The 60,948-nt window shown below is 40.8% G+C and overlaps 3 protein-coding genes across 3 annotated transcripts; all 3 read right to left on the reverse strand.

The window, feature by feature from the left end:
* Nucleotides 1–658: 658 nt before the first annotated feature.
* LOC118937778 (metalloproteinase inhibitor 2-like) lies at nt 659–5,352 on the reverse strand. The gene is made up of 5 exons (XM_036939176.1): nt 4,914–5,352; nt 4,178–4,248; nt 3,494–3,590; nt 1,531–1,652; nt 659–1,356 (listed from the first exon to the last, which is right to left on the reverse strand). The coding sequence occupies exons 1-5, from the start codon at nt 5,041–5,043 to the stop codon at nt 1,201–1,203; spliced, it is 576 nt and encodes a 191-aa protein (XP_036795071.1). The 5' UTR covers nt 5,044–5,352; the 3' UTR covers nt 659–1,200.
* A 21,110-nt stretch (nt 5,353–26,462) lies between these two features.
* Nucleotides 26,463–30,810, reverse strand: LOC110487071 (metalloproteinase inhibitor 2). The gene is made up of 5 exons (XM_036939178.1): nt 30,495–30,810; nt 28,522–28,592; nt 27,606–27,708; nt 26,910–27,034; nt 26,463–26,763 (listed from the first exon to the last, which is right to left on the reverse strand). Exons 1-5 carry the CDS (start codon nt 30,622–30,624, stop codon nt 26,590–26,592), a joined length of 603 nt encoding a protein of 200 aa, XP_036795073.1. The 5' UTR covers nt 30,625–30,810; the 3' UTR covers nt 26,463–26,589.
* A 9,188-nt stretch (nt 30,811–39,998) lies between these two features.
* On the reverse strand, nt 39,999–44,532 carry LOC118937779 (metalloproteinase inhibitor 2-like). The gene is made up of 5 exons (XM_036939179.1): nt 44,248–44,532; nt 43,516–43,586; nt 42,828–42,924; nt 40,871–40,992; nt 39,999–40,696 (listed from the first exon to the last, which is right to left on the reverse strand). Exons 1-5 carry the CDS (start codon nt 44,375–44,377, stop codon nt 40,541–40,543), a joined length of 576 nt encoding a protein of 191 aa, XP_036795074.1. The 5' UTR covers nt 44,378–44,532; the 3' UTR covers nt 39,999–40,540.
* Between the last annotated feature and the right edge of the window lie 16,416 nt (nt 44,533–60,948).

The following is a 60,948-nucleotide window of genomic DNA, read 5'->3' on the forward strand; positions in this document are numbered from 1 at the left end:
GCCCCGCCACTATGGGACCTGTGGTGGCACCTCTGTCCAATCAGATTCAAGGAAATCACAGGTTGTGTGGGTCGGGCATGGAACGTCTAAAGCAGAGCGCTGGTATCATTTTAACGGAAACTCACTCCCGATAGACAAACTCTTTACAGAAATGTAACAGCCTAGAATGGAGTTTAAAACCTACAGCTGCATATGCCATGTTAGTATATCTTACACATATAGCATACCTTGTAATACAATCTTAACAAGAAAAGCTGGCCAAAATGTATATGTTCTCTGCAATTAGATGACCAGTAAATATTCATATGTATTAGAAGTTGAGGTTAAGTTGTTTAAATTCAGATTTTATGACTGTGCCCATATGCAGTGTGGCCTCCAGAACAAGAGTCATGACAAAAACCACTACCCTTCACTGTGGACCACAGCAGCCAAGTTTACCATCTCCATTGCCAATAAATCAAAGGGTTTTGTCAATAGGGTTGGACACGTGGCTCAGTTGGTAGAGCAGGGTTCTGTCAACACCAGGGTTGTGGGTTTTATTCCCACTTGGGTCCAGTAAGGTGATTTTTTTTTTAAGTGGCTCTAAATAACAGCGTCTGCTAAATTATTGAAATGTACAGAACATTTATTCCACTGAAGGACAACATTAGCCGACTTATAAAGCAAGGAAGAAAGAAGCTAAGTGGCTTTATTTGGTCAATGACATTACAATGCTGAAGCCTTGGTTTAGACCCCAAACTGCTGAAGAGCCACATTCAGTAGACAAATGTTTAATGTTAGAGAGAGATTCCATTCAAACCGACATGATTCCTTTCATGTCAGAAGACACTGTTATTCATGTATAGAACATACCATCTGAAATTTATACATTACACCCTGTTCAATGCATCCCAGGCTTTATGGTATTTCAGGAACACTGTTCCATTTACAGACAAGCATATCGAAAACGATTTGGGGTTTCAATAACACCTTTGGTTCCAGTTTAAAAACAAGTGACAAATGAATGACATAAGAAATTAGCTTGAGTGCTATATATGTTTATTTTAAATTGCACTTGTAGAAGTGACCAGTAAACAATTTAAAAATCACAACAACTTGCATTTGTAGGTGTGTTTACTCATGTATTAATTGCAGGCATCTTTAGTCACTGAGCAGTGAGTGGATGGCCTGTAGAGTTTAGGAGTCTCCAATATCCAGGAACTACTTCTTGGGTAGTGCTATCCCCTTGTACCAGGCACAGGACCCATCTTGCCTCTTGATACAGGCAAGGTTTTGGCCATTGTCGGTTCCCAAGTCTGTCCACAGGCATGTATCCGAGGTGCTGATTGGACAGGGGAGGGAAGTGCAGTGGATGATCTGTGGGTCAGAGTAGAGAGATAAGACCAAGATCACTGACTGTCCATTACCCCAATACTCAAGCATTTGCAAATGTGACCAGAATAGTATACTCCCTTGAAGAAAATGTGCCATGTAACTATTGAACTAAACTGGTATATAGTAATTACTATAATTCCCAGCACACACACACACCTTGCAATCACAGCCGCTTTGGTAGCGGTGAGTCAAGCTGTTCTTTTGTGCAGCACTCAAGTCCTCCCAGGGCGGATTATAGCCACACAGTGTTATAGACATCCTTCCAGTCTTCAGCTTGCCTACAGACAGACAAGATATATAGATAGTCATTGTACTGTGGGGAAAACATGGTGTAGGGTACAGTTGCCCCTAGATGCTGATCTTGGCTCAGTTTAGCATTTGCTCCACTAATGGTTAGGATACATCACCCTGGAGCATGAAGACACTGATGCAGCCCAGAACAGATTTATCATCATAAGTGTACACACACGTATTAACTAATGCATTAGTTGTATACATTTACAGTGCCTATAGAAAGTCTAAGCCCCTTGAACTTGTCACATTGTTGTGTCCGTCTCATGCATTTACACTGAACAAAAATATAAAAACGCAACATGTAATGTGTTGATCCCATGTTTCATGAGCCAAAATAAAAGATGGCAGAAATTATCCAAACACACAAAAAGCTTATTTACCTCAAATTGTGAACAAATTTGTTTACATCCATGTTAGTGAGCACTTCTCTACCAAGATAATCCATCCACTTGACAGGTGTGGCATATCAAGAAACTGATTAAACAGAATAATCATTATCCAGGTGCACCTTGTGCTGGGGACAATAACATGCACAGTTCTGTCACAACGCCACAGATCTCAAGTAGAGGGAGCGTGCAATTGGCATACTGACTGCAGGAATGTCCACCAGAGCGGTTTCCAGAGAATTGAATGCTAATTTCTCTACCATAAGCCACCCCCATTTTAGAGAATTTAGCAGTACCTCCAAACCGATCAACGGCAGACCACGTGTATGGCATTGTGTGCAAGCGATTTGCTGATGTAAACGTTGTGGTCAGAGTGCCCCATGGAGGCAGTGAGGTTACGCTATGGGCAGACATATGCTACGGACAATGAACACTGCATTTTATCAATGGCAATTTCAATGCACAGCGATACTTTTCACCCACCTCCATCACCTCATGTTACAGCATGATAATGCACAGCCCCATGGCGCAAGGATCTTCACACAATTCCTGGAAGCTGATAATGTCCAGTTCTCCCATACCCTGTATACTCAAGACACTATTGAGCATGTTCGGGATGCTCTGGATCAACATGTTCCAGTTCCTGCCAATATCCAGCAACTTCACAGCCATTGAAGAGGAACGAGACAACATTCAACAGTCTAAACTACTAAGCGAAGGAGATGTGTTGCGCTGCACAGGGAAAATGGTTGGAACATCAGATACAGACGGCCCTACATTTTTGTAAACGTACATCTGCAACCAACAGATGCATATCTTTATTCCCAGTCATGTGAAATCCCTAGATAAAGGCCTAATTAATATATTTCTATTGACCGATTTCCTTACTATACGAACTGTAACAAAGTACAATCTTTGGAATTGTTGGATTATCTTTTTGTTAAGTAATTTATGAAAAGCCGAGACTCACGAACATGTAACATGTTTTAGTCTATGACACTCACAAGCTAATCAAGAGTCATGAAGGTAACGGGGTTCCTCTCCAGAGAAGGTAGGAAATCAGAGAACATAATGTCTTTAGTAATGTAATACGCTTACATAGCTGTTTACAAACTAACAGTTGTCACTGATTAACTGGATATTCATTTATCACCGAGCAAACCATTTCTGTACGTACAGCATTCATATAAATTCATTTTTAGCTAGTATTTGCCTCATGTTAACATTTATTAATAAAACGCATGTAACCGTTTGTCAACTTCTTTTGTGGTTTACTTGTAGCCCTGGTTGTCCTGGAAAGAAAAATGGTAAAACACTAAGGCAAAAAGTCAGGGCTGAACATGCAGATAAATGAAGAGCTGATCTCTGCTGGGGTCTCAGGACTGATAGGGTTAACCAGTGCTGGCTATTGAACTTGGGTAACGTAGTGAGAACCGCACCTGTGAAGAGATACTCCTTGTTGATTTCTAGAGTCATGCTGCACGAAGTGGTGTAAGTGAAGATGGCGTGGATAACCTGGTCACAACCTTTGAACATCTAGCCAATCACAAGGAGAGAAAGGAAGATCTGTCAACCAGCTACATATATAGTTTGGAACCTCACTGACTGCAGCACTCAGGCACTGTCAGTCTTTACCCTTTAATGTCAACAGATCTGTAATGTGCAAGCAATCATTATTTAACCCAGATCTATTTTACAGATGAGCCCTGAATTATAAAATAAACAAAGAACTCAAAATAAGAAACTCTGAAATGAGACCAGCTTCCTGCTTTTTTTGTATGCATTTTCTTCCAAAATGTAAAATATTTTAACAAGGCTCCACAAATCAGGTGCAAAAAAGACACAATAAAAGCTAGTTTACCTTACTCCATAAGGAACTTCCAGTTACCAGTCTCAGGCATGGCTAACTTATGTCTTACTAATGATGTCAGGCAGTGGAAGTCTTAGTTAAAGGGCCAACCAACTCTGGTAGAGCATGTAGTGATATCTTTAACGAAGTAGCAGCTGAGCTCATAGGGGATGTCACCATAGTCTAGGACCAGTAGGAAGAGCGACTGAATAATTACATTACCATTTAGAAACATACATTTTATAGAACCACTTAAAAAAAAGGAGAATCATACCTTGATCTGTTCGATGTCATACTTGATGGCGTTAGACACCGCTTTCTTTCCAACCACCTTCGCCCTGATCACTAGAAGAGGGAGACATGGTTTATCTAACGTTATTGAAATCTATTCCGGTATACTAGTCAGTCACACTGATGGTTTAAGGGTGATATGGAGAGAGAACAGTGTAGAAGGCTTCTTTAACCTGCCTCTCCTTAATCTACACTGTTTGAAGAGGATTTAACAGGTGACATCAATAAGGGATCATAGTTTACAGCTGGCCAGTCCATGTCATGGAAAGAGCAGGTATCCTTAATGTTATGTAAACACATACATCTCAAATAATTAATTTGTAGGCACACTTCATACCTTAAGCAAAATAGTGTAGCAGGGCTCTATCCTGTTCTTGGGGAGCTGCAGTCCTGTAGGTTTCCTCCAACCCTAAGCTAGCGCACCTAATTCTAATAATTAACTGGTTGATAAACAGAACAAGGTTCATTACAACTAGGGGTTGGCTTGAAAACCTACAGGAAGGCAGCTCTCCAGGAACAGGGTTGGAGAGTCCTGGCTGTAAACCATCTTACTGTCTGTCGCCTACTTAACTACGTAAATAACTGTGAGAAGATGTAGATAGTATAAATGATTTGGACATGATCATTAAGCCTACGACCACAGACAATCCATAAAGTGTTCTCATGTTGCGTATTGATAGCTCTCACCTGAAAAGTAAAATGTTCCCAAATTGCCTTACCGATTTCTGCATTGCAAAAAGCCTGTTGAGGATGCTGAGGGAGGCATCTGCAAGCGTCTGCGATGTCTTCGACCCGCCAAAGGAACAGAACGACCAGAGTAATGAAACAGCTGCTTACATACCGAGTCATTTGGAATCGAATTACGGGGTCGCCAAAATATCACAAAAGGATTTGACGAATGAAAGCGTGAGGCGTAAAGTACACTGGACTCTATTTCCTTCGAGACTGTTCCCAGACCGATGGATAACTCTTCGAAATATTTTCCCTTCAACGTAATCATCCGCTATTTATTGCAGGCTGTGAGCTCCTCCTCCAGCCAGAACCCAGCCGGTGGTAGGCTGAGCATTCTATTACTCCAGAACAGTAACCATTCAATTAAAAAATAATCCTCCGCCTAACGAGACAACCGCAGACCAGGCTCAACATGCCCGGCTGCCATAAATGCCATAAATTGTGAATGAAACTGAAAGCTCGGTTTTTGTTTTTTGGGGGCTCCGGAGCGATCTTAGGCACTGCATTATCAGGGCTAGGGGTATGCCGTAATTGTAAATAAGAATTTGTTCTTAAACTGATTTGTCTAGTTAAATAAAGGTTCAATAGAAAGAAATTGGCTAAGCCTACTGGAATTCCTTAAAGTTGTAGTTTCAGTAAAAAAAAAAAAAAAAAACACCTCGGGAAATTTCCGAGCAGGCTCAATTTGCCCAACTGCTCAGTTCACTTGCCCCTGTCACCCCATATATGAGATGAAAATGGCAGATTGTTGTTGTTGATAAGTACAGTAACACGCTATACATAACATAAGAGCTCAGGTTCTCCACTTCACAGCACTGGTATTTGTTTTGACTGACAGCCGTTAAACTTGAGCACCACAAGAGACAAGAAGATAACACCATCCCTCCCTCTAGTTGGGCTACTTTTGCACATTTGTTGTTGTCTGAGTGAGGGAAATGCGTTAAATTGAGAGGAGTCAATGTGTTATGAAAGATACGACATTAAGGATTATAATAAATACCACTTTAATGTCATACAAGCTAACCACACACATTTCTATATTTAAAAATGTATGTAATTTACCGTATCAATGTTGATGATCTCTTTTTTTAATCCACAGGGATGACATCCGCTGTAGCCTGGGTTGTCCTGAACAGAATGAGCCTATCTGAGTCATATTGTGAAGAAAAATAGCAACAGAACATACAGTTGAATGCACTCATGATACCATTCTATGCGCACCAAAAATACAATCTGTTTGTGTGAAGTGCTGTTTGAAAGCCTCCCAACTAGCACATTTGGTTGTGGGAATGCAGGTTTTTGGTTTCCCATTGGTTCTGGGAACAAGCCCTCAGTTTCCTGACTGGTAAAACATATTGTTTTTTAAACATTCTGAGAGCTGAAGTGAAAACTTCACCTGTTCTGGGAACAAAGCCCTCAGTTTCCTGACTGGTAAAACGTATTGTTTTTTAAACATTCTGAGAGCTGAAGTGAAAACTGAAAATGTTTTACTATGGTTCTAAAGTTTTCCTGGGTAGTTTTATTAATGTTCTATTAACAGAAAGTATAGGTTATTTGAAGATAATTCAATAACATTCTGAGAACATGTTTCACATAAGACTTTTAATAATACTGCTAGCTTAGTTTGGGTTGACTGTTTCCAACTCTAAGCACAGACAGGACACATGGAAATTCATTTGCTTTGGAATTCATTTTTTGTCGTTGAATCTTCTGTTCTCTATCCATGGAAATAGTCCACTGTCCCACCAGGATGGAGCTAGCATGCTAAGTCATATGAAGCTGTTAATGTGAGTCTATTCAAACACACCCATTTCCAAGGAAACAAGCACTCATTAGTTCAGTAGTAAAAATGTGCTTAACAAGTCAGATAATCAGTTGCATGGACTCACTTTGTGTACAATAATAGTGTTTAACATGATTTTTGAATGACTACCTCATCTCTGTACCCCTCACATACAATTATCTGTAAGGTCCCACAGTCAAACAGTGAATTCCAAACACAGATTCAACCACAAAGACCAGGGAGGTTTTCCAATGCATGACAAAGAAGGGCACCCATTGGTAGATGGGAGAAAAAGCAGACATTGAATATCCCTTTGCGCATGGTGTAGTTATTAAATATACATTGGGTGGTGTATCAATATCAATCAATCAGGTATATCTCTCTAGTCACCCCCAAAACCAATTCTTTCTTTGGCCGCCTCTCCTTCCAGTTCTCTGCTGCCAATGACTGGAACGAACTACAAAAATCTCTGAAACTGGAAACACTTATCTCCCTCACTAGCTTTAAGCACCAACTGTCAGAGCAGCTCACAGATTACTGCACCTGTACATAGCCCACCTATAATTTAGCCCAAACAACTACCTCTTTCCCTACTGTATTTTATTTATTTATTTATTTTGCTCCTTTGCACCCCATTATTTTTATTTCTACTTTGCACATTCTCCCATTGCAAATCTACCATTCCAGTGTTTTACTTGCTATATTGTATTTACTTTGCCACCATGGCCTTTTTGCCTTTACCTCCCTTATCTCACCTCATTTGCTCACATCGTATATAGACTTGTTTATACTGTATTATTGACTGTATGTTTGTTTTACTCCATGTGTAACTCTGTGTTGTTGTACCTGTCAAACTGCTTTGCTTTATCTTGGCCAGGTCGCAATTGTAAATGAGAACTTGTTCTCAACTTGCCTACCTGGTTAAATAAAGGTGAAATAAAAAATAAAAAAAATAAAAAAAATACACCCAGTCACTACAAAGATACAGTCATCCTTCCTAACTCAGTTGGCGGAGAGGAAGAAAACCGCTCAGGGATTTCACTATTAGGCCAGTGGTGACTTTAATCACTATTAGACCAGTGGTTACTTTAATCACTATTAGACCAGTGGTGACTTTAATCACTATTAGGCCAGTGGTGACTTTAATCACTATTAGACCAGTGGTGGCTTTAATCACTATTAGGCCAGTGGTGACTTTAATCACTATTAGACCAGTGGTGACTTTAATCACTATTAGACCAGTGGTGACTTTAATCACTATTAGACCAGTGGTGACTTTAATCACTATTAGGCCAGTGGAGGCTTTAATCACTATTAGACCAGTGGCGGCTTTAATCACTATTAGGCCAGTGGTGGCTTTAATCACTATTAGGCCAGTGGTGGCTTTAATCACTATTAGGCCAGTGGTGACTTTAATCACTATTAGGCCAGTGGTGGCTTTAATCACTATTAGACCAGTGGTGACTTTAATCACTATTAGACCAGTGGTGACTTTAATCACTATTAGACCAGTGGTGACTTTAATCACTATTAGGCCAGTGGTGACTTTAATCACTATTAGGCCAGTGGTGACTTTAATCACTATTAGGCCAGTGGTGACTTTAATCACTATTAGGCCAGTGGTGGCTTTAAAACAGCAACAGAGTTTAATGGCTGTGATAAGAGAAAACTGACGATGGGTCAACATTGTAGTTACTCCACAATACTAACCTAATTGACAGAGTGAAAAGAAGGAACCCTGTACAGAATAAAAAATATTCCAAAACATGCATCCATTTTACAATAAAGTAATTATTCTAAAAATGTTACAAGGCAATTCACTTTTTGTTCTGAATACAAAGTGTTACATTTGGGGCAAATACAATACAATACACTACTGAGTACCACTCTACATATGTTCAAGCATAATGGTGGTTGCATCATGTTATGGGTATGCTTGTCATCATTAAGGACTGAGGAGTTTTTGGGATAAAAAAAAAGAAACCAAATTTAGCACAGCACAGGCTTTCCACCTGACACTGGGAGATTCATTTTATTTTCAGCTGGACAATAGCCTAAAATTCAAGGCCAAATCAACACTGGATTTTCTTACCAAGAAGACAGTGAATGTTCCTGAGTGGCCGAGTTACAGCTTTGACTTAAATCTGCTAGAAAATCATTGACAAAACTTGAAAATAGTCTAGCAATGATCAACAACACATTTGACAGAGCTTGAAGCATTTTGAAAATAATAATAGGTAAATGATGTACAATCCAGGTGTGGAAAGCTCTTAGAGACTTACCCAGAGATACTCACAGCTGTAATCGCTGCCAAAATTGCTTCTACAAAATATTGACTCAGGGGTGTGAAAACTTATGTAAAAACGGGTTTTCACTATGGGGTATTCTGTATAGATGGGTGAAGAAAAAACATAAATGTAATACATTTTGAATTAAGACTATAACACAACAAAATGTGGAATAAGTCAAGTGGTATGAATACACAGGGATGGAATTTAACGATTTTGGACACAGGCCATTTCTATCCCTGGGCCTACATGATGCAACACTGCATAAAACAAACTCTGTCCTGTTAGTTGTATTGTCTATTCACAGTTGTCTCTGTGTCTGTGTAAGGGAAACTCCCCTGTTATTCCAGTTTTAAAATATAATTCATATGAGAAAGGTTGCTGCAGTATGACAGGGTTTTCATTCTCCCTAAAGGGCCAGGAGTTTTTCCAGGAGTTTAAATCTGTGTGACCTGATTAGAAAAGGCCACCATGGCCCATATAAAACCATTCTGCTACTGATTCATCACTATGTCACACCCTACACACAGAGATTGACTTTAAGGTCTGAAAGGCACCTTCCCATCAGCCAAATCAGCAGTATTTTATGGTTGCTGAAGATTATGGTCACTAACCCGATAGTTGTTTACACGCAGAAATGCCATAACTTGTCGGTCCCTTAATTAAACGACAGGGAGGAAGCAGAGAATCTGTTTTTCTGGCCTGCTACATCGGACACATACTACAAACTTTTGCAGAGCGTGATTTCAAGATTTCAACGTGCAGCTCACGTCTGACAGGTCGTATACACTAGAGACTGTATCACATGGTGAAACAACAGCTTCCCATTCATTTTCAATGAAAGTAAAGCAGTGAGAAGCAGAGTGGCCAGGGACCATTGGGAGATGCGAGCATGGGAGAGGGAGCTGAACAGGGCGGGACTAAAGTTGGGCAAAGCTGATCATCAAGCAAATATTTGGTGATATTGTTTGCGTAACCAATCGAACCTCACCAGAGCTTCCAACCCCTACTTGATTGGTTGACAATGGCTGTTGATACCTAACACTGCTTAGCATGCTTGTTAGCACCCACATGAGGGCGAAGCTAGCATGACTAGGTGAGTTACCGCTATATAGTGTATCTCAGCTGGAGTAGCAGGATAAAGTGGTTCACGCTCTGCTCGCCCTGACTAAAAGTTACACTTCCAGTGTAACAGGTAAAAAATATTTATTTTGCGAAGCTCCTACTGAAATGACTTACAGTTCGGGTGTTTTCAGTTTTAAAAATAATCTGCCTAATGGGACAACCACACAGCAGGCTCAACATGCCCGGCTGCCATACATGTCATAAACTGTCCGTCTTTCACTTAAACAATGGGGATGAACCAGACATATCTGTTTTAGGCTACGCCTACTAGAATTACTTACATTGTTGTTGTTTTCAGTAAAATAGAAATCACTAGAGCAGGAGAAGAAAAAAAACACTCTGGGTCCTGTGGTGCCACCTCCTTGATCAATCAGATTCACGGAAATCACAGGTCATGTTGGTCGGGTGTGGAACATATTTTGTAGCAGCCTACACCTTAAAGAACGTTTCAATTGATGACCACGCCCCTTGGAAATCTAATTGTCATAATACACAAATCTCTATCAAAATCTGTCTGTTTAAGCTAGAGATATCAGTTTATTTGCATGGCGTGGTGGAAATTCAACACCAGGGACACCTGATGTCAATATGAAATGAATCACTCTTTATTATGATGTCTGGAGAGGTTCACAATCCAAGCTTGATGAAAACTCTGCCAAGGGTGTTCCCTTTCAGTCCTTATGTAATGTTACACAAACAAGTCATATAAGAACAATTTACATTATTTATTATTAACAGTGGTTCCTGCATGTGACTGAGTGACACCTCACAAGGCTTCTTCTCTCAAAGCTGAGACCTTGAAACTGAGATAATCCTTTTGGTTCTGGGCGTACTGTGTTGCGTTTGCAATGTTCTGGGCGTACTGTCAATTGGTCTGAAGAGGTCACAGTCAACTGCACGAAGCAAGATAGAGTGAGAGGAATGCTGTGTCCAATTCAAGGCTATCTCTGCAGATAATAAAATGTTCCCTCACGCTCACCCCTTTTACCACTTCTGTGGTAACGATTGTAACATTTTAAGGTAATCATTAATTTATGGCTTAAACTATCAAATGAGGTTCTATCGCAATACTTCTATTAAAGTAAGTTAAATCAACATATAAAACCAGATAGTTTATCCTTTCAAACCCTTAATTCTAGTAAGTCAATCAGTTACACACATGCTTCATTACACAATTTAATTTATGGAAATACTATCATCATAATGAAGGTCAAATCTACAGGCAAGTTTGTACTTCTATCAACAGGAGTGAATCTATTAAAAAAACACACACACATACACAAGGGATCCGTAGACTCAGAGGTAAATAAATCTCTCAATGTTTAATCATTGTTTCCATAGCTCTTAACACAAGCAGGTGTATCTTTTACCCTAAACACCAGATGGCAGCCTTTCATTTAATATCAGTCCCAAGGCTCAATCCCTCTCTCTGTTCATCATGTGGCCTTGTATTGAAACCTTAGATTCTTCCAATTACTCAAATATTGCATTATTAGAGTGCTATCTGAAAGCCACTAATAACACATACTGTCAACACTGAGGAAATTGGACGTCAACTGATTGTCTTTATTACTTTCAACTAGGACCCTTCTACTCTTTCTTGCAGGGAAACCCTCAACCACTACTGATAATACACACAGATCACTCTCAAACAATGTTCTGCTTTTAAAAATAAAACAATAATGAGAAAGTTGCCATGTTTGGAGGGCATTGTTAACGAGTTAACTTAATTAACATGAACACATTCACCATCTCCTGGCTTCCACATATAGCCTACAAGCCACAGCTCTTTGAACATTTACATTAGAAAAAGCATAATACATCCATGTAATATAGGCTACACCTTCACATTAAATACATCATTTATTTTAGATAGGTCTAAAGTAACATGAAATTAAGAACATTTAGTCTATTTCAGAAGAACAGTGCAGCATACTGAGTTGTCCTTATGTCAGGTCCTGATCTGGCTATGCCATATGGTTGTGGGCTGCACTAGTTCATTTAGCAGACAAGATTTGCTTAGAATTCCGTGGCATTATTTTATATTATTTTATAGTATAAAGAATCAAATTTAACAAAGCTGAATAAAATAGAAAGGATATTTTCTCCAAACGATTTGAGTGCGCACGTGCGGCTATTCTGTCTTGAGCGGTCAACAAAGAAATAGGTACTCCTATATACTTAATTTAGAGGTATTAATGAAACTGTAGTTGTTCAACAAACGTTGGGCTATATGTTTTGATTTTTAATAAATTGTAAGCTTGCATGATGCAACTCTAATGATGATTTGAAAAAAGTCGCTTGAAAGGCATGAGATCTGCTTTGTTTTGTTGCGCAGGCTGTAAACACTTCGTCACTCTCTCGTTCACAATTTGAGAAGCTATAGATAATGCCTTAAATTTCCCAGAGGCATCCCCTTTGTGTGGCCATAATGCACCCTAAAATATCCATGTCTTTTACAGCCCTTCTCCCTAAATGCTGCCCGCTCTTAAGCACCTCTCATTCACACGGCTCTCCATCAAATGATCGGGTCTTTCTCACAGGATACAGGCGAAGACAGACACATCGGGGACGCAACTGTTCACGTCCTTATCCAATTCCGAGGTGCATATTGAAGATATTGGAACAACTGTCCACATTTACTTTTCGTCAGCCAGCAAGATGAGTAGGCCTAACGAACAGCAAAAGCACTAGCCTTTGTCAATCTACTATCCCCCATAGTACAACAGTTTACCTATTCTATTCTGTGCTAGACATAAATATTCCAAACATAGTCTGGGACAGTTGTGGAATGCGATATAGATCCCAAATCAGTACTACCACAAGCATAAATAAAACAACGTTTTTACGCAATGAGGCTGACCCAGCACATCAGAGTGTTTTGCTTAAATGTTGATAAACTATTAGGCTATTTATTCACATTATAAGTGCAGCAATGTGCACACGGCAGTATGCTTTAAGCGCAAACGTTCCATTAGCGGAAAACACAATTCTTAAAAGTGACCACAAATGCATTTATGCGTTTAAAGCTTTTATTATAAAGGTGCATTTTTATGGTGAAATGATCTTCCCCAATCTTGAAACTCACGCGCTGCATACAGTATGTATTCCAGTTAGGCTCTACACTCGTTGTAAAGCGAATTAATGTGCTTAATTTTAGACATTTTTGGGCCACTTTAGTTGTGATACAAACCTTATCAAAATATATAGGCCTATGTGCTAGGCTACTACTGTCACGCCCTGACCATAGAGAGCTTTTATTCTCTATGTTGGTTAGTTCGATTAAGGGTTGGTATCTAGGTTAATTATATTTCTATGTTGGCCTAGTATGGTTCCCAGTCAGATGCAGCTGATTATCGTTGTCTCTGATTGGGGATCATATTTAGGTAGCCATTTTCCCATTGTGCTTTGTGGGATCTTGTCTAGGTATAGTTGCCAGTGGTGCCAGTATCAGCGGTACATTTTGTTAGTGCGCGTTATTGTTTTTGGTCTTTTAGTTTTTCTCTTCCTAATTAAAAGGATGGAAACATACCATGCTGCATCTTGGTCCACTCCTTATAATGTTCGTGACAACTACATGAGGTGTGCGACTATGAATCAAAAAAGCCCCCCCCCCCCCCCCCAAAAAAAAAGGTATTGGTTCTTGCCTTAAGCTGGGCATCATTCACAAGTGATAATAAATAATTCACAAGTGATAGGCTAATATTGTCACCCATCAGACTATTCTTGATTTGATCTTGTCTTTACATATACTAAATATATGTGTGACATTAGTTTTGATTTAGACCATTTTCATGCACCTGTTTCGAAACAAGGTCAGGGGAAAAAATACATCTCTGCACTTGAGTTTGAGTTTATTTTATTTTTACAGGGACAGTGGACATTAATCAACGTTTCAGTAAAAGTGCCGGTTTTAACTAGCCGGCTAATTTTCAACCGCAGTCCCTGGGCAGATTATTGAAAACAATTACAATATAGACAATCATTGAGCAGTGAGCACACACAGAGCAACATAGGACAAGCAAGATGTAGCATGCAGACAGAGCCACATAGGACAAGCAAGACGTAGCATACAGACAGAGCAACATAGGACAAGCAAGACGTAGCGTACAGACAGAGAAACATAGGACAAGCAAGACGTAGCATACAGACAGAGCAACATAGGACAAGCAAGACGTAGCATAAGGAAACTATACAGTCACCTCTCATGGCAGACCTTGTGGATCTGCTGCCATATGTTTGGGTTTTTTGTTTAACAAAAATACTGAGTGGAGGGGGAGCCAGGCCATTTAGGATCTTGAATACAAGACATGCGTCGGTGTATTGCACAAGATTTAGCTAGGTTGAATTTGGTTATCTGAATGACCTTTTTCGCATGCTTTTTAAAAGAGAGGTTGGAATCAAGTATGATGCCAAGGTACCTACAATCAGATACCACCTGGAGTTTCTCGCCTGACACATATACATCTGGTTCAATAGCATATGTTGTTGCCCTCTTTGTGAAGAACATGCAAATAGGTTTTTTCACTTTGAGATGCAAACACAAGTCACTGAGCCACTTTGTAACCTGGACCATTACTGTAGTGAGTTCACTTAAATAGCAAATGGAGGACGCTTTTCCTGTCGTCCATTTTCATGCCAGCCAGGTAGGCTATACTCCTGTTGTAAAGATAAGCAAAGTGCTTAATTATTGCTTGATATTAGGAAAGTTGAGAAATAAATACAGTAGACCTAACCTATAGAAACCTGATGGGAACCTCCTCTTTTTAATAGAGGCCATTACATGTTTTCATGTGCAACTGTATATCCTATAGAAATGTTGTGTAACATGAGCTCATGGGCTCTCATGAAGTGTTTGATTAGATTTTCGATTACACTTGCATTGATGTCAGAGTGATTAGAGGGACAATATATTGCAGAGTACCAGGCAGTTAGCAAGTTTGGTAGTCTACTAATGACCATCAGCAGCATCAGTGCTTGGAGAAGTCTAATTTGACTGCCTTCATGCCGGTTGGCGATGATACAGTACTTGTACCGTTGTACTAATTAGCACTCCTGTGCTAATGCAGGGGGCCACACTGCACCACCGTAATTGGCGAGGCCCCATCTTCTCCTGGATCATCTGCAGTGTGACACGTGGATCCAGGCATCTCTCTCACCTTCACCGCAGTGGGTGTGGTTAGAAGAACTTGGTACGACCCTCCCACAGGGGTCCTGACAACTCTTTCTCCTGAAGTCTTTGACCACCACGAGATCACCTGGGATCAAACAGTGCCCAGGTCCACCTGCCAGGTTCAGCAAAGACGCCTTCACCCAGTGGGAGAGTGGAGGCTCTGGACCGCAGACTGTCACTGGAGGCTCTGGACCGCAGACCGTCGCTAGAGGCTCAGGACTGCTGACCGTCTCTGGGTGGTTCCAGACCTTTGACCGTCTCAGGAGGTTCCAGAACGTGGACCGTCTCAGGAGGTTCCGGACCGCGGGCCGTCTCAGGAGGTTCCGGACCGTGGGCCGTCTCAGGAGGTTCCGGACTGTGAAACGTCGCCGGGGGTTCCGGACTGTGAAACGTCACCGGAAGCTCTGGACTGGGAACTGTCGCCGGAAGCTCTGTACTGTGGAGGCGCACTGGAGGCCTGATGCGTGGGGCCGGTACAGGTGGCACCGGGCTGGTGACATGCAACTCAGGGCGAGTGCGGGGAGGAGGCACAGGACGTACTGGACTGTGGAGGCACACTGGAGGCCTGATGTGTGGGGCCGGTACAGGTGGCACCGGGCTGTTGACACGCACCTCAGAGCGAGTGCGGGGAGGAGTCACAGGACGTACTGGACTGTGGAGGCGCACTGGAGGTCTGATGCGTGGGACCGGTACAGGTGGCACCGGGCTGGTGATACGCACCTCAGGGCAATTGCGACGAGCAGGTACAGGACATACCTGACTGGGAAGGCACACTTGAGGGAGAGTGCGAGAAGCAGGAACAGAACGTACCGGGCTGTGGAGGCGCACTGGAGATACAGTGCGTAGAACTGGCACACATTCTACCGGAACGATGACACTCTTCACACGGTGAGTACGAGGAGTTGATACAGGATGTACTGGGCTTTGAAGGCGCACTGGAGACCTGGTGCGTATAGCTGGCATCAATTGTACCGGAACTTTAACACACTTCTCAGGACGAGTACGGGGAGTTGGCACAGGACGTACTGGGCTGGGAAGGCGTAGTGGAGACCTGGTGCGTATAGCCAGCATCACTTGTACCAGAACTTCAACACACTTCTCAGGATGAGTACAGAGAGCTGACTCAGGTGGCTTTAAATCGATAACACGCTCCTTAGGGCAAATGTCCTGCATCCTCCAATTCAATAACTCTCATTTCTCTCTCCTCCACATTCTCCCTCAACTCACTGACAGTTTCTGGTTCACTCCCCTCAACTTTCACCGCCCACTCCTCGCTCAATCTGTCCCAATATTCCTCCTCGGTCTCTGACTCACCCCTCAGCGTCACCGACCACTCCGTGTGCCCCCACCAATTTTTGGGGGGCTGTCTCTCGGGCTTCCGCTGTGGATGCGAACCCCGGTGTTGTCGTTGTTGTTCCCTCGCTGCCTCCACCTGCTTCCATGGCAGGCTTCTGTCTCGTGCCATAATCTCGTCCCACTTCCACGATGTCCTCCACTGCTGGCTTTCCTCCTGGGCACGCTGCTTGGTCCGTTGTTTTTGGGATCTTCTGTCGCGATCGTTATAAGGAGAGGAACAAGATGCAGCGTGGTATGTTTCCATCCTTTTTATTTGGAAGAGAAACTCAAAGGAAAAAACAATAAAGCAAAAAAAACTAAACGTGAAGCTCAAAGTAGAGCTCACAGGCAACTATACCTAGACAAGATCCCACAAAGCACAATGGGGAAATGGCTGCCTAAATATGATCCCCAATCAGAGACAGATAAACACCTGCCTCTGATTTAGAACCATACCAGGCCAACATTGATCATTAATCACCTAGATAACCCACCCTAGTCACTGTCACGTCCCAACCAATATAGAGAATAAACAGCTCTCTATGGTGAGGGCGTGACAGTTGACTTACTGAAATTCAGTAGACGTGTCCCTCAGATGTTTGCTGGATCAGGTATCTTCCCCCGGGCACCTTTCAGTAAAAGTCGTGTCTGGGCGGGTCCAGGTCGTCTTTGGTCAGACAGGAATCTCCATCACGCTGTCACACGGAATGCGCCACCAGTGTTCCCTCACAGACCTTCACTGATGCCAAGATTGTGGAGGAAATTGAAGGGACACTTGAAGTCAATTTTAGGAATCACTCTTTATTATCACAGCCGGAGAGGTTCACAAACTCAATCCAAGCTTGATGAAAACTAAGGCATTACCTTTCAGTCCTTATATAATGCTACACAAACAAGTCATATAAGCATGATTGACATTCATTATCTCTTGTTAACAGTGGTTCCTGCATGTGACTGACTGATACCTCACGATGATTATTTTCTCAAAGCTAGGACCTTGAAACCAAGATGCTCCTTTAGGGAAGGTAAGGGCCAGCCATACTGTACTGTTCTGGGCCAACTGTAATTTGCCTATGTCCTTCTGTGTGGTACTTGAGCATATCACTGGGCAGTAGTCCAGGTGTGATAAAACTAGGGCCTGTAGGACGTGTTTTGTTGATGTGATATCAAGAAAGCAGAGCACCCCTTTATCAAGGTCAGACCTCTCCCCATCTAGCTACTGTTGCATCAACATGTTTTGACCATTTCAGATTTCAATCTATGATTACACCACACAGTTTAGACTCCTCAACTTGCTCAATTACCACATTATTCATGACAAGATTTAGATGAGGTTTAGGGTTTTAGATGAGGTTTCAGGGTTTTTGTTGAGGTTTAGGGTTTTAGATGAGGTTCAGGTATTTAGATTAAGTTTAGGGTTTTAGATGATGTTTAGTTCTACCTGGTTTATGTTAGAGAGGCATCCATTAAAGAACAGGCTGTGTTCTATTAGACAGCTAACTCTCAATCCACGATATGGCAGATAATGTAAAGACATAACACATATGTTTTTTATAACACCAGACTAATTGATAATGTAATAAGCTGCACTGTTCAACCAAAACAGCTCCCACAATCTTATTATTATCAATTAATTTCAGCCAATCATCATTCATTTATTTCAGTGCCATACATTTTGAGTGCCCTTCCCCCTTAAATGTACACAAAGGGCTAATATCAATAACGTGCATGTCAATCTAGTAGAGGAGAGATTGACTGCATCACAACTTGTCTTTGTGAGAGGTATTGACGTGCTGTGAGGACACACGTGCACAGACACACACACACACACACACACTCTCTCTCACACACACACACACACTAAGATTGTAGTATTGTACATTATATATTGTAAATGTGTAATATTAGAGTAATAACGTAGTAATTTATTGAATGATGTATTGGTTTATTTATGATGTAGGCTGTTGTTTTGTTGTGATGTAATTGTTTTGTTGTGATGTAATTGTTTTGTTGTGATGTAATTGTTTTGTTGTGATGTAATTGTTTTGTTCCTGTTTGGATCCCAGGAAGAAGAGCTGCTGAATACTCTAAATACTAAATACTTTTGCCGAGCGTCAGACACTCCTATTCATTTCTAGTCAAATCAAATGTTATTCGTCACATGAGCTGAATACAACGGGGATCAACTTTACCGTGAAATGCTTGATTACGAGCCCTTCTCAACAAAACAGAGTAAAACAATTATTATGAAAATAGTAACACAAAAGGAATAAAATACACAAGAATGGAGCTATATACAGGGGTACTAGTACCAGATCAATGTGCAGAGGTACAAGGTATTTATGTACATACATGAAGACAGGGTAATGTGACTAGGCATCAGGATAGATAATAATAAGGTATTTGAGGTAGATATGTACATGAAGACAGGGTAATGTGACTAGGCATCAGGATAGATAATAATAAGGTACTTGAGGTAGATATGTACATGAAGGCAGGGTAATGTGACAAGGCATCAGGATAGATAATAATAAGGTATTTGAGGTAGATATGTACATGAAGGCAGGGTAATGTGACAAGGCATCAGGATAGATAATAATAAGGTATTTGAGGTAGATATGTACATGAAGGCAGGGTAATGTGACTAGACATCAGGATAGATAATAATAAGGTAGTTGAGGTAGATATGTACATGAAGACAGGGTAAAGTGACTAGGCATCAGGATAGATAATAATAAGGTATTTGAGGTAGATATGTACATGAAGGCAGGGTAATGTGACAAGGCATCAGGATAGATAATAATAAGGTATTTGAGGTAGATATGTACATGAAGGCAGGGTAATGTGACAAGGCATCAGGATAGATAATAATAAGGTATTTGAGGTAGATATGTACATGAAGACAGGGTAAAGTGACTAGACATCAGGATAGATAAGAATAAGGTATTTGAGGTAGATATGTACATGAAGGCAGGGTAATGTGACAAGGCATCAGGATAGATAATAATAAGGTATTTAAGGTAGATATGTACATGAAGGCAGGGTAATGTGACTAGGCATCAGGATAGATAATAATAAGGTATTTGAGGTAGATATGTACATGAAGGCAGGGTAATGTGACTAGACATCAGGATAGATAATAATAAGGTATTTTAGGTAGATATGTACATGAAGGCAGGGTAATGTGACTAGACATCAGGATAGATAATAATAAGGTATTTAAGGTAGATATGTACATGAAGGCAGGGTAATGTGACTAGACATCAGGATAGATAATAATAAGGTATTTGAGGTAGATATGTACATGAAGGCAGGGTAATGTGACTAGACATCAGGATAGATAATAATAAGGTATTTTAGGTAGATATGTACATGAAGGCAGGGTAATGTGACTAGACATCAGGATAGATAATAATAAGGTATTTAAGGTAGATATGTACATGAAGGCAGGGTAATGTGACAAGGCATCAGGATAGATTATAATAATAGTGAAATATAGAGCAGAGTAGCAGCAGTATAGGATGTGTAAAAGTGTGTGTGTGTTGTGTATGTCAACATGTGTGGGTTTTGTGTGAGAGTGTGCGTTCAGTGTGCGTGTACAGTGTGTACTGTGTATTTATTTAGAGTCGTGTGGGTGTGAATATAGTCATTGTAAGATAGGGTCAATGCATGTAGTCCGAGTCACCAATTAATTGACTATTTAGTCGTCTTATGCCTATTAGGCAGTTTTATGACTTGGGGGTAGAAGCTGTCTCAGAACCCGTTGGTCCAAGAGCTGATGCAGGGACTTTAAGGCTTACAGGGTTAGAGTTGACCCAAGTGTTTTCTTCTCCAGAAAACCACAAAATAGTTTTTTTTAAGCCTGCTACACTGGAAGTGTAACTTTTAGTCAGGGCGAGCAGAGACACATTTATCCTATTACTCCGGCCGAGATACACTATTTAGCGATAACTAACCAGCCTAACCACACCAGCTTCGCCCTCATGTGGGTGATAACAAGCTAGCAAGCATGCCAGGTAGTGCTACACACTGTCAGAAAACTAGATTTTCAGCTTCTTTCCTGTTGTTTAATTAAGAGACCGACAAGTTCTGGCATTTCTGTGTGTAAACAACCATTTTCCCTTTTTCAGGCAAGTTACCAAAATCATCAGTTTACCAAGAAAGACTGCAGGCTTGGCCAATGGGGATGTCCCTTTCAGACCTTATCAATCTCTGTGTAGGGTAAGACATCATCATCAGTTGCAAAACGGTTTTATATGGGCCATAATGAGAACAGAGTTTGTCTAATCAGAACACCTATGAAATGTATTAAAACAACTAGAAAAGTACATTTACTGAAGTAAATGTGGTATGCTTGCTAGTCTAGAAGTATTTATTGTGAAGTAGTACTTATTGTGAAGTAGCAGTAGTAGTATTTGTGGTGATGGCAGTAATAATGGTAGTAATATAGTGTTTTATAGGCTACGTGTTCTTTATAGTGAGATATTTTGGGGTGGTTGAAACTTTTAAACAAGATTACAGGTTTTTCTCTTAATGCAACCCCGTGCAGTCAACGGCAATATCTGTTTTAGCTATAATTCCAGGAGCCACTTGTGGATTTGACAGCTCTAACACGGTTCCACCTCAGACACCGCCAAAACAACTGCTATGCGTATGGTGGCTAAAGAGGATCTGATTGAATAGAGCCCTAAGTCTCTAAGAGCTTTGCACACCTAGATTGGGCAATATTTGACCAATATTAGCTAGACAGCAATTTTCAAGGACATTTCAGTCAAAACTGATAGATTTTTGTATTTCTGAAAGGTGCATTCCTCTCCCAGTGTCTGGTGTAAGCAGACTGAAGCAGGTTTTTCTTTAGGATTTTACCTGTGATTAGCTCCATCCTGTATCTTTTTATCCTGAAAAACTCCCCAGTCTTTGCCAAGGTCAAGGATACACATACCATGATGCAGTCACCACCATGCTTGAAAATAAGGAGGCAGTTACTCAGTGATATGTTGTTGGATTTGCCCCAAACATAATGCTTTGCATTTAAACCAAAAAGTGTGATCATTCAAGATGTTTTTGCAGTATTACTTTAGTGCCTTGTTGCATGTTTTGGAATATTTTTATTTTCACTGTCATTTAGGTCATTATTGTAGATTCACTACGATGTTGATCCATCCTCAGTTTTCTCCCATCACAGCCATTGAAGTCCGTAGTCATTTTAATATCCCCATTGGCCTTGTGGTGACACCCGTGAGCAGTTTCCTTCCTGTCCTGAAGCTCAGTTCAGAAAGATGACTATCTTTTATGTCTGGGTGGTGTTATACATAATCCACAGCATAATTGTTAACTTTGTTACCCATCTACCAATCACGGCCCTTCTTTATAAGCCTTTCAACATGCTCCCTGGTCTTTGAGGAACCTTGCAGATGTATAAGGAACAGAGGAAGGGTAGTCACTCAAAAATCATGTAAACCACTATTTCAGTCCATGTCATTTATGTGATTTAAGCCAAATGCTTTCCCTTAACCTAATTTAGGCCTAAAGGCAGTTAATACTTTACAACTAGTTTTTGTTCATTTGTCTGTAGTGTTTGGGGGGATCCCTATTTTTTGTTCATTTGTCTGTATTTTGGGGGGGATCCCTATTTATTGTTAATTTGTCTGTATTTTTTGGTTGGGATCCCTATTTTTTATTCATTTGTCTGTATTTTTGGGGGGGATCCCTATTTTTTATTAATTTGTCTGTATTTTTTTGGGGGGGGATCCCTATTTTTTATTAATTTGTCTGTATTTTTTGGGGGGGGGATCCCTATTTTTTTCTAAATCGATTTCAATCCCGCTAAAAAAAAAAGAAAAAACTCCAAGGGGTGGTGAATGAATACCCACTGTAAACATTACACTGAACAGGTTGATGTTTGTCATGAGTCTTGTCCTGGAGGCAGACCTGGGCGATTTCCCCTTCGGCCAGCTGCACAGTCAAAATTATAACAATTCATTAAGGAAATTTGCGGAAATTTAAGGTTAGCAGTGTGGTGAAAGTGAAGTTTAAAATCTGATTTTATGCCTGTGCCCATCTGCAATGTGGACTTCAGTACAAGATTGACGAGAAGCGCTAACCTGCACTGTGAACCAAATCAACCAGGTCTACCATCTACGTTGCAGAGAAATTTAATATTTTTGTCCGTAGTAAGATAAGCAGAGAAGCCATTCAATTGAATAAAGCAGTTATAGTGAATTCAACCCAGTGATGTCAGTCAGTGTGGCACTTTTACCACTCCTGTGCTAATCAAATAATAATCCAACTGGCTGAATATGGCAATTGTATAACAACCAGTTTGCAAGACATCCTCAGTTTCCTAATTCTATTAGCACAGGAACATACCATTGTGCATAAGAATGAACAGAATATTCATCCACTGAAGAATATACACCAAGAATAATGTTCTCTTATAAAGCAAGGAAGAAAGAATCAAAGTGGTTTAATTTGGTCAATGTCATTACATAGCTAAAGCCCTGGTTTGGACCCAAACTACTAAAGGGCCACGATCAGTAGACAAATGTTGAACGTTGCTGATAGAAATGCCATTAGAGCCGACATGATTCCTTTCTTCCTGTCAGAGAAGACAGTTTGTTATTCATCTGAACTTTCTACATTGTGCGCTGTTGAACACACCCCAGGATTTAGGATGGCATTTTTCAGGAACTGTTCTATTTAGAAACAACCACATGGGCCAACAACACAGAACCATTCTGGGTTTCAATAACACCTTTTGTTCGTTTAAAAAACTTGTAACAAATGAACGGCAGAAGAAATGAACACTTGGAGCCCTATAATTCATTTGTAGTTTATTTTATTGCATTTTTAGAAGTGACCAGTAAGCACTTTTATTTAATATAAATCATAATATTTGTTTTAAATTAATTGCAGGCATCTTTAAATAACAAAGCAAATGGCCTGTAAAGTATAAGGTGTACAGTATATTGGTGTACAGTAATGACTAATTCCCATCACACACACCTTGCAATTGCAGCCTCTTTGGTAACGGCAAGTCAAGCTCTTCTTTTGCGCGGCACTAAAGTCCTCCCAGGGCTGATTATAGCCACACAGTGTTACATACATCCTTCCAGTCGCATCCTTCCATACATCCTTACAGTTTGTTGCAGTAGGGTACAGTACAATAGAGTACAGCAGAGTAGAGTACAGTACCGCAGAGTCGAGCACAGTAGGGTACAGTACCGCAGAGTCGAGTACAGTAGGGTACAGTAGAATAGGGTTCAGTACAGTACAGTAGGCTACAGTAGAGTAGAGCAGGGTACAGCAGTGTAGAGTACAGTACAGCAGTGTAGAGTACAGTAGGGTACAGTACAGTACAATAGGGTTCAGTAGAGTAGAGTAGGCTACAGTAGAGTAGGGTACAGCAGTGTAGAGTACAGTAGGGTACCGTACAGTACAGTAGAATAGGGTACAGTAGAGTAGGCTACAGTAGAGTAGGGTACAGCAGTGTAGGGTACAGTACAGTAGAGCTGGGGTTTATTCCCCAGGGTCTGCCTTTTCACATATTGAGATAGCCTATATTAATTACAACACCAGCATGATTTTGTTCAATTTGAGGGACCTAGGAAAATGTTGTTTTGAAGCTTATTTCCTGCATTTCGACATAGTTTCACAAGACTCCTAACATATTTTAGATAGGCTATTTAATAATGATGATGGATATGGGAAAATCAATTCTCGACCCGATTTCCCCAAATATGTTTTATGGTCATTTATCTGAATCATACATACTGTATTTTATTAGACAGAAAGTGAACAGATCAATTGATAGCAACATAGTCACACATTGTAGAAGATTGATGCCGTGTTCACATGCTAGTCAGAACTAGGAAACTGACATTGACTTGCTATCTGGTTGTAGTTAATCACGTGCCGCGTTCAACGAATTAGCAAGTTGGATATTTCAGATTTTGCTAGTTCTGACTGAATGTGGAAGTGGCATACTTCCCAAGCAACATCCAATTTCTTCGATTCTTCGACTTCAGGTCGTAGCTCAGCTTCTGAATGTCAGAGACAAACCAAAGATATTCCCATGTGCATCAGAGTTGCAGTATGCAAAAATACAGTACACTAAAGTAGAGCACAGTACAGTATATTCCAGTACTGTATGGCACATTATAGATTTCTATGTTTTGGCCAAATACATTTCAATGTTTGGGCTCTTGGAGGGTTAGAATCCCCCCTGCTGTCTATGCATCTCAATACTCTCCACTGGGTATGGTAGTGGGTGCCAGGCGCACCGGTTTGTGTCAAGAACTGCAACACTCCTGGGTTTTTAATGCTCAACAGTTTCCCGTGTGCATCAAGAATGGTCCACCACCCAAGACACCCAGCCAACTTGACACAACTGTGGGAAGCATTGGAGTAAACATGGGCCAGCATCCCTGTGGAACGCTTTTGACGCCTAGTAGAGTCCATGCCCACATGAATTTAGGCTGTTCTGAGGGCAAAACAGGGGTGTGGAAATCAAAATTAAGAAGGTGTTCCTAATGTTGGGTATACTCAGCATATATATATATATCTACTATCTCCATGGTGTCAATTGTTGCAGTTGTGAGAGTTTCGGTTTGGACAATTTTGACTTAACATATAGCTGGCTATCTTTCAATTGGACAGATGTACAGTACCAGTCAAAAGTTGACACTTACTAATTCCAGGGTTTCTTTATTTTTACTATTTTCTACATTGTAGAATATTTCAGAAGACAGACTATGAAATAGCAAATATGGAATCATGTTACCAAAAAAAAAGCATTAAACAAATATATTTTATGAGATTCTTCAAAGTAGCCACCCTTTGCCTTGATGACAGCTTTTCATTCTCTCAACCAGCTTCATATATTTCAATTAACAGGTGTGCCTTAAATTTGTGGAATGTCTCAATGTGTTTGAGCCAATCAGTTGTGACAAGGGTGGTACACAGAAAAAATATATTTGGTAAAAGAGTCCATATTATTGCAAGAACAGCTCAAATAAGAGAAACGATAGTCCATTACTTTTAGACATGGTCAGTCAATCCGGAACAGTATTTTTATTTCACCAATAGTCTAAACCAGTTTCCTATTAGAAATTTTAAATATACAAGTGAGTATTTGCATATTACCAATTGGTGCTGAAAAGGAGGTGAACATGCCTGCATTGGGGGCTCCCGGGTGGCGCAGCGATCTAAAGGCACTACATCTGTGCTAGAGGCGTCACTACAGACCCCGGTTTGATGGCCCAGCATTGTCCAGGTTACACCGTCATTGCAGTTAAGTATTTGTTCTTACTGGCGCACCTAGTTAAATACATTACATAGCTTAGAAAAATATTCTGAATGGTTATCCATAGTCTACCCACTCAGCACAGATGTCAGTTCAATGTCTAGATATCAAATAAAGGATTGAACTACTCAAATCCAAAATTAGTTTCACTTTGATGCAACAAGTGTTGAATACATTGCCCAGTGGGTAGTGAGTTGAGAAAATATTGAAACATTTAAGAACAAACTTAGTGACAACTTAAGAATCAAGGTTCTGAAAACTTCATCTTTGTCAGCAAGTGTGAGTGTTCTCAGCAATTTCATTCAAATGCATTCAACGTGCAGAAGGGAACCACACCTGCATTTCTTTGTCAAGGAAGACCATGTAAAAAACATTAATTCTACAATATTGTGTCCAGCTGAACACAACCCAGGCTATAGGATGGTATTTCAGGAAAAATGTTCTAGTCAGAAACAGACACTTTTGAGTTTCAATAACACCTTTGGTTCCAGCTTAAACTGATGAATGACACAAATTAATACTTGGAGCACTATATTTGAGGAGTAGTTTATTTTTATTGCACAAGTGACCAGTTTTTAAATTGCAGGCATATTTAGCCACTGAGCAGTGAGTGGAAGGCCTGTGGAGTTACTATGGAGTAGTCAATATCCAGGAACTACTTCTTGGATGGAGTCATCCCCCTGTACCAGGCACAGGACCCATCAAAATTCATGAGACAGGCAGAGTACTTGGCCTGGGGTCCGCTTTGGCCATCGTTCAACAACCAGTCTGTCCAAAGGCACTCATCTGGGGCGCTGACGGGACAGGGGAGGGAAGAGCAGCGGATGATCTGTAGCTCAGAGCAGGGAGAGAGAAAGACCCAGATCACCAACTGATCATTACCCCAATACTATAGCTCTTGTGTTTAGCCAATGTGACAAAGTAAAAATTTAACAAGTGGTGTAAAGTAATTTTACTATAATTCCTGTCACACACCGTGCAAGCACAGCCGGTTCGGTAGCGTTGAGTCAAGCTCTTCTTTTGTGTGCCATTCAAGTCGTCCCAGAACTGAATAAAGTCACACGTGACTATATGCATCCTCCCATCAGTATTTAGGCTGCCTGAAGACAGACGACAGCAAGTCAACAACCTGTGGGGTAAAAGTGAACCCCCAGATGCTGATATTGGATAAGTTTCCCCTTCTTTCCCCCACAAATGGTTAAGATTAGAATTGGGGAGGGTGAAACAGATCCTAGATCTGTCCCTGGGGGTAACTTTACCCTGGAGCAGGAAGACATATTGATGCAGCCTGGAACACTAGAATTTAGCATAATAAATAAGTGATGCATTAGTTGTAAACATTTATAAGCATTAAACATTTAAATTCTTAACATTAGGTATTATAAAGTGTAACTGGAAGAGCCAGACTGTATCACATCTGGCCGAGATTGGGAGACCCATAGGGCGGCACACAAGTGGCCCAGCGGCGTCAGGGTTTGGCCGTCATTGCAAACAAGAATGTTTAACTGACTTGCCTAGTTAAATAAACTTTAAATTAAAAAAGTATTTTCTGAAGCACTTGACTTGTACAAGATGAAGTCAATAGTTCAGAATAGGCCATGATGCTGCAAGCATAGGCTGAGCAGGTTAACCAGTGATAACAATGAACTTGGGTAACAGTGAGAACCACACCTGTGAAGAGATACTCCTTGTTGATTTCCAGGGTCACACCACACGAGGCTGAGGAGGATGAAGTGAAGATGGCGTGGATAACCCGGTCAGGACCTTTGAACATCTAGCCAATCACAAGGAGAACAGAGGATCTGTCAAACATCTAAATATACAGTTTAACCTTAATGACTACAGCTCTCAGGCACTAAGTCTATCCTAATTCCCTCCCTATACCCCATCCGGATGTTTGCAGATCAAAAATCTAACCTTCATTTTTATCAGGGTGTCATACAGAGACCAAGGTATTTTTTTTTTTACACAGATGCCCGAACTCCAAAAACACAAAATGTAAGCAGAAGAGTCCAAAACAATTCTGAGTCGCCCTAAAGGCAACTACAAGTCACATTTAGAACATTTAAGATCGTTCCCCAAAAATATTTCAAGCAGATTCATCCAACTCAGGAGAGCCCAATGGAATACCCAGAGTTAAACATCCCTGATCTGAGAGACTAACTATAATGTCTAAAGGTCTGTAATAATGTTAGGTACAGTGAGTTAGTAAAAGGGCTTTATAAAAGAACATCTGGCAATTTATCAACTAAAGTAACAAAGAGCCAGCCAACTTCCTGGTAGAGAATGCAGGGATGAGTACCAAACCCCCCCCCCCCCCCCCCCATCACCAGTAATAAAGTGCAGTGCATGATGTCACCATAGTCTAGGACTGGTAGGAACAGCAACTGAATAATGTGCTTTCCAGCAACTGAAGCTCCTTTTTATATGGTGGAAGCTCCACAACTGCACTGTTTATGCCAACCCAGATCTGCAAACACTGAAGGGGAAAGGAGAGAACTGGGGCCATCTGTCAGACTGGGGTTCAGGGGGCTTCAATGTGTCAGTGCAGGAAGGAACAACCACTTGATAAAAAGGCTGATCATACCTCGATCTGTTTGACGTCATACTTGGTGTTACCAGACACAACTTCCACACCAACCACCTTTGCCCTGATCACTGGAAGAGAGAAACGTGGTTTAACTGACAAGCCCCATTTTCCTTTCAATGGTCAGTTAGACACCGATGGTTTAAGGGCGTTATGAGATCTACGACAACAGAACACGTCACAGACAAGATATTACAGTCTTAAAAATGTTGTGCATAAGTTCACCCTGTTTGGGCTCAACAGACAAGTCCATTATCCCTCCAGGTCCTAGATTCCTAGCTCTAGTCGTCTGCCTTTAATTCAACATGCCTAGTTTAACTAAACCCCGCCTGGTCTGCAGATGTTCAGGTGCCAACCAGGTGCTGGTAGGAAGACTGAGGCACAGACCTTATGACACCAGCTCCTCCTCCGCCCACCTGTCTGGGTAGAAGGTGCTGACAGCGACAACCTCTTCACTTCAGTCTGATTCAGAAGATATTCAAATGATTCATCCTTGCCAAACAGATGAACTACTCCTGTAAGGTTAAGTTCCCTCTATTCCACAGCTGTCTATCATTAGGACCAGTACACCACAGCTGTCTATCATTAGGACCAGTACACCACAGCTGTCTATCATTAGGACCAGTACACCACAGCTGTCTATCATTAGGACCAGTACACCACAGCTGTCTATCATTAGGACCAGTACACCACAGCTGTCTATCATTAGGACCAGTACACCACAGCTGTCTATCATTAGGACCAGTACACCACAGCTGTCTATCATTAGGACCAGTACACCACAGCTGTCTATCATTAGGACCAGTACACCACAGATGTACGCATTGCTTTTATCACTGGCATTAGTTTTTCTGCAGACATCCTGATCTAATGAAACTACAGTAGAAAAGGTTTTTACTAAAAGCTGTACCCGTTAAGGGACGTTACACTACAAAAGCCACATTTGGCAGATGTTTCAGACCTCAAGATGGCACCACAGCTGTGCAGAGAAAAGTGTGCCCTTAAGTCAAGTACAATTCAGGTTGAAAACATTCCTTTTAAGGAGCACATGAAAGAAATTAACTGTCCAAAGTAAGTGATATACAGTGGCCAAATCTTAATTTAATCCCATTGCATAAACTGCAAACTTATTTATTCAAGGTTTAAAAAGCCACCTAAAAAGTTCACTTAAATGCCAGACTTGCTTTGCACAAATGAAAAATATATATTACGCCACATAACAATACACATTGCTGCAGGACTAAGTTCCCGGTGAGAAACTGGCTCAAATTAAGTCACGGCATCTGTAGCCTACCATTATTCAATATAAATAAGTCTACACTACAACTGAGTGCCTTGGGTTAAATGTAGAAAGAGTATTAACTTGTTTGGTGTATATAATTTAGCATTCAACTGTAGGCATAATGTGTAGGCCTAGAGGCAAATATAACACTTGGTGTAGCAGGAGTCACAGCCAGTGCTACAGCCAGGGCTCTCAAACCCTGTTCCTGGAGAGCAACCCTCCTGCAGGTTCTCAATCCAAACCTAGTTGTAACGAACCTGATTCAGTTCATCAACCGGATAATTACTAGAATCAGGTGTGCAAATTAGGGTGGGATCAAAAACCTACAGGATGGCAGCTCTCCAGGAAGAGGGTTGGAGAGCCTTGGCTGTAGCCCATCTTACTGTTCCCTACTTATGTAAATACAATGATCATGTCATGGTAATTATTAAATCCACAGAATTTAACGTTTGCATGTTGCGCATTGATAGTGTAGTAGCCCAGTGTTCGCCAACTCCAGCGTTCGAGTATACCAAACAGAACGTTGTTATATCCCCAGACAAAAACACTTGATTCAACTCATTGAGGGCCTGATGATTGTTGAATCATGTGTTCTTGTCCAGGGCTACAATAAAAATGTGTACCGTTTGAGTAACTCGAGGACCGGAGTTGAGAACCTGAGATGTCAGAAATATTGCCAAAATTGCCTTACCGACGTCTGCGTTGCAAAAAGCCTGTTGAAGATGCACAGGAGCGCATCTGCAAGCTTCTGCAATGTCTTCGATCCGCCAAAGGAACAAAACGACCAGAGTGATGAAACAACTGCTTACAGACCAAGTCATTTTGGAAAATATATCTATAGCGTAAGATAAAATGTTTACTCGTGGAGCTAAAGAACTGTTGTATTGTAAACTACACTAGAACAGTCAAAGATGTTCCCAGACAGACTAACACCTAGAACTCTGTTTTCATTCGATGTAATCAGCCCGTTTTATTGCAGGCTGTGAGCTCCTCCCACAGTCAGAACCAAGCCAGTGGTAGGCTGATAAGTCTATTAATCCAGAACCAAAGCAACTCATTGGAAAAAAATGCCCTCCTTAAAAGGGACAATCTCAGAGCAGGCTCAATTTGCCCGGTTGCCATAAATTATCTGTCTTTCGCCTAAACAATGGTGATGAACCAGAAATATCCATTTTAGGATATGCCTGTTTGAATTCCTTTTCTTAAACACCTGGGGCAACTTTAAAGCAGGCTCAACTTGCCCTACTGCTCAGTTCAGTTCACTTGCCCTTAGGCCCCTCAAACTCAACTCTGGACCTCGACGTGAATCCAGCGCCACTGCATTTTTTAATTGTTCCCCTTTAATCAGGGACTGATTTTGACCAGGGACACCAGGTGGGTGCAATTCATTATCAGGAAGAACAGAAAACTAGCATGCTCCTGAGCACCGTGCACAACAAGAAGATGCCCCATACCCCGCTATTGGGCTACTTTTGCACATTTGTTATTGTATGAGTGAGGGAAATGCTTTAAATCGAGAGGAGTCGATGTGTTCTGAAAGATGAGACCTTGAGGATCATAATAAATACCGCTTTGATGTCATACAAGCAAACCACACACCTTGAATCCGAATGTGCACTTCACATTTCCATATTTGAAAACTCATGTCATTTACAGTGCCAAAGTTCATGAGCTCTATGTTTAATCCACAGTTACTAGTGTGACATGCATTATGCCCTGGGTTGTCCTGAACAGAAGATTTGCCATGGAACACGCACTTGAATGTACTCAAGACTCCATTCTGTGTGCACCAAAATTGCATTCTGTTTGTCTGAAGTGCCCTTTGAAAGCTTCCCAGCTAGGACATTTGGTTCCTTGGAAGTTGTGGGAATGTACGTTTTTGGTTTCCCATTGGTTCTGGAAACGAAACCATACTTTCCTGACCGTTATCTTTTTTTTACGGTCTGAGAATGGTAGTGAACACTTCACCTGTTCTGGGAATTAAATTGTTTTAGGTTGCAGGGAGGTTCTGAAAACATTTGCTGTGGAAGGTTTTATTAAAGTTCTGAGAAAGCACATTTTAGGTTATTCAAAGGTAATTAATGAACATTCTGAGAACATGTTTCCATACGATTTTTAAAATCACTGCTAGCTTAGTTTGGGTTAACTGTTGAACCAAACACAGAAAGGACACATGGAAATGAATTTGCTTAGGCATTAATCATACAAACACATTTATTTTTCAATGTGGCATCTTCTGTTCTCTATCAGAGCATGTGAGTGGAATTGAGTGCCAAAAAACACTCCTCAATTCTAAATTCGCTCCATTCATTAAAATCACAAAAACACATCTATTTTTAGTGACTACCTGGACCTACCATTTGGTTTTGACGTATCAAAACCAAACCATATGATTGGAATGAAAAGTATTCTAATAAACAACATGAAAAGGTGACTGTAAGAAGCGTTCATCATTTCAAATAGGCCACATGTAGTATTAAACAGCGCAAAAACAATTAAATATTTCAGGAGCCAGACAGGTATTATTATAATTAAATACAAATGAAACAAAAAATGCCTTATTAGGCTCAGCATACAGTGCCTTTGAATTAACTTTCAGGAACACGAGTTTGGCCAGAGTCTGTGGCTTCAGGCTCATGTGATGGTGCCGGTAGAGCAGGCCAACAGTGGAGAATACCCTCTCAGACATTGCAGAGCCAATGAGGATGCTAAACACCTTTTGGGCCACTCTTGCCAGGCTGGGCAGGGATGCAGATTTTTTAAAATTTTATTTTATAGGTTGGCCTAAAGATTTTATGGTAAAATAACCATATCAAAATGGAAAGCTCATTGAAAGAGGTAACATGTCAGGTCTATTGGGCCAAAACCAGTTATAGCCTATAGTAAAGATAATAGAACAAAAATGAAATACATTTTTAAGAGATCTTATTTTTAGTTTATAAATAGTTTTGCTATAATTACACACTTAGCTAGCTACCCACCGCATTCCTTTCTGTTAGAATGTGCACATAGTACACCATCATGCTTTCGGGATGTCTTTTCGGATTTCACAATGATTCTTTAGTTGTGGACACTACATCACTGCACTCCCTCTCTTTCTCTTGGTCCTCATCTTTGTAAGTCACCTTGATTTCACATCTGTGTGTTTTATCAGTGTCTTTATGAAAATATTAAGTGAACTCCATGACAGTAGCTAAAGCAAGGGGCTAAAGCAGCACACAAGTAGCCTACAAATGCATGCTGGGCCGGGCATGCCCTGAGCTGGTGAAGTGAGCGTTACTGGAGTGGTAATGGAGCAATATTGGAGGCGGTCGAGAAGACCGATGCTCCAGCCTTTGGGCAACTTGCTCTGCGCTTCAGTCAGATTTAAGAACGCTCTAACTCCGCTCCAGCTCCGCTCACATGCTCTGTTCTCTATCCATGGAATTAGTCCACTGCACCACCAGGATGGAGCTAGCATGCCATGTATCTTTAACTCATACGTAAGCTGTTCATTTTAGTCCGTTCAAACAGACCCCATTTCAAAGGAAAAAAGCACTCATTAAGATCAGGCAACACGGGCAACACACCTGAAGACACACACAGGATAGATGAAGTTTTGTTGACGCTGAGAACAGAATGTATATGTTTTTAAATAACATTCTTAGAACATTCTTTGAGCGTTTCCAATGTTATCTTGTGGTTTTAATATAATGTTTTCTTAATGTGCTGAGAACATGACTTTATAAAGAACCACAAGGATACCTGTCGAAAATGTTATGTTGAAGTACTGCAATTCCCACAGAAGAACGTTGTTTCTTAATGTTCCCTGGAAAATTTGAGAACATTACTTTACATAGAACCATGAGCAAACCCGTAGGAAACGTTATGCGGAAGTACTGAAATTCCCACCTAAGAAACATATGGTGCTCAGAACGTGCTAGCTGGGTATCCTGCACCATTCGGATAAAGTTGTGGCAGGGCCAGCGCCAGAAGGAATCAGTTGGAAAGGCATTTGATTTCTCTATGCAGGCACGCATTTTTAATGGGTGTAAGAGTAAAGACCATAGGCCGCTCGTGAGTTTCAATTTTGGGGAAGCTTACAACTTATCCTACTATTACTACCGATCTGCCGACCAGTTGATTATTTTCATAACAGCATTTCATGGAACAGTTTCATTTAAATAATAACCTTTTTGTTTTTCTAAATGTTTTTTACTTGGTTAATCATAAAAATCTGAATTAAAATTCACCTAATGCAAGAGTACTAGCCCCTGCCATATGGACACATTGATACACCGTGATCCATTCATTGGTGGCTAAATAAATTAACGCATGGAACTCAGAGATAGCCTTTAGGCCAATGCTAAATTAGGCCTATACAGTAACTTCCATCTTCAACTAAGTCAAATACATAGTCCTAAACCCAACAAATAAAAACAGAAGAAAATATCCTGATGAAAATGCAGGTTCTTTCAATCTCATTAATCTATCTTCTCTGCCTCTCTGCCCCCCTTTCTATCTGTCTTGACTTGAGCCATCGCTGGTGAAGTGCAACATTGTAGGCTACCAAATCAATCAACTGGGTTTGGGCTGAAGCTGTTGCTAGTGAACTTGCAACAATGTATCAACTAGAGTAGGCTTATTCTGAGCCTTCAGAGTATCCCGAACCAGTGAGCTCGGATGTTTTTACATTTCGTTTCCACTGGATATATGGGATCATCCATGGCTGGATCATCAGATCATGATATTTTCACATCGAGGCTTGGTGATTGTCAGGTGTTGGAAAGATTTTTCAAATATTGTGAGGAACTATTATTATTTGTAATGGATGTTTTAAAATAAAGCAGACTTCGTTGACTCAGGTCTACTGTGTGAGGTGAAGAAACAAATACTGAGAAGCTCAGCTTATTAGTTAGTGGTGGACGTGATGAGTTAAGACAATCAGAAATCCGATATCCCCTAACGGGCACTTTCCTACATTTGCCCACAGCAGGTCAGTTCGGCTTACTTTATGCACGCTGAGGTGCGCGCTCACTCGACATTATCAGGAGAGAGAAACCAGACAGACACATGCTCATTGCACACATCGGGCACTCCAAACAAAGGTAAATGGGAAAATGCCAAAACTCGTAAATGATGGTTATGAAATAAAGTGTAGCAGGTTGAACTCTGCAAATAATGTTTCCACTCGGAACGTGAGAACGGTAAATGAATGTAATTAATACCTGCATTAACATAAATCTATGTAACCAAACGATGGGTATTAACAGTACAATTACTAGGCCTACTGGTACATATGTAATGGGGAATTTATGAAAATTAACAAAGGGCAAACCATTTACACAATGAAACAATGAATGTGAAATAATTGTTGGGAGAGCTGAGCACATTCTAGAGAACTGAGTGCATGCATTCTGGACTGAAACGCGCCATATCCTCGCCACACACCCCTCCCCGCCACACCCCTCCCCTTCTCCATCTCAATATTTTAAATTATACTCAAAACACGTTATCTTCACACATATTTTAGTTGCTTTTCACTGACAGCCACAACTCTATAATCAAGTATTTCTATTGCCACGCGTGCTAACACAATTTCGGGCTTCCCAATAAAATAGGCCTGGCCTACACACTTGTAATTTGAAACAATACAGAGCTTCTTTAAAAAATAAATAAGCTAATGATACTCTATGGTTACGTCATAGTCTCTGGTGAAGTATTTTCAATTATTTTATTTAGACAGGAGCAATTATATAATTTTGGCAAAAAATACATTTCATTTAGGGGAACCCAGCATCCGAACAGTGCACTGTGCACCCACCAACGTTCCTTCCCAATTCGCAACTGTACTGAAACTAGATATCTGTTATAATGACGAGATGCTCATGTCTCCGCCCTAACAATGGGAGTCGTTCCAAAGGCAGGAAGGCAGGCGACAAGCTTAGGTCTGCATTTAATGCCCATAGAAACGCACTGGGCTCATTCTGCACAGATCTTTTTGTGAGAGTGTGTCCTCTCGCTTCGACTCTTCCTCTCTGCTGAAAATGTCATACCATTTATTTTATCTTGTGTCTTTTAACCATTTGTACATTGTTAAAACACTGTATATATATATATATATATATATATAATATGACATTTGTAATGTCTTTACTGTTTTGAAACCTCTGTATGTGTAATGTTTACTGTTAATTTTTGTTGTTTTTCACTTTATATATTCACTTTGTATGTTGTCTACATCACTTGCTTTGGCAATGTTAACACATGTTTCCCATGCCAATAAAGCCCTTGAATTTAATTGAATTGAAATTGAAAACATCTGTGCGAGCAAAACAGCGCCACTCTGTCTTACTATATGTGACCCATGTATCTGATGCTGTCTGGCCAGAAATAGTATGATATGCCGTACTATTTTTGTCCAGACAACGTCAGATACATCTTTCTATCTGCATGCATGTCTGTCAAATAAATTATAAATATTTTAATATTTATAACTCTAAGAAATAAATGGTTCTCAGAATGTTATGTGCTAGCTGGGCTAACACTGCCTTGTTGGCAATAGAATACCTTTCAAATGATGCACACATACCTAACCCAGATTGCGATTTATAATGGAATGTTTTTGGATTGGAAACTACAAGTGTGCTTGATTCAGTTCCTCAATGGCAAAGCTAGGAGTGCTCAAAAAAGCGCCTTATAGTTTAAGGCTCTTTTCTTGAGTCATAATAGAGCATTGAAATGATTTAGGAACGGTCTACAGTTTGGAGAGTTGTGTTGCCACTTGGAGACACCAGTGGGACCTCTCACTCAAACCCTTGTAATCATTCTTTCTTTTCTTGCACCTAATCCAAAATGTGAATGAATATTCTTATTTATGTTACTGAATGTTTACAGAGTATTTTCAGATTTCGTTATTGACAAATGCTGTGAATAGTGCAGTCAAATGCACATAAATTCAACAGTGTAATGTTTGGATTCAGTCTTGTGTCAGGTGAACTGTTTTGTCCTCACCTTTGGTGTTCCTTTCCAATTGCTACCATGTCTTGCATATCCTTTTAATAGTTCTGTTGGAAAAATAAAAATGTTTCTCAATCCATACAGGCCAATTTTCACAAGATTAAGGAGTTAAGGCCCCTGCTACAACTAGGTTCCAAAATGTTACCTGGTTACCATCAGGAGACAAAATGGCCACTGCCACCTCTGTGTCCAATCAGATTCCCAGAAATCGCAGGTCAGGCATGGCACAAGTCTATAGAAAGCAGAGTGTGCATTCCACTTTCATAAGGTATTATTTTAGCAAACAGAAAATAACTCACTCCCGAAAGACACAAGCAAAAACTCTTTACAGCAATGTTGTAGCAGCCTACACCTAAACGTTAGTGATCTGACCTGCTGTATCAGTCTGATCAACTGTAAGCCTCTATACGCCTTGTCCCATCAATCAATCAATCAATGAAATGTATTTATAAAGCCCTTCTTACATCAGCTGATGTCACAAAGTGCTGTACAGAAACCCAACCTGAAAACCCAAACAGCAAGGAATGCAGGTGTAGAAGCATCTGGCCAGGGGAAACAAAGTGGGAAAGTTATGTATTTATAGCCTAAGACAATGTATTTGTCTAATGAGAAAATGTGAATGTGATCAACTTCTTTAATCCAAAATTCAAATAGTGATGACATAGGTCCATTAACACAGTCTAGCCTGTCACTTAATTACAAATGTATATAGGCCTACACAGGGACGGAATTTAAGGATTTGGGGCATTGGCTGTTTCCATCCATGGGCCTACATGATGCAACCCTGCCTAAAGCAAGCTAAGTCCTGTTAGTTCTATTGTCTAATCACAGTTGTCTGTGTAACGGAACCCCCTTTTAAAATATAATTCATATGAACAAGTACAAGGTTTTACTATAGCTACTGCTCTCCTCACCTTTTCTATGCATTTACTGTCCAGACTGTCTATATTTCAGACTCTGGTATTGCTCGTTCTGATAATTATTCATTGTTTTACTTTTTAGATTATTTGTGTGTTGTTTTTTAATTTATAGATATTACTTCACTTTTGGAGCTAGAAAACACAAGCATTTTGCTGCACATCGATGTACACAACCAAACAAACTTTGATTTGAATGTTGCTGCAGTTTGACAGAGTTTTCATCCTCCCTATAGGGCCAGGAGTTTTAAAACTGATTAATCACTATGTCATATCCTATCCAGAGATTTACTTTCAGGTCTAAAATACACTTTCCCCATCGGCCAAGTCAGCAGTATTTATTGGTTGCTAAAAGATTATGGTCACTTGCCCGAAAAAGTGAGTAAAGTCTCAGAGGTCAGAGAGTAGTTTGACCAAAGAGGAACTCATACCGTTTAACCCAATTCAGTCTCCACAAGTAGCATTTACAACTGAATATGATTGAAGGAATGACCCCATCTAGTGGAGGAATAATAGACATGGTTCATGAGGGATTCATCCAATGGCATTGAGGAGTATACCACTTCAGTCATCAGCTTCATCAATAAGTGCATCGACGACATCGTCCCCACAGTGACAGTAAGTACATATCCCAACCAGAAGCCATGGACTACAGGCAACATCCGCATCGAGCTAAAGGCTAGAGCTGCCACTTTCAAGGAGCGGGACACTAATCCGGACACTTCTATGAAATTATACCAGACTAGCTAAATGCCTTTTACGCTCGCTTCGATGCAAGCAACCCCGAAGCATGCATGAGAGCACCAGCTGTTCCAGACGACTGTGTGATAACGCTCTCGGTAGCCGATGTGTGCAAGATCTTTAAACAGGTCAACATTCACAAAGCCGCGGGGCCAGACGGATTACCAGGACGTGTACTCAAAGCATGCGCTGACCAACTGGCAAGTGTCTTCACTGACATTTTCAATCTCTCCCTGACTGAGTCTGTAATACCTACATCTTTCAAGCAGACCACCAAAATCCCTGTGCCCAAGGAAGCGAAGGTAACCTGCCAAAATGATTACCGCCCTGTAGCACTCACATCAGTAGCCATGAAGTGATTTGAAAGGCTGGTCATGGCTCACATCAACAGCATCATTCCGGTTACACCAGACCCACTCCATTTCGCATACCGCCCCAACAGATCCACAGATGACGCAATCGCACTCCACACTGCCCTTTTCCACCTGGACAAAAGGAACACATTTGTGAGAATGCTGCTCATTGACTACAGCTCCGTGTTCAACACCATAGTGCCCACAAAGCTCATCACTAAGCTGACCCTGGGACTAAACACCTCCCTCTGCAACTGGATCCAGGACTTCCTGACAGTCTACAACAAATGTGTACTGTTGGGAACACTGGCCTAGTGGTTAGTGTGGCCAGTAACCAAAATATTGCTGGTTGGAATAACTGAGCAGTCTGTGTGCCCTTGTACATGGCACTTGCCTCCAATTTGCTCCAGGGACAAGCATACTAATACAACTGACCTTCTAAAAACACATATCTGGTGTAAATTACAATAAAAAAAATGTTGGGGGGGGCAAACCTGAACTTTGTTACAATCAGGATAAAAATAATTGCCCCGCCACTATGGGACCTGTGGTGGCACCTCTGTCCAATCAGATTCAAGGAAATCACAGGTTGTGTGGGTCGGGCATGGAACGTCTAAAGCAGAGCGCTGGTATCATTTTAACGGAAACTCACTCCCGATAGACAAACTCTTTACAGAAATGTAACAGCCTAGAATGGAGTTTAAAACCTACAGCTGCATATACTAACATGGCATATCTTACACATATAGCATACCTTGTAATACAATCTTAACAAGAAAAGCTGGCCAAAATGTATATGTTCTCTGCAATTAGATGACCAGTAAATATTCATATGTATTAGAAGTTGAGGTTAAGTTGTTTAAATTCAGATTTTATGACTGTGCCCATATGCAGTGTGGCCTCCAGAACAAGAGTCATGACAAAAACCACTACCCTTCACTGTGGACCACAGCAGCCAAGTTTACCATCTCCATTGCCAATAAATCAAAGGGTTTTGTCAATAGGGTTGGACACGTGGCTCAGTTGGTAGAGCAGGGTTCTGGCAACACCAGGGTTGTGGGTTTTATTCCCACTTGGGTCCAGTAAGGTGATTTTTTTTTTAAGTGGCTCTAAATTACAGCGTCTGCTAAATTATTGAAATGTACAGAACATTTATTCCACTGAAGGACAACATTAGCCGACTTATAAAGCAAGGAAGAAAGAAGCTAAGTGGCTTTATTTGGTCAATGACATTACAATGCTGAAGCCTTGGTTTAGACCCCAAACTGCTGAAGAGCCACATTCAGTAGACAAATGTTTAATGTTAGAGAGAGATTCCATTCAAACCGACATGATTCCTTTCATGTCAGAAGACACTGTTATTCATGTATAGAACATACCATCTGAAATTTATACATTACACCCTGTTCAATGCATCCCAGGCTTTATGGTATTTCAGGAACACTGTTCCATTTACAGACAAGCATATCGAAAACGATTTGGGGTTTCAATAACACCTTTGGTTCCAGTTTAAAAACAAGTGACAAATGAATGACATAAGAAATTAGCTTGAGTGCTATATATGTTTATTTTAAATTGCACTTGTAGAAGTGACCAGTAAACAATTTAAAAATCACAACAACTTGCATTTGTAGGTGTGTTTACTCATGTATTAATTGCAGGCATCTTTAGTCACTGAGCAGTGAGTGGATGGCCTGTAGAGTTTAGGAGTCTCCAATATCCAGGAACTACTTCTTGGGTAGTGCTATCCCCTTGTACCAGGCACAGGACCCATCTTGCCTCTTGATACAGGCAAGGTTTTGGCCATTGTCGGTTCCCAAGTCTGTCCACAGGCATGTATCCGAGGTGCTGATTGGACAGGGGAGGGAAGTGCAGCGGATGATCTGTGGGTCAGAGTAGAGAGATAAGACCAAGATCACTGACTGTCCATTACCCCAATACTCAAGCATTTGCAAATGTGACCAGAATAGTATACTCCCTTGAAGAAAATGTGCCATGTAACTATTGAACTAAACTGGTATATAGTAATTACTATAATTCCCAGCACACACACACACCTTGCAATCACAGCCGCTTTGGTAGCGGTGAGTCAAGCTGTTCTTTTGTGCAGCACTCAAGTCCTCCCAGGGCGGATTATAGCCACACAGTGTTATAGACATCCTTCCAGTCTTCAGCTTGCCTACAGACAAGATATATAGATAGTCATTGTACTGTGGGGAAAACATGGTGTAGGGTACAGTTGCCCCTAGATGCTGATCTTGGCTCAGTTTAGCATTTGCTCCACTAATGGTTAGGATACATCACCCTGGAGCATGAAGACACTGATGCAGCCCAGAACAGATTTATCATCATAAGTGTACACACGTATTAACTAATGCATTAGTTGTATACATTTACAGTGCCTATAGAAAGTCTAAGCCCCTTGAACTTGTCACATTGTTGTGTCCGTCTCATGCATTTACACTGAACAAAAATATAAAAACGCAACATGTAATGTGTTGATCCCATGTTTCATGAGCCAAAATAAAAGATGGCAGAAATTATCCAAACACACAAAAAGCTTATTTACCTCAAATTGTGAACAAATTTGTTTACATCCATGTTAGTGAGCACTTCTCTACCAAGATAATCCATCCACTTGACAGGTGTGGCATATCAAGAAACTGATTAAACAGAATAATCATTATCCAGGTGCACCTTGTGCTGGGGACAATAACATGCACAGTTCTGTCACAACGCCACAGATCTCAAGTAGAGGGAGCGTGCAATTGGCATACTGACTGCAGGAATGTCCACCAGAGCGGTTTCCAGAGAATTGAATGCTAATTTCTCTACCATAAGCCACCCCCATTTTAGAGAATTTAGCAGTACCTCCAAACCGATCAACGGCAGACCACGTGTATGGCATTGTGTGCAAGCGATTTGCTGATGTAAACGTTGTGGTCAGAGTGCCCCATGGAGGCAGTGAGGTTACGCTATGGGCAGACATATGCTACGGACAATGAACACTGCATTTTATCAATGGCAATTTCAATGCACAGCGATACTTTTCACCCACCTCCATCACCTCATGTTACAGCATGATAATGCACAGCCCCATGGCGCAAGGATCTTCACACAATTCCTGGAAGCTGATAATGTCCAGTTCTCCCATACCCTGTATACTCAAGACACTATTGAGCATGTTCGGGATGCTCTGGATCAACATGTTCCAGTTCCTGCCAATATCCAGCAACTTCACAGCCATTGAAGAGGAACGAGACAACATTCAACAGTCTAAACTACTAAGCGAAGGAGATGTGTTGCGCTGCACAGGGAAAATGGTTGGAACATCAGATACAGACGGCCCTACATTTTTGTAAACGTACATCTGCAACCAACAGATGCATATCTTTATTCCCAGTCATGTGAAATCCCTAGATAAAGGCCTAATTAATATATTTCTATTGACCGATTTCCTTACTATACGAACTGTAACAAAGTACAATCTTTGGAATTGTTGGATTATCTTTTTGTTAAGTAATTTATGAAAAGCCGAGACTCACGAACATGTAACATGTTTTAGTCTATGACACTCACAAGCTAATCAAGAGTCATGAAGGTAACAGGGTTCCTCTCCAGAGAAGGTAGGAAATCAGAGAACATAATGTCTTTAGTAATGTAATACGCTTACATAGCTGTTTACAAACTAACAGTTGTCACTGATTAACTGGATATTCATTTATCACCGAGCAAACCATTTCTGTACGTACAGCATTCATATAAATTCATTTTTAGCTAGTATTTGCCTCATGTTAACATTTATTAATAAAACGCATGTAACCGTTTGTCAACTTCTTTTGTGGTTTACTTGTAGCCCTGGTTGTCCTGGAAAGAAAAATGGTAAAACACTAAGGCAAAAAGTCAGGGCTGAACATGCAGATAAATGAAGAGCTGATCTCTGCTGGGGTCTCAGGACTGATAGGGTTAACCAGTGCTGGCTATTGAACTTGGGTAACGTAGTGAGAACCGCACCTGTGAAGAGATACTCCTTGTTGATTTCTAGAGTCATGCTGCACGAAGTGGTGTAAGTGAAGATGGCGTGGATAACCTGGTCACAACCTTTGAACATCTAGCCAATCACAAGGAGAGAAAGGAAGATCTGTCAACCAGCTACATATATAGTTTGGAACCTCACTGACTGCAGCACTCAGGCACTGTCAGTCTTTACCCTTTAATGTCAACAGATCTGTAATGTGCAAGCAATCATTATTTAACCCAGATCTATTTTACAGATGAGCCCTGAATTATAAAATAAACAAAGAACTCAAAATAAGAAACTCTGAAATGAGACCAGCTTCCTGCTTTTTTGTATGCATTTTCTTCCAAAATGTAAAATATTTTAACAAGGCTCCACAAATCAGGTGCAAAAAAGACACAATAAAAGCTAGTTTACCTTACTCCATAAGGAACTTCCAGTTACCAGTCTCAGGCATGGCTAACTTATGTCTTACTAATGATGTCAGGCAGTGGAAGTCTTAGTTAAAGGGCCAACCAACTCTGGTAGAGCATGTAGTGATATCTTTAACGAAGTAGCAGCTGAGTGAGTTCATAGGGGATGTCACCATAGTCTAGGACCAGTAGGAAGAGCGACTGAAAAATTACATTACCATTTAGAAACAGACATTTTTATAGAACCACTTAAAAAAAAGGAGAATCGTACCTTGATCTGTTCGATGTCATACTTGATGGCGTTAGACACCGCTTTCTTTCCAACCACCTTCGCCCTGATCACTAGAAGAGGGAGACATGGTTTATCTAACGTTATTGAAATCTATTCCGGTACACTAGTCAGTCACACTGATGGTTTAAGGGTGATATGGAGAGAGAACAGTGTAGAAGGCTTCTTTAACCTGCCTCTCCTTAATCTACACTGATTGAAGAGGATTTAACAGGTGACATCAATAAGGGATCATAGTTTACAGCTGGCCAGTCCATGTCATGGAAAGAGCAGGTATCCTTAATGTTATGTAAACACATACATCTCAAATAATTCATTTGTAGGCACACTTCATACCTTAAGCAAAATAGTGTAGCAGGGCTCTATCCTGTTCTTGGGGAGCTGCAGTCCTGTAGGTTTCCTCCAACCCTAAGATAACGCACCTAATTCTAATAATTAACTGGTTGATAAACAGAACAAGGTTCATTACAACTAGGGGTTGGCTTGAAAACCTACAGGAAGGCAGCTCTCCAGGAACAGGGTTGGAGAGTCCTGGCTGTAAACCATCTTACTGTCGCCTACTTAACTACGTAAATAACTGTTAGAAGATGTAGATAGTATAAATGATTTGGACATGATCATTAAGCCTACGACCACAGACAATCCATAAAGTGTTCTCATGTTGCGTATTGATAGCTCTCACCTGAAAAGTAAAATGTTGCCAAATTGCCTTACCGATTTCTGCATTGCAAAAAGCCTGTTGAGGATGCTGAGGGAGGCAACTGCAAGCGTCTGCGATGTCTTCGACCCGCCAAAGGAACAGAACGACCAGAGTAATGAAACAGCTGCTTACATACCGAGTCATTTGGAATCGAATTACGGGGTCGCCAAAATATCACAAAAGGATTTGACGAATGAAAGCGTGAGGCGTAAAGTACACTGGACTCTATTTCCTTCGAGACTGTTCCCAGACCGATGGATAACTCTTCGAAATATTTTCCCTTCAACGAAATCATCCACTATTTATTGCAGGCTGTGAGCTCCTCCCCCAGTCAGAACCCAGCCGGTGGTAGGCTGAGCATTCTATTACTCCAGAACAGTAACCATTCAATTAAAAATAATCCTCCGCCTAACGAGACAACCACAGACCAGGCTCAACATGCCCGGCTGCCATAAATGCCATAAATTGGGAATGAAACTGAAAGCTCGGTTTTTGTTTTTTGGGGGCTCCGGAGCGATCTTAGGCACTGCATTATCAGGGCTAGGGGTATGCCGTAATTGTAAATAAGAATTTGTTCTTAAACTGATTTGTCTAGTTAAATAAAGGTTCAATAGAAAGAAATTGGCTAAGCCTACTGGAATTCCTTAAAGTTGTAGTTTCAGTAAACAATTAAAAAAAAACACCTCGGGAAATTTCCGAGCAGGCTCAATTTGCCCAACTGCTCAGTTCACTTGCCCCTGTCACCCCATATATGAGATGAAAATGGCAGATTGTTGTTGTTGATAAGTACAGTAACACGCTATACATAACATAAGAGCTCAGGTTATCCACTTCACAGCACTGGTATTTGTTTTGACTGACAGCCGTTAAACTTGAGCACCACAAGAGACAAGAAGATAACACCATCCCTCCCTCTAGTTGGGCTACTTTTGCACATTTGTTGTTGTCTGAGTGAGGGAAATGCGTTAAATTGAGAGGAGTCAATGTGTTATGACAGATACGACATTAAGGATTATAATAAATACCACTTTAATGTCATACAAGCTAACCACACACATTTCTATATTTAAAAATTAATGTAATTTACCGTATCAATGTTGATGATCTCTTTTTTTAATCCACAGGGATGACATCCGCTGTAGCCTGGGTTGTCCTGAACAGAATGAGCCTATCTGAGTCATATTGTGAAGAAAAATAGCAACAGAACATACAGTTGAATGCACTCATGATACCATTCTATGCGCACCAAAAATACAATCTGTTTGTGTGAAGTGCTGTTTGAAAGCCTCCCAACTAGCACATTTGGTTGTGGGAATGCAGGTTTTTGGTTTCCCATTGGTTCTGGGAACAAGCCCTCAGTTTCCTGACTGGTAAAACATATTGTTTTTTAAACATTCTGAGAGCTGAAGTGAAAACTTCACCTGTTCTGGGAACAAAGCCCTCAGTTTCCTGACTGGTAAAACGTATTGTTTTTTAAACATTCTGAGAGCTGAAGTGAAAACTGAAAATGTTTTACTATGGTTCTAAAGTTTTCCTGGGTAGTTTTATTAATGTTCTATTAACAGAAATTATAGGTTATTTGAAGATAATTCAATAACATTCTGAGAACATGTTTCACATAAGACTTTTAATAATACTGCTAGCTTAGTTTGGGTTGACTGTTTCCAACTCTAAGCACAGACAGGACACATGGAAATTCATTTGCTTTGGAATTCATTTTTTGTCGTTGAATCTTCTGTTCTCTATCCATGGAAATAGTCCACTGTCCCACCAGGATGGAGCTAGCATGCTAAGTCATATGAAGCTGTTATTGTGAGTCTATTCAAACACACCCATTTCAAAGGAAACAAGCACTCATTAAGATCAGGTGTGGACAATTACTGGGCACAGCTAACAAACCTGAGTTAAAGAGTAAAAATGTGCTTAACAAGTCAGATAATCAGTTGCGTGGACTCACTTTGTGTACAATAATAGTGTTTAACATGATTTTTGAATGACTACCTCATCTCTGTACCCCTCACATACAATTATCTGTAAGGTCCCACAGTCAAACAGTGAATTCCAAACACAGATTCAACCACAAAGACCAGGGAGGTTTTCCAATGCATGACAAAGAAGGGCACCCATTGGTAGATGGGAGAAAAAGCAGACATTGAATATCCCTTTGCGCATGGTGTAGTTATTAAATATACATTGGGTGGTGTATCAATATCAATCAATCAGGTATATCTCTCTAGTCACCCCCAAAACCAATTCTTTCTTTGGCCGCCTCTCCTTCCAGTTCTCTGCTGCCAATGACTGGAACGAACTACAAAAATCTCTGAAACTGGAAACACTTATCTCCCTCACTAGCTTTAAGCACCAACTGTCAGAGCAGCTCACAGATTACTGCACCTGTACATAGCCCACCTATAATTTAGCCCAAACAACTACCTCTTTCCCTACTGTATTTTATTTATTTATTTATTTTGCTCCTTTGCACCCCATTATTTTCTACTTTGCACATTCTCCCATTGCAAATCTACCATTCCAGTGTTTTACTTGCTATATTGTATTTACTTTGCCACCATGGCCTTTTTGCCTTTACCTCCCTTATCTCACCTCATTTGCTCACATCGTATATAGACTTGTTTCTACTGTATTATTGACTGTATGTTTGTTTTACTCCATGTGTAACTCTGTGTCGTTGTACCTGTCGAACTGCTTTGCTTTATCTTGGCCAGGTCGCAATTGTAAATGAGAACTTGTTCTCAACTTGCCTACCTGGTTAAATAAAGGTGAAATAAAAAATAAAAAAAAATAAAAAAATACACCCAGTCACTACAAAGATACAGTCATCCTTCCTAACTCAGTTGGCGGAGAGGAAGAAAACCGCTCAGGGATTTCACTATTAGGCCAGTGGTGACTTTAATCACTATTAGACCAGTGGTTACTTTAATCACTATTAGACCAGTGGTGACTTTAATCACTATTAGGCCAGTGGTGACTTTAATCACTATTAGACCAGTGGTGGCTTTAATCACTATTAGGCCAGTGGTGACTTTAATCACTATTAGACCAGTGGTGACTTTAATCACTATTAGACCAGTGGTGACTTTAATCACTATTAGACCAGTGGTGACTTTAATCACTATCAGACCAGTGGTGACTTTAATCACTATTAGGCCAGTGGAGGCTTTAATCACTATTAGACCAGTGGTGGCTTTAATCACTATTAGGCCAGTGGTGGCTTTAATCACTATTAGGCCAGTGGTGGCTTTAATCACTATTAGGCCAGTGGTGACTTTAATCACTATTAGGCCAGTGGTGGCTTTAATCACTATTAGACCAGTGGTGACTTTAATCACTATTAGACCAGTGGTGACTTTAATCACTATTAGACCAGTGGTGACTTTAATCACTATTAGGCCAGTGGTGACTTTAATCACTATTAGGCCAGTGGTGGCTTTAAAACAGCAACAGAGTTTAATGGCTGTGATAAGAGAAAACTGACGATGGGTCAACATTGTAGTTACTCCACAATACTAACCTAATTGACAGAGTGAAAAGAAGGAACCCTGTACAGAATAAAAAATATTCCAAAACATGCATCCATTTTACAATAAAGTAATTATTCTAAAAATGTTACAAGGCAATTCACTTTTTGTTCTGAATACAAAGTGTTACATTTGGGGCAAATCCAATACAATACACTACTGAGTACCACTCTACATATGTTCAAGCATAATGGTGGTTGCATCATGTTATGGGTATGCTTGTCATCATTAAGGACTGAGGAGTTTTTGGGATAAAAAAAAAGAAACCAAATTTAGCACAGCACAGGCTTTCCACCTGACACTGGGAGATTCATTTTATTTTCAGCTGGACAATAGCCTAAAATTCAAGGCCAAATCAACACTGGATTTTCTTACCAAGAAGACAGTGAATGTTCCTGAGTGGCCGAGTTACAGCTTTGACTTAAATCTGCTAGAAAATCATTGACAAAACTTGAAAATAGTCTAGCAATGATCAACAACACATTTGACAGAGCTTGAAGCATTTTGAAAATAATAATAGGTAAATGATGTACAATCCAGGTGTGGAAAGCTCTTAGAGACTTACCCAGAGATACTCACAGCTGTAATCGCTGCCAAAATTGCTTCTACAAAATATTGACTCAGGGGTGTGAAAACTTATGTAAAAACGGGTTTTCACTATGGGGTATTCTGTATAGATGGGTGAAGAAAAAACATAAATGTAATACATTTTGAATTAAGACTATAACACAACAAAATGTGGAATAAGTCAAGTGGTATGAATACACAGGGATGGAATTTAACGATTTTGGACACAGGCCATTTCTATCCCTGGGCCTACATGATGCAACACTGCATAAAACAAGCTCTGTCCTGTTAGTTGTATTGTCTATTCACAGTTGTCTCTGTGTCTGTGTAAGGGAAACTCCCCTGTTATTCCAGTTTTAAAATATAATTCATATGAGAAAGGTTGCTGCAGTATGACAGGGTTTTCATTCTCCCTAAAGGGCCAGGAGTTTTTCCAGGAGTTTAAATCTGTGTGACCTGATTAGAAAAGGCCACCATAGCCCATATAAAACCATTCTGCTACTGATTCATCACTATGTCATACCCTACACACAGAGATTGACTTTAAGGTCTGAAAGGCACTTTCCCATCAGCCAAATCAGCAGTATTTTATGGTTGCTGAAGATTATGGTCACTAACCCGATAGTTGTTTACACGCAGAAATGCCATAACTTGTCGGTCCCTTAATTAAACGACAGGGAGGAAGCAGAACATCTGTTTTTCTGGCCTGCTACATTGGACACATACTACAAACTTTTGCAGAGCGTGAGTTCAAGATTTCAACGTGCAGCTCACGTCTGACAGGGTATATACACTAGAGACTGTATCACATGGTGAAACAACAGCTTCCCATTCATTTTCAATGAATGTAAAGCAGTGAGAAGCAGAGTGGCCAGGGACCATTGGGAGATGCAGCATGGGAGAGGGAGCTGAACAGGGCGGGACTAAAGTTGGGCAAAGCTGATCATCAAGCAAATATTTGGTGATATTGTTTGCGTAACCAATCGAACCTCACCAGAGCTTCCAACCCTTACTTGATTGGTTGACAATGGCTGTTGATACCTAACACTGCTTAGCATGCTTGTTAGCACCCACATGAGGGCGAAGCTAGCATGACTAGGTGAGTTACCGCTATATAGTGTATCTCAGCTGGAGTAGCAGGATAAAGTGGTTCACGCTCTGCTCGCCCTGACTAAAAGTTACACTTCCAGTGTAACAGGTAAAAAATATATATTTTGCGAAGCTCCTACTGAAATGACTTACAGTTCGGGTGTTTTCAGTTTTAAAAATAATCTGCCTAATGGGACAACCACACAGCAGGCTCAACATGCCCGGCTGCCATACATGTCATAAACTGTCCGTCTTTCACTTAAACAATGGGGATGAACCAGACATATCTGTTTTAGGCTACGCCTACTAGAATTACTTACATTGTTGTTGTTTTCAGTAAAATAGAAATCACTAGAGCAGGAGAAAAAAAAACACTCTGGGTCCTGTGGTGCCACCTCCTTGACCAATCAGATTCACGGAAATCACAGGTCATGTTGGTCGGGTGTGGAACATATTTTGTAGCAGCCTACACCTTAAAGAACGTTTCAATTGATGACCACGCCCCTTGGAAATCTAATTGTCATAATACACAAATCTCTATCAAAATCTGTCTGTTTAAGCTAGAGATATCAGTTTATTTGCATGGCGTGGTGGAAATTCAACACCAGGGACACCTGATGTCAATATGAAATGAATCACTCTTTATTATGATGTCCAGAGAGGTTCACAATCCAAGCTTGATGAAAACTCTGCCAAGGGTGTTCCCTTTCAGTCCTTATGTAATGTTACACAAACAAGTCATACAAGAACAATTTACATTATTTATTATTAACAGTGGTTCCTGCATGTGACTGAGTGACAACTCACAAGGCTTCTTCTCTCAAAGCTGAGACCTTGAAACTGAGATAATCCTTTTGGTTCTGGGCGTACTGTGTTGCGTTTGCAATGTTCTGGCGTACTGCCAATTGGTCTGAAGAGGTCACAGTCAACTGCACGAAGCAAGATAGAGTGAGAGGAATGCTGTGTCCAATTCAAGGCTATCTCTGCAGATAATAAAATGTTCCCTCACGCTCCCCCCTTTTACCACTTCTGTGGTAACGATTGTAACATTTTAAGGTAATCATTAATTTATGGCTTAAACTATCAAATGAGGTTCTATCGCAATACTTCTATTAAAGTAAGTTAAATCAACATATAAAACCAGATAGTTTATCCTTTCAAACCCTTAATTCTAGTAAGTCAATCAGTTACACACATGCTTCATTACACAATTTAATTTATGGAAATACTATCATCATAATGAAGGTCAAATCTACAGGCAAGTTTGTACTTCTATCAACAGGAGTGAATCTATTAAAAAAACACACACACATACACAAGGGATCCGTAGACTCAGAGGTAAATAAATCTCTCAATGTTTAATCATTGTTTCCATAGCTCTTAACACAAGCAGGTGTATCTTTTACCCTAAACACCAGATGGCAGCCTTTCATTTAATATCAGTCCCAAGGCTCAATCCCTCTCTCTGTTCATCATGTGGCCTTGTATTGAAACCTTAGATTCTTCCAATTACTCAAATATTGCATTATTAGAGTGCTATCTGAAAGCCACTAATAACACATACTGTCAACACTGAGGAAATTGGACGTCAACTGATTGTCTTTATTACTTTCAACTAGGACCCTTCTACTCTTTCTTGCAGGGAAACCCTCAACCACTACTGATAATACACACAGATCACTCTCAAACAATGTTCTGCTTTTAAAAATAAAACAATAATGAGAAAGTTGCCATGTTTGGAGGGCATTGTTAACGAGTTAACTTAATTAACATGAACACATTCACCATCTCCTGGCTTCCACATATAGCCTACAAGCCACAGCTCTTTGAACATTTACATTAGAAAAAGCATAATACATCCATGTAATATAGGCTACACCTTCACATTAAATACATCATTTATTTTAGATAGGTCTAAAGTAACATGAAATTAAGAAAATGTAGTCTATTTCAGAAGAACAGTGCAGCATACTGAGTTGTCCTTATGTCAGGTCCTGATCTGGCTATGCCATATGGTTGTGGGCTCACTAGTTCATTTAGCAGACAAGATTTGCTTAGAATTCCGTGGCATTATTTTATATTATTTTATAGTATAAAGAATCAAATTTAACAAAGCTGAATAAAATAGAAAGGATATTCTCTCCAAACGATTTGAGTGCGCACGTGCGGCTATTCTGTCTTGAGCGGTCAACAAAGAAATAGGTACTCCTACATACTTAATTTAGAGGTATTAATGAAACTGTAGTTGTTCAACAAACGTTGGGCTATACGTTTTGATTTTTAATAAATTGTAAGCTTGCATGATGCAACTCTAATGATGATTTGAAAAAAGTCGCTTGAAAGGCATGAGATCTGCTTTGTTTTGTTGCGCAGGCTGTAAACACTTCGTCACTCTCTCGTTCACAATTTGAGAAGCTATAGATAATGCCTTAAATTTCCCAGAGGCATCCCCTTTGTGTGGCCATAATGCACCCTAAAATATCCATGTCTTTTACAGCCCTTCTCCCTAAATGCTGCCCGCTCTGAAGCACCTCTCATTCACACGGCTCTCCATCAAATGATCGGGTCTTTCTCACAGGATACAGGCGAAGGCAGACACATCGGGGACGCAACTGTGCACGTCCTTATCCAATTCCGAGGTGCATATTGAAGATATTGGAACAACTGTCCACATTTACTTTTCGTCAGCCAGCAAGATGAGTAGGCCTAACGAACAGCAAAAGCACTAGCCTTTGTCAATCTACTATCCCCCATAGTACAACATTTTACCTATTCTATTCTGTGCTAGACATAAATATTCCAAACATAGTCTGGGACAGTTGTGGAATGCGATATAGATCCCAAATCAGTACTACCACAAGCATAAATAAAACAACGTTTTTACGCAATGAGGCTGACCCAGCACATCAGAGTGTTTTGCTTAAATGTTGATAAACTATTAGGCTATTTATTCACATTATAAGTGCAGCAATGTGCACACGGCAGTATGCTTTAAGCGCAAACGTTCCATTAGCGGAAAACACAATTCTTAAAAGTGACCACAAATGCATTTATGCGTTTAAAGCTTTTATTATAAAGGTGCATTTTTATGGTGAAATGATCTTCCCCAATCTTGAAACTCACGCGCTGCATACAGTATGTATTCCAGTTAGGCTCTACACTCGTTGTAAAGCGAATTAATGTGCTTAATTTTAGACATTTTTGGGCCACTTTAGTTGTGATACAAACCTTATCAAAACATATAGGTTTATGTGCTAGGCTACTACTGTCACGCCCTGACCATAGAGAGCTTTTATTCTCTATGTTGGTTAGTTCAGGGTATGATTAAGGGTTGGTATCTAGGTTAATTATATTTCTATGTTGGCCTAGTATGGTTCCCAGTCAGATGCAGGTGTTTATCGTTGTCTCTGATTGGGGATCATATTTAGGTAGACATTTTCCCATTGTGCTTTGTGGGATCTTGTCTAGGTATAGTTGCCAGTGGTGCCAGTATCAGCGGTACATTTCGTTAGTGCGCGTTATTGTTTTTGTTCTTTTAGTTTTTCTCTTCCTAATTAAAAGGATGGAAACATACCATGCTGCATCTTGGTCCACTCCTTATAATGTTCGTGACAACTACATGAGGTGTGCGACTATGAATCAAAAAAGCCCCCCCCCCCCCCCCCCCCCCCCCAAAAAAAAAAAGGCATTGTTTCTAGCCTTAAGCTGGGCATCATTCACAAGTGATAATAAATAATTCACAAGTGATGGGCTAATATTGTCCCCCATCAGACTATTCTTGATTTGATCTTGTCTTTACATATACTAAATATATGTGTGACATTTGTTTTGATTTGGACCATTTTCATGCACCTGTTTCGAAACAAGGTCAGGGGAAAAAATACATCTCTGCACTTGAGTTTGAGTTTATTTTATTTTTACAGGGACAGTGGACATTAATCAACGTTTCAGTAAAAGTGCCGGTTTTAACTAGCCGGCTAATTTTCAACCGCAGTCCCTGGGCAGGTTATTAAAAACAATTACAATATAGACAATCATTGAGCAGTGAGCACACACAGAGCAACATAGGACAAGCAAGACGTAGCATGCAGACAGAGCCACATAGGACAAGCAAGACGTAGCATACAGACAGAGCAACATAGGACAAGCAGGACGTAGCATACAGACAGAGCAACATAGGACAAGCAAGACGTAGCATAAGGAAACTATACAGTCACCTCTCATGGCAGACCTTGTGGATCTGCTGCCGTATGTTTGGGTTTTCAGTTTAACAAAAATACTGAGTGGAGGGGGAGCCAGGCCATTTAGGATCTTGAATACAAGACTTGACGGTGTATTGCACAAGATTTAGCTAGGTTGAATTTGGTTATCTGAATGACCTTTTTCGCATGCTTTTTAAAAGAGAGGTTGGAATCAAGTATGATGCCAAGGTACCTACAATCAGATACCACCTGGAGTTTCTCGCCTGACACATATACATCTGGTTCAATAGCATATGTTGCCCTCTTTGTGAAGAACATGCAAAGAGGTTTTTTCACATTGAGATGCAAACACAAGTCACTGAGCCACTTTGTAACCTGGACCATTACTGTAGTGAGTTCACTTAAATAGCAAACGGAGGACGCTTTTCCTGTCGTCCATTTTCATGCCAGCCAGGTAGGCTATACTCCTGTTGTAAAGATAAGCAAAGTGCTTAATATTTGCTTGATATTAGGAAAGTTGAGAAATAAATATAGTAGGCCTAGCCTATAGAAACCTGATGGGAACCTCCTCTTTTTAATAGAGGCCATTACATGTTTTCATGTGCAACTGTATATCCTATAGAAATGTTGTGCAACATGAGCTCATGGGCTCTCATGAAGTGTTTGATTAGATTTTCGATTACACTTGCATTGATGTCAGAGGGATTAGAGGGACAATATATTGCAGAGTACCAGGCAGTTAGCAAGTTTGGTAGTCTACTAATGACCATCAGCAGCATCAGTGCTTGGAGAAGTCTAATTTGACTGCGTTCATGCCGGTTGGCGATGATACAGCACTTGTACCGTTGTACTAATTAGCACTCCTGTGCTAATGCAGGGGGCCACACTGCACCACCGTAACTGGCGAGGCCCCATCTTCTCCTGGATCATCTGCAGTGTGACACGTGGATCCAGGCATCTCTCTCACCTTCACCGCAGTGGGTGTGGTTAGAAGAACTTGGTACGACCCTCTCCAACGGGGGTCCTGACAACTCTTTCTCCTGAAGTCTTTGACCACCACGAGATCACCTGGGATCAAACAGTGCCCAGGTCCACCTGCCAGGTTCAGCAAAGACGCCTTCACCCAGGGGAGAGTGGAGGCTCTGGACCACAGACCGTCACTCGAGCCTCTGGACTGCAGACCGTCGCTAGAGGCTCAGGACTGCTGACCGTCTCTGGGTGGTTCCAGACCTTTGACCGTCTCAGGAGGTTCCATAACGTGGACCGTCTCAGGAGGTTCCGGACCGCGGGCCGTCTCAGGAGGTTCCGGACTGTGAAACGTCGCCGGGGGTTCCGGACTGTGAAACGTCACCGGAAGCTCTGGACTGGGAACTGTTGCCGGAAGCTCTGGACTGGGAACTGTCGCCGGAAGCTCTGTACTGTGGAGGCGCACTGGAGGCCTGATGCGTGGGGCCGGTACAGGTGGCACCGGGCTGGTGACATGCAACTCAGGGCGAGTGCGGGGAGGAGACACAGGACGTACTGGACTGTGGAGGCACACTGGAGGCCTGATGTGTGGGGCCGGTACAGGTGGCACCGGGCTGTTGACACGCACCTCAGAGCGAGTGCGGGGAGGAGTCACAGGACGTACTGGACTGTGGAGGCGCACTGGAGGCCTGATGCGTGGGACCGGTACAGGTGGCACCGGGCTGGTGATACGCACCTCAGGGCAATTGCGAGGAGCAGGTACAGGACATACCTGACTGGGAAGGCACACTTGAGGGAGAGTGCGAGAAGCAGGAACAGAACGTACCGGGCTGTGGAGGCGCACTGGAGATACAGTGCGTAGAACTGGCACACATTCTACCGGAACGATGACACTCTTCACACGGTGAGTACGAGGAGTTGATACAGGATGTACTGGGCTTTGAAGGCGCACTGGAGACCTGGTGCGTATAGCCGGTATCAATTGTACCAGAACTTCAACACACTTCTCAGGATGAGTACAGAGAGCTGACTCAGGTGGCTTTAAATCGATAACACGCTCCTTAGGGCAAATGTCCTGCATCCTCCAATTCAATAACTCTCATTTCTCTCTCCTCCACATTCTCCCTCAACTCACTGACAGTTTCTGGTTCACTCCCCTCAACTTTCACCGCCCACTCCTCGCTCAATCTGTCCCAATATTCCTCCTCGGTCTCTGACTCACCCCTCAGCGTCGCCGACCACTCCGTGTGCCCCCCCAATTTTTTGGGGGCTGTCTCTCGGGCTTCCGCTGTGGATGCGAACCCCGGTGTTGTCGTTGTTGTTCCCTCGCTGCCTCCGCCTGCTTCCATGGCAGGCTTCTGTCTCCTGCCATAATCTCGTCCCACGTCCACGATGTCCTCCACTGCTGGCTTTCCTCCTGGGCACGCTGCTTGGCCCGTTGTTTTTGGGATCTTCTGTCGCGATCGTTATAAGGAGAGGAACAAGATGCAGCGTGGTATGTTTCCATCCTTTTTATTTGGAAGAGAAACTCAAAGGAAAAAACAATAAAGCGAAAAAAACTAAACGTGAAGCTCAAAGTAGAGCTCACAGGCAACTATACCTAGAAAAGATCCCACAAAGCACAATGGGGAAATGGCTGCCTAAATATGATCCCCAATCAGAGACAGATAAACACCTGCCTCTGATTTAGAACCATACCAGGCCAACATTGATCATTAATCACCTAGATAACCCACCCTAGTCACTGTCACGTCCCAACCAATATAGAGAATAAACAGCTCTCTATGGTCAGGGCGTGACAGTTGACTTACTGAAATTCAGTAGACGTGTCCCTCAGATGTTTGCTGGATCAGGTATCTTCCCCCGGGCACCTTTCAGTAAAAGTCGGGTCTGGGCGGGTCCAGGTCGTCTTTGGTCAGACAGGAATCTCCCTCACGCTGTCACACGGAATGCGCCACCAGTGTTCCCTCACAGACCTTCACTGATGCCAAGATTGTGGAGAAATTGAAGGGACACTTGAAGTCAATTTTAGGAATCACTCTTTATTATCACAGCCGGAGAGGTTCACAAACTCAATCCAAGCTTGATGAAAACTAAGGCATTACCTTTCAGTCCTTATATAATGCTACACAAACAAGTCATATAAGCATGATTGACATTCATTATCTCTTGTTAACAGTGGTTCCTGCATGTGACTGACTGATACCTCACAATGATTCTTTTCTCAAAGCTAGGACCTTGAAACCAAGATGCTCCTTTAGGGAAGGTAAGGGCCAGCCATACTGTACTGTTCTGGGCCAACTGTAATTTGCCTATGTCCTTCTGTGTGGTACTTGAGCATATCACTGGGCAGTAGTCCAGGTGTGATAAAACTAGGACGTGTTTTGTTGATGTGATATCAAGAAAGCAGAGCACCCCTTTATCAAGGTCAGACCTCTCCCCATCTAGCTACTGTTGCATCAACATGTTTTGACCATTTCAGATTTCAATCTATGATTACACCACACAGTTTAGACTCCTCAACTTGCTCAATTACCACATTATTCATGACAAGATTTAGATGAGGTTTAGGGTTTTAAATGAGGTTTCAGGGTTTTTGTTGAGGTTTAGGGTTTTAGATGAGGTTCAGGTATTTAGATGAGGTTTCAGGGTTTTTGTTGAGGTTTAGGGTTTTAGATGAGGTTCAGGTATTTAGATTAAGTTTAGGGTTTTAGATGATGTTTAGTTCTACCTGGTTTATGTTAGAGAGGCATCCATTAAAGAACAGGCTGTGTTCTATTAGACAGCTAACTCTCAATCCACGATATGGCAGATAATGTAAAGACATAACACATATGTTTTTTATAACACCAGACTAATTGATAATGTAATAAGCTGCACTGTTCAACCAAAACGCTCCCACAATCTTATTATTATCAATTAATTTCAGCCAATCATCATTCATTTGTTTCAGTGCCATACATTTTGAGTGCCCTTCCCCCTTAAATGTACACAAAGGGCTAATATCAATAACGTGCATGTCAATCTAGTAGAGGAGAGATTGACTGCATCACAACTTGTCTTTGTGAGAGGTATTGACGTGCTGTGAGGACACACGTGCACAGACACACACACACACACTCTCTCTCACACACACACACACTAAGATTGTAGTATTGTACATTATATATTGTAAATGTGTAATATTAGAGTAATAACGTAGTAATTTATTGAATGATGTATTGGTTTATTTATGATGTAGGCTGTTGTTTTGTTGTGATGTAATTGTTTTGTTGTGATGTAATTGTTTTGTTGTGATGTAATTGTTTTGTTGTGATGTAATTGTTTTGTTGTGATGTAATTGTTTTGTTCCTGTTTGGACCCCAGGAAGAAGAGCTGCTAAATACTCTAAATACTAAATACTTTTGCCGAGCGTCAGACACTCCTATTCATTTCAAGTCAAATCAAATGTTATTCATCACATGAGCTGAATACAACGGGGATCAACTTTACCGTGAAATGCTTGATTACGAGCCCTTCCCAACAAAACAGAGTATAACAATTATTATGAAAATAATAACACAAAAGGAATAAAATACACAAGAATGGAGCTATATACAGGGGTACTAGTACCAGATCAATGTGCAGAGGTACAAGGTATTTATGTACATACATGAAGACAGGGTAATGTGACTAGGCATCAGGATAGATAATAATAAGGTATTTGAGGTAGATATGTACATGAAGGCAGGGTAATGTGACTAGGCATCAGGATAGATAATAATAAGGTATTTGAGGTAGATATGTACATGAAGGCAGGGTAATGTGACTAGGCATCAGGATAGATAATAATAAGGTATTTGAGGTAGATATGTACATGAAGGCAGGGTAATGTGACTAGGCATCAGGATAGATAATAATAAGGTATTTGAGGTAGATATGTACATGAAGGCAGGGCAATGTGACTAGGCATCAGGATAGATGATAATAATAGTGAAATATAGAGCAGAGTAGCAGCAGTATAGGATGTGTAAAAGTGTGTGTGTGTAGTGTATGTCAACAGGTGTGGGTTTTGTGTAAGAGTGTACGTTCAGTGTGCGTGTACAGTATGTACTGTGTATTTATTTGGAGTCGTGTGGGTGTGAATATAGTCATTGTAAGATAGGGTCAATGCATGTAGTCCGAGTCACCAATTAATTTACTATTTAGTCGTCTTATGCCTATTAGGCAGTTTTATGACTTGGGGGTAGAAGCTGTCTCAGAGCCTGTTGGTCCAAGAGCTGATGCAGGGACTTTAAGGCTTACAGGGTTAGAGTTGACCCAAGTATTTTCTTCTACAGAAAACCACAAAATTGTAAAGAATTCCAGTAAAAAAACTGATCTTTCTGGTTTATACCCATTTTTTAAGTGAAAGATGGACAATTTATGTCCATTATGGCAGCTAGGCAAGTTGAGCCTGCTCTGTTGTTGTCCCATTAGGCAGGGAATTTTTAACAGAAAACAACCAAACTGCAAAGAATTCCAGGGGCGTCACAAAATAGTTTTTTTTAAAGCCTGCTACACTGGAAGTGTAACTTTTAGTCAGGGCAAGCAGAGACACATTTCTCCTATTACTCAGGCCGAGATACACTATTTAGCGGTAACTAACCAGCCTAACCACACCAGCTTCGCCCTCATGTGGGTGATAACAAGCTAGCAAGCATGCTAGGTAGTGCTACACATAGTCAGAAAACTAGATTTTCAGCTTCTTTCCTGTTGTTTAATTAAGAGACCGACAAGTTCTGGCATTTCTGTGTGTAAACAAAAATGTTTCCTTTTTCAGGCAAGTTACCAAAATCATCAGTTAACCAATAAAGACTGCAGGCTTGGCCAATGGGGATGTCCCTTTCAGACCTTATCAATCTCTGTGTAGGGTAAGACAGTGATTAATCAGTTGCAAAACGGTTTTATATGGGCCATAATGAGAACAGAGTTTGTCTAATCAGGACACCTATGAAATGTATTAAAACAACTAGAAAAGTACATTTACTGAAGTAAATGTGGTATGCTTGCTAGTCTAGAAGTATTTATTGTGAAGTAGTACTTATTGTGAAGTAGTAGTAGTAGTATTGGTAGTGATGGCAGTAGTAATGGTAGTAATATAGTGTTTTATAGGCTACGTGTTCTTTATAGTGAGATATTTTGGGGTGGGTCAAACTTTTAAACAAGATTACAGGGTTTCTCTTAATGCAAATCCGTGCAGTCAACGGCAATATCTGTTTTAGCTATAATTCCAGGAGCCACTTGTAGATTTGACAGCTCTAACACGGTTCCACCTCAGACACCGCCAAAACAACTGCTATGCGGATGTTGGCTAAAGAGGATCTGATTGAATAGATCCCTAAGTCTCTAAGAGCTTTGCACACCTGGATTGGGCAATATTTGCCCAGTATTTACTAGACAGCAATTTTCAAGAACATTTCAGTCAAAACTAATGTGACCAGTCAGGAACTTTGTAGATTATTGTATTTCTGAAAGGTGCATTCCTCTCCCAGTGTCTGGTGTAAGCAGACTGAAGCAGGTTTTTCTTTAGGATTTTACCTGTGCTTAGCTCCATCCTGTATCTTTTTATCCTTTTCCAAGGTCAAGGATACACATACCATGATGCAGTCACCACCATGCTTGAAAATAAGGAGGCAGTTACTCAGTGATATGTTGTTGGATTTGCCCCAAACATAATGCTTTGCATTTAAACCAAAAAGTGTGATCATTCAAGATGTTTTTGCAGTATTACTTTAGTGTCTTGTTGCATGTTTTGGAATATTTTTATTTTCACTGTCATTTAGGTCATTATTGTAGATTCACTACGATGTTGATCCATCCTCAGTTTTCTCCCATCACAGCCATTGAAGTCCGTAGTCATTTTAATATCCCCATTGGCCTTGTGGTGACACCCGTGAGCAGTTTCCTTCCTGTCCTGAAGCTCAGTTCAGAAAGATGACTATCTTTTATGTCTGGGTGGTGTTATACATAATCCACAGCATAATTGTTAACTTTGTTACCCATCTACCAATCACGGCCCTTCTTTATAAGCCTTTCAACATGCTCCCTGGTCTTTGAGGAACCTTGCAGATGTATAAGGAACAGAGGAAGGGTAGTCACTCAAAAATCATGTAAACCACTATTTCAGTCCATGTCATTTATGTGATTTAAGCCAAATGCTTTCCCTTAACCTAATTTAGGCCTAAAGGCAGTTAATACTTTACAACTAGTTTTTGTTCATTTGTCTGTAGTGTTTGGGGGGGTCCCTATTTTGTGTTCATTTGTCTGTAGTGTTTGGGGGGGTCCCTATTTTTTGTTCATTTGTCTGTAGTGTTTGGGGGGGATCCCTATTTTT

This window comes from Oncorhynchus mykiss, chromosome 12, assembly GCF_013265735.2.
Source record: "Oncorhynchus mykiss isolate Arlee chromosome 12, USDA_OmykA_1.1, whole genome shotgun sequence".
Taxonomy (NCBI): Eukaryota; Metazoa; Chordata; class Actinopteri; order Salmoniformes; family Salmonidae; genus Oncorhynchus; species Oncorhynchus mykiss.

Coding starts and splice junctions, on each gene's coding strand:
- LOC118937778 (XM_036939176.1), bottom strand. CDS start 5,043: ATGACTCGGTATGTAAGCAGCTGTTTCATTACTCTGGTCGTTCTGTTC. Junction 3,591..4,177: donor ATGACATCGAACAGATCAAG/GTATGATTCTCC, acceptor GTGATTGGCTAG/ATGTTCAAAGGTTGTGACCA. Junction 1,357..1,530: donor AAAGCGGCTGTGATTGCAAG/GTGTGTGTGTGT, acceptor TCTGACCCACAG/ATCATCCACTGCACTTCCCT.
- LOC110487071 (XM_036939178.1), bottom strand. CDS start 30,624: ATGACTTGGTCTGTAAGCAGTTGTTTCATCACTCTGGTCGTTTTGTTC. Junction 28,593..30,494: donor TTTTTGCAACGCAGACGTCG/GTAAGGCAATTT, acceptor TCTCTCTTCCAG/TGATCAGGGCAAAGGTGGTT. Junction 26,764..26,909: donor GAACCGGCTGTGCTTGCACG/GTGTGTGACAGG, acceptor TCTGAGCTACAG/ATCATCCGCTGCTCTTCCCT.
- LOC118937779 (XM_036939179.1), bottom strand. CDS start 44,377: ATGACTCGGTATGTAAGCAGCTGTTTCATTACTCTGGTCGTTCTGTTC. Junction 43,587..44,247: donor TTTTTGCAATGCAGAAATCG/GTAAGGCAATTT, acceptor TCCCTCTTCTAG/TGATCAGGGCGAAGGTGGTT. Junction 40,697..40,870: donor AAAGCGGCTGTGATTGCAAG/GTGTGTGTGTGT, acceptor TCTGACCCACAG/ATCATCCGCTGCACTTCCCT.